At 43.6% G+C, this 65,172-nt stretch overlaps 1 protein-coding gene across 2 annotated transcripts; it reads right to left on the bottom strand.

Moving 5' to 3' along the window:
* Positions 1-12,208: 12,208 nt before the first annotated feature.
* Positions 12,209-62,515, bottom strand: mtcl2 (microtubule crosslinking factor 2). 2 transcript variants are annotated; one of them, XM_063208240.1, is made up of 14 exons: positions 61,353-62,515; positions 59,238-59,462; positions 55,155-55,313; positions 37,831-37,902; positions 35,203-36,633; positions 33,330-33,482; positions 31,660-31,788; positions 30,886-31,116; positions 29,424-29,567; positions 28,935-29,102; positions 26,980-27,252; positions 25,286-25,356; positions 23,535-25,044; positions 12,209-17,134 (listed from the first exon to the last, which is right to left on the bottom strand). In XM_063208240.1, exons 1-14 carry the CDS (start codon positions 62,262-62,264, stop codon positions 16,982-16,984), a joined length of 5,631 nt encoding a protein of 1,876 aa, XP_063064310.1. In that variant the 5' UTR covers positions 62,265-62,515; the 3' UTR covers positions 12,209-16,981. The 2 variants fall into 2 exon arrangements, with proteins under 2 accessions (XP_063064310.1, XP_063064311.1); XM_063208241.1 differs by having other exon boundaries at positions 37,831-37,899.
* Positions 62,516-65,172: the final 2,657 nt, after the last annotated feature.

Raw genomic sequence — 65,172 nt, 5'->3', positions numbered from 1 at the left:
TGTGAATGTCAATGCAGAGAGTGAGAGCAATAAGTGGGTGGGTTTAACAGAAAGACTGATACTGAGACAGAACACACTGGAAATTCATTTTTGATGATGTGTGGGTTTTTTTCGCCTTTAATAAAAGCCCTTGAGCTGTCTGCTTTAACTCAAAGGAAAAAAGCCAAGAAATGATTTTGCGCATTTTATTTCAAGCACAGCAGAAACAAGAGCGCTTTTCCCGCTTACATAACATGTAGGCTGTGTGTGTGTGTGTGTGTGTGTGTGTGTGTGTGTGTGTGTGTGTGTGTGTGTGTGTGTGTGTGTGTGTGTGTGTGTGTGTGTGTGTGTGTGTGTGTGTGTGTGTGTGTGTGCGCATGTGCATGTGCGTGTGCGTGTGCGTGTGCGTGTGCGTGTGCGTGTGCATCCATGAACATGTCATTAGTGAATGTTGTGTTTGTAGGCCTACTGTACAAAGTACATACAATATGATAAATGTATGCCAATTTATGGGGAGGCTGTTGTTGCCCTATATTTAGATCTTCATTTGCACACCTAGTCAGGATTTTCACATATTAATGAACAGCTTTGGACGCCTGCTGTGTTGTGACAAGTGGGTCCTGCATGTGTCCCATATACAGAGTAGAGCCAGATGAGAGCTAATTCTCCATCCCAGACTCAGCCACAACCACACCCTCTCTAACAGCAGGCTGCTGCCCGAGCTGGCAGACAAGGCTGTATACTCCTTAATGAGCTATAGGCTACATGACAGCTGCCATGTTAAGTAGGAATGGGGATGCAGTTTGTTATTCCTTTTTTGTGGAGTTATCTGAAACCAACTTTGACAAGAGTGAGAGGATGGGTAGAATGGGTGTGTGAGTGTGTGTGTGTGTGTGTGTGTGTGTGTGTGTGTGTGTGTGTGTGTGTGTGTGTGTGTGTGTGTGTGTGTGTGTGTGTGTGTGTGTGTGTGTGTGTGTGTGTGTGTGTGTGTGTGTGTGTGTGTGTGTGTGTGTGTGTGTGTGTGTGTGAGTGTCATCACCATTCTCCTGCACTGGAAACTATCTTTTGAAGATCTATCACCTTGGCTGTTTGGAAAAAAACAAAAAACAAAAAAACAAACAGATTTGGGGTTTCAGATTTAGAATAGCTTTGCAAATGGGGTTGTGGGTTACTTGCAGTGGGGCATTGCATCCAGTCACACAAATAGCTGAAGGGGCACACTGTACTGTACAGCACATCATGCCTATGTGTAAGAGAAAAGGAATGCACTAATGCCAGCCAAACTAAACAGCACTCACGACCATGCCTCTTATCTGCCCACAATGTGTCTGTTAAGAAGGGGAAGATGGACAGAGGGAGAGGAGGATAGAACTAGAGAGAGTGTGTGCACATAGAGAGAGAGAGAGAGAGAGAGAGAGAGAGAGAGAGAGAGAGAGAGAGAGAGAGAGAGAGAGTGTGTTGTGTTGTGTTGTGTTGTGTTGTGTTGTGTTGTGTTGTGTTGTGTTGTGTTGTGTTGTGTTGTGTTGTGCTGTGCTGTGCTGTGCTGTGCTGTGCTGTGTTGTGTTGTTAAGGTCTTCTGGGACAGTGCAGGGGCAGAGTTGGACCTGGTAATGTACATAATAGCATTCATGAGTGGGTAGATGACGTGACGAGTAAATTTTGCTGTCGCAGGCTTTTAAAATTAAATAAATTCATGCTTTCAAAATTGTCAATGTTTTAAATGATTAAACTAATGTCGTTATTGTGAAAAAGTAATGTGTAATAAATCCAGAGCTTAAATAAGTGTACTTAATTTTGAGTCAAATGTCACATTTGTCCTATGGTGTGACTGAGGCAAGCCTGGTTCTCCATTTTAAAACATTTTTAAATAAATAATCAAAGCTCAGTCATTTGTCTAAACAACCCTGGCATGTTTTTCAAGGTGTCTATTTTAGCAAGTGGCAATGCTTAATTTTTTTCCTGTTTTTCTGAGACCGTATGGACTTATGAAACTTTGTCGCAGAAAATAATGTCCTGTGGTGTGACATCATTTTTTTGGTTAATTCTGTGGATAATTGTCTATTGTTGAAGCTCCAGCGGTACATAAATTGTGACTTTAGACCCTTAAGAAGCCAATGGCAAGGGTGGATTTTAGATTTTTCTCTCAGAGTTCTTCAGTCAATCAATTATGTTTTGCTACCACAAGATGTATTCGTTTTGTAGTCCTTTGGTGTGACAGCCATAAAATACATTTTGACAATAGTGTATATTTTTCATATTTTTTTCTTATGTAGATGTATGAAAATGCATCTTACTAAAGGTGAAATTGTATTTCAGTTGGCAACGACATGGCTTTAAATTAACTCAAAAGCTCAAAAGTCCTATGGTGTGATGGTAAAAGTCCTATGGTGTGATGGTAAAAGTCCTATGGTGTGACACTTTGGAGTATCACACCAAAGGACAAACAGGTCACACCAATGGACTAGATATTTGAGAAATAGCTTTTAAAACAACTGGTAGTACATATTTTGTTGTTTTGTTGTTTGACTAGATAAATATTGTGTATTCAAATTACTTATTCCTTTATTGGCCTTTGGAATTTATACTTTGATGCACTGTTAATGAATATTTGCTGTTGATTTTAGATACTGTCAAATTTCTATGATATAAAATGTCATTAATGGTGCTTTGAAACCATAAAATATAACAGTAACAGTGAAGGAAAGATCAGTGAGAGTATATGGAGGAGTATAGATGAATAAAGTATGCTGTGGAGAGCTCAATATACAGCATAAATGTGCTGTCCAGCTTGAGATACCAAACAGGCACTGGCCACTACACACTACAGGTTCAATGGTGTGACAGTCATAGCATACCTACAAAAGTGTGATGGTCATGCCAAGGTCACCCTTCAGTATGAGTCTTATGAGCTCTGCATGTTACATTCAATGACCGCATGGCTGTCATTAAGAGTTACGATAGGCTGATAATCGACGATTCAAAGACGTATAAGTGTAAAGTGTAGGTCCATATTGACTACAACATTATATTATGATCAAAAGACAAAATAATCATGTTGATATATTTGTTTCTGGCTCAGTTTTGAATTTTTGTCCTTTAGCGTGACGTGAATGTCCTACGGTGTGACATGTTTTAAACGCTCAAATATTTGTTTGACCTAAACAATATGTTTGATAAACACTGAATATTGCATTAGGGAAGAACAAATTATCGTCCCTGAAAAGTTAGTATAAATTCGGACAATTTTGAACATTTAAAAGAAAGATATCTCTGTTTTTCCTCGAAGGTTTCTAATAATCTCACATCTAATGGGGAAAAAAATACTTAAATGGTAATTTCTCATTAAATTAAGACTTTAAAAAATTGCAATAAATATGAAGAGTGTAACAATGTTCATAAAACTCCATCAAGCCATTTCTACATTACTTAATATATTTATTTCTTAACGTCACACCAAAGGACATATTTTCAGCAAATTGCTTTATCAACGTAAATAAATAATCAATGAATAGACCAACATTGTGACCACTTGGATTTTTGAAAGATTAATTGCTGCACTACGTAGACATATACTTTTTTCCCTCATAAACAATGTTTTGTGAAAAAAATGTTTTTTGCTGCCTATCCGTCATCTACCCGAGTACAGCAAGAGTGTTCAGCTCCATTGTATCCTGACATCTTAATTTCCTTCAGGATTGATATAGTTTACTCTTCTCTACTCTACTCATTGAGGCCTTTGTAACATTGTACAAACCCCAACTCCATAGAAGTTGGGACGCAAGCTTAATTGTGAATAATCACAAAATACTGCCATTTTCAAAAAGTCTGGTTCTGACATTAGTTGGAGAACGGCACAAAGAAAACTTATCAGCCATCAAAACTGACCAAAATTATTGTTTTTGGGGATATTCATGAACATGTAAATCCAACGCGTCTCAAAAGAGTTGGGACTGGGACAATAAAAGGCAGCAAATGTCGAGGAAGACTAAAAACAAAACAAAGAACAACACTTAACAGTTAATAGCATTAACTGATGAGATGTAATCGAAGATCTCCCTTCAAAATATAATGCACGAGTGGCTTTTCATGCTGTTTAAAATCCATTTATTTCATTCAGTACTGTATTCAATTCTACAGGTGAGTTAGAACAGCTTAACCAATGTACTACCGCAACCCATGCCATCATGGAGGCTGACTTTTGAAGTTAGCACTAACACAACTTGCATGGTCAATTTTCCCTGTAGCACAGGATGTGTAAGACTCTATTATTTTTTTTTTTTAAATGGACTTCTGCCACTTCTGCTGACTTCTGTAAGCAAAGGACAGTTTCCCATGTCGTCTGGGTCTATTTCAAGTGAGCTCGGGTGGATAGGGGAATGTTTAAACCCCTCTATCATTTACACACATGGAGCGTCCTTAATATGGTCAAGTTTTCACTAGCTGTAATTCTCTGAGTGCTAGAGTGAGACTACAGCCAATATATATTTCATGATGTCATGAACCTATACAATGATTTTAATGACAAAATTATATACACTCAACCACGGTAAATCAATGGAATTCAAAACTTTATGTAATAACTATGGTAATTGTTCAGTGACTCAGCCTTTCCGTGAATGTTTTATACCTGGACACTCAAATTGTTCATCAGTACAATTCATTTTGAAATGTTCTTCCTTGTTTTTTTATTTTATTTGGATGTTTATAACATTTCCCTGTCCCAACTGTTGCAGTTATCAAATTAGAAATGAGTACATATGTCCCCTAAAACAATATTTTTTCTCGGTTTTAACACTTGATATGTTGTCTTTTCACTATTCTCCATCTAAGGAATGTTTTGAAAATGATGGCATTTTTATTTTATTCTCAGTTTACCAAACGTCCCAACTTCACTGGAGTTGGGGTTTGTACATTCACTGCACCATGATGACCCTGATGAAGTAGGTCTGAACTATAGGCTACATAATAACAATAATACACTGCAGCTTCATTTAAATATTGGAACGTGTTGCTGTGTATGTTTGAAAGCATGCAAACGCACAAGCACATACTGTAAGCACACAAGCTCGGCCACGCATGCATGCATGCAAGCACACACACACACACATAGGCACGTACGCACGCACACCGTCGCACGCATGCCGCCGCACGCACGCACGCACGCACGCACGCACGCACGCACGCACGCACGCACGCACGCACACACACACACACACACACAAAAATATCAAATAAAAGCCGTGAAGTCCATAAACTTCCTCATTAAATCTTGATTGTGTTCACTTTTTAAATTCCTTTTTTAGCTTCAATTTAAGGCAAAAACCTGGGCCAATCAAACTTGCACTGAATTAAAGATGAGAGCCACCTGGCCCTCTTGCACCTCCTAGCTATGGTGCTACTCATTGCTTGAGAAAAGCAGGAGAAAGAACCAAAGAGGGAGTTGTCTGATTAAAATTAGAAGAGCCTTTTTTTGACACTGAGGTGCTGTTTCCACGTAGCCAGATATTTTTGAAAAAAAAAGGTTTTGGCCTTCCGTTTCCACGTAAACTTTCTCGAAACGCATCCTATTGCCTTGATTTTGCTCTAGAGTGACTGTATTTCATCCCAAACATGCAAAAATGAGGCAAACTTGCTCCAACTTGCATGATGTTGATGCTGATGTAGTGCTGCTGTGATATTGTGCCCAGCACGTATGCACACATGCACGATATTGTGCCGCACACACACACACATGCACTCACACACTCAAACACACACACACACACACACACACACACACACACACACACACACACACACACACACACACACACACACACACACACACACACACACACACACACACACACACACACACACACACGCACACACTTTAGATTCTCTTCTCTTCCAATGCCTTGTTCTTCTTTCCCTCTTTCCTCGCTGCTCTAATTGTCCAATTCTCTGCCAAAAGTCTTCTCTCTCCTTTGCAAGGCAATCTAGGTCAGTGGCAGGAAGAGAGAGAGAGAGAGAGAGAGAGAGAGAGAGAGAGAGAGAGAGAGAGAGAGAGAGAATGAGGGCTGTAATCTGCAGCTCTGCATGCTCCTCATTTCTGGGTCGGTCTCTAATGGGTACTGTATCCCTGACATTTTGTCTCTGCCCAATCTAATAGCTGCTTTATACACCAAAATCCACTGTAACATTATACCTGGGTTGGAAACGCTTTAATTCTTAAAACTATTAATAAAACATCCCCTGCAGTCACATTAGCCTTTTAATTAAATTAAAACTACCTGATTTGGACAAGCAACTGTAGAAAACTCAAACCCTTCCTCCCATTCACCACTTCAGACCACTTTCAGAAGGTCTGAAACATCACCAAACAAGCCTCTCATACTTCCCCCCTTTAGCTCTTCTATTAGTCCTGAGAATAGGCTGTGATTACCACATGTCAGGCTCAGATTCCTTTTTAATTGAAGGAAACCTATTAGCCGCATCCTGTTGTTGTGTTCTGCTTTGGCCCGGCAGCAAATGTAGGTTAATGATAAAATCTGCTGCCCCTGTTATAGAGAGAACTGGACTTTTGGTCCCTTCCCTGTCTACATATGGTAGTACACTACAAGCCACATGGTCAAGAAAATGCTGCAATGGGGCACTGTGGCTCGGTGGGCTAAGGAACCCCACCATGAATCTGGAGAGGGTTCGATTCCAATCAGCAGTATTGTCCTGATCGTTCCCCATCTCTTCCCCTTTACCCCATCTCCGGTCACTATCTCTCACTGTCCTGTCAAGATAAAGGCATAATGCTAAACTTATCTTTACAAAAGATGCAATGTGATTCCAAAGTTGTCTTCCTAAGAAAAAAAGAAAGCACATCCCCGTCTTAGGCAGGAACAGAGTCAGTCTGTGGGCAGTTGTACGTTGGCACATGTGTTTGGGAGAGGTGCCTACTCGGGACTCAGCTGCCAGCTGCCACTGGCACAGGGCCAGTGTCTTTCAGTGAGCACAACCCAGCTTGCCCTTGTTCACCGCATCTGTCCTTTTATCTCCTGGTTAAGTCTTTTAACACAGAAAATCAAGAGCGACACCCATATTATTGTCAGAAATTGCAGATTTGCCAATTCAAAAGTGCCATCTCCTCCTAACATGAAAAGAACAGTCTGGCTGCACTGATGAAGCTGTGGAATTAACACTTGGAGTTCAGGCCAGTTCTAATGGTTTAACTGCACTGTGACAGGCCATTTTGTTAAGATATGCACTTACACTGTTTCTAATGAATAGCAACTAATTAACGAATACCATCATTTGCACACGACAGGACTAAGATGCCCTTACTGTACGACCATTTCAAAGGAAATGTTTTTTCTCCCCACAGAATTCCCAATTTCTCACTTCCTACAGTAGAAACCTCCAAAAATGCCCCCCAGTGAAACACGTCCTGCTTTTAACTCTAATAATCCAATAGATATGTTTCCATGAAGGGAGGAAACAGAACAATCTCTATTTCTCCACCACATTTTCATCTCATCTTCATTCCACTTCTCACGTCTCAGTCTCATGTGCTTTCTCTCTCCCTCCTGTGCCTCTGTGGTTGTTCCCTCCCCTTCCACCACCCTCCCCTTCCACCACCCTATCGTTTACTCTCACAACCCTTTCTTCACCTCCTTCCTAGTTTTCGCTCTGCCTCCCTCCCCTTTTTATCACACTTTCCCTCTCCCTCCACATCTCTTTATCCCGTTACCTCTCCCTCTCTCTCTCTCCTCCAATCCCCTTCTCTCCAACCCTAACCCCTTTTCCTCCCCTCCCCATCTCTTCTCTATTCCATTGACCCACTTTGAAAGACATCAATCTCTGCGGCGGGCGGCACACAACTCTCTCAGGAGAGGAGATCTATAGGAGCAGAGCTACAGGGCAGTCAGGGAGGCACAAGAGCACGAAAAGCTCCCTCAGTGATCACTCAGCCTTTCATAGGCCTGCCTTCAATTGTTGATAATAAGATTTATTGATATTTGATAGAGATAACTGAATAACCGAAGATGAATACTTGCAGGTGCCTGTTCATATTGATTGTGGATCTTTACACTAAATGAATTACAGCATATTGAAGGTGCAGATCAGTCCCTTTCATGATTGGCTGCTGATGTGATCAATGCATCGTGGTTACTATACAATAGTGCAGTGAGTGAGTTGTGCAGCAGAGGCCATGATGCAAACTGTACCCAGCTGTAGAGGTAGGCCTACTATATTGATTCGAAGTGTTCTGATGCTGTGTGATGATGTTAAGTTACAGAGCCCCCCTCCCCCAGAATCTGGCACTACGTGTGCAATAACGTTGTAGTAAGAGCGTGCGAAAACTAAATGTTGACTGGTAATGTGTGATGGACCTCTGTCTCGGAGCTGCGACGAGTAGAGTCGCATGGTGGACCAGCTCGGTTCCCAAGCCCTTCACCTCTCCTCCAAACAGGCAGTAGGCCTAGTGTGGGGGAGAAATAAATAAAGACAAATACATATAACACAATTGAGCATAAAATAAATCTGCTGGGATCAAATTATAAAAACTGTCTGACATTGCTAACCGTAAATATTTTGTCACCATTGAAACTTTTTGTGTGCACTGCCACTGGTGGCTTAATTGAAAAATGTCAATTTTGAGGTGATTTGCAAAGCAATCAAGGAAAAAAAACTGTATAAGGTTTTGATGTGCCCAGCACCACTTGGTTTCAGCGGTATTTAAGGGCTTGTGTATAAGGTACATTAACCCGAAAAGAAAAGAAATTATGAAATAAAATGATGACTTACATGTATTTTTTGGCTGGCTCAGGGTGGGGGAGTGGGTGGCTCTTAGTAAAAAGAAGTATACTTCAAGTTCATAGTGTTACGTATTCTCAAATATAAGTATGCCAAGTACGCATGCCAAGTACACTTCCATGGAACTGTTCAAATGCACTGTTCCAACAATTCCAAATTATTATGAAAAACAGTTTGTTGTGTTGTAAAAAACTGAGAATGTTAGCAGCATAGTTGCAGTACCTTTTTGACCGTTTCCTGCACAGTGCACCTTTAACGAAAAGCATTAGCAGATCTCAATTTACGAAATCAAAAGCTATTTCTATCAAAAACACTTGTGTTTATACTTTTTAGTATATGAAAAGTATACTTCACGTATACAGTACAATTCTGAAGTAAGCCTGTGAAATAAGGTTTATAAAAAGTTCCAAGTCAAGTATACTTCCTCAATTTTAGTATAATTTTAGTAACCATACATAGAACCCCTCTAAACTTATTTTTGCTAAGGGGATGGTTACCCATTGTTTACATTGTATGATTGAAGTTGTATGCTGATATGAAGAATATCAATAAAACTTGTTGATATAAAGTGGACTAAAGCCAGTTTCAGCAGGTCACATGTGCCATGTCAGCATCCAACTACAAAGCAAACAGACACATGCATTTCAAATGTTGCTCTGATGAGGTCATTTCCTGTTTGTCACAGTCAGTTCAAACTTGTTTCCTTTCAAAAAAAAGGGTCAGACTGGCTTCCCCCAATGAGAGGGGATTCCAGATGTGCACAGGACTAAATGCCAAGAGCCTGCTCCAGGATGACGTGAGTGGTTTGAATGCAACTGCAGTTTCTCCCGGTGGCTTTAAAGGATCCACTCATTCATTCCCACTCACTCACTCTTTCTCATATTTCCACTATGTACCCCCACCCCAAAACACTCTCCACTGCCAGCCCTCTCAACACTCCCCTCCCTCTCTCTTTCTCCATGCTGCCGTTAGAAAGGCAGAAAGAATTCTCCCCTCTGTGTGAGCCCATTGTACATGTTAACTGCCCAGAGAGCAGCTGTGGGCAGAGCGAGTAGAAAACTGACAAGGGATGTGAGAAAAGCAGGGGGAGAAGAGCTGAGTAAATACAGTGCCCTCCATAATTATTGGCACCCCTGGTTGAGATGTGTTTTTTAGCTTCCAATTATTATTATTTTTTTCTAAATAATATGGGACCTTAATGGAAAAAAATAGAAAAATCCAACCTTCAATACAAGTGCATTTATTCAGTGGGGAAAAAATCCCACATAAAGAAATAATTATTTGACATCAAATAATGTGTGTCACAATTATTAGCACCCCTGGTGTTAATATTTTGTACAACCCCCTTTTGCCAACAAAACAGCACCTAATCTTCTCCTATAATGTTTCACAAGATGGGAAAAGACAGAAAGAGGGATCTTCAGCCATTCCTCTTTGCAGAATCTCTCTAAATCCTCCAGAGACCTGGGTCCTCTCCTCTGTACTCTCCTCTTCAGCTCACCCCACAGGTTCTCAATGGGGTTGAGGTCTGGGGACTGAGATGGCCATGAGAGGAGCTTGATTTTGTGTCTGGTGAACCATTTCTGTGTAGATTTGGCCATATGTTTAGGGTCATTGTCTTGCTGAAAGACCCAGTGACGACGCATCTTCAGATTTCGGGCAGAGGGCAACAGATTTTGACTTAAAATGTCCTGGTATTTCAAAGCATTCATGATGCCATGCACCCTAACAAGGTTCCCAGGGCCTTTGGAAGCGAAACAGCCCCACAGCATCACTGACCCACCCCCATACTTCACAGTGGGTACGAGGTGCTTTTCAGCATGCGCATCTTTCGTGGCACGCCAGACCCACTTAGAGTGTTTGTTGCCAAAAAGCTCAATCTTGGTCTCATCTGACCAAAGCACACAGTCCCAGTTGAAGCCCCAATACCGCTTGGCGAACTCCAGACATTTGCGTTTATGATTGTGAGTGAGGAAAGGCTTTCTCCATGCATGCCTCCCAAACAGCTTGTTGGCGTGTAGACAGCGCTTGATGGTTGATTTGGAGACTTTGTGACCCCAGGATGCTACCATTTGTTGTAATTCTGTAACAGTGAGCTTTGGAGATCTTTTGATTTCTCTTACCATCCTCCTCACTGTGCGTGGTGGCAAAATAAACTTGGGTCCTCGTCCAGGCTTGTTTACCACTGTTCCAGTGTTTTGAACTTCTTAATTATTCCTCTCACAGTGGATATGGGCAGCTGCAGTTGAGTGGCAATCTTCTAGTAGCCTCTGCCTGACCTGTGAAGGTCGACGCACATCTGCCTCACTTGTATGCTGTGTTCCTTTGTCTTTCCCATGTTTAAAAGTGGATAAGAGAAATGGCCTCGGTGTCACGTCATATTTATACCCCAGGGAAACAGGAAGTGATGAATTACTAATTAAATGTTCCTACATACTCTGGTAAACTTTGTAAACTACTGTAGAAATGACAGAAATGCTTAAATTATATTTATTTCCTGGGAATTGTTAAGGGTGCCAATAATTGTGGAACAGGTGATTTAATGAAATAGAATTATTTTTCAGTCAGGGATTTTTTTTATTTTCTTACAATTCATTTGAGTTGAAGGCTACATTTTCCTACAGTTTTCAGTGTGACAGTATTCTTCTGCAATAAACACTGAATTTATTTTTAGGCTTTTAACACATCTAAACCAGGGGTGCCAATAATTATGGAGGGCACTGTATAAATGATAAAAAAATAAAAATAAAAATAAAAAGGTTTTGTGCAAAAATCTCTGCTAATCTAGTGGGAAAATAAGAGCAGAGTAAGCGGGACATTACAAAAATGGAGGAAATGGAGAAACGGAAAAAATGACAGCGAGAAGAGGAAAATCCTTTCCTGTCTCTCCTCTAGGGAGGACTCCATCTGTCTTCTGGAGCTATTTTGGGTTTGTATATACACCAGAGCATCCAAACACCTCATGTTGCCCCGGAAACTTTAGCCGCCTGACAGCAGTGGCTTATTCTGCTGGGAAGATCAGCACGAAAGAACCACCATGATGTTAGTCATCCACTGTCTAACACATGAAACAAAAAAAAACAAAAAAAAACCCCTAACCCCCCCCAACAAAAAACAAAACAAAACAAACAATAACCCTCACTGGGGTGGCTGTCATACATATGTATACATATATCATGTAATGACCCACCAACTACCTCTGCTTGGTAAATGTTAATATAAACAGAGAAAGTCATTGTGACACAGCGCTCCATTGTACACAATGGAGTGAGCACAACTTTTGGACAAATACCAAAAGAATTGCCACATAACATGTGGATAATAATGATATACCAACGTTCTCTCTTTAGTGGATTACGGTGATGTGAACACATCAATACACATACTAGAGTCAACAAAAACAAGCAGGCAAATTAAAACACAATTTAATAAAAAGGCAAAATACACTTGTATATGAAACATTTATTTGTGAAGTTCAGCAAACAACATGAAATTATATTTGAGCTTACAACCAAATCCACCCCTCCCCATGACAGTAATTCAAAATTCTATTGCATTTCTTTTCATTCTTCTGCTATTTACATTGGGACATTAATGTCTAAAAGGCAGGGGAGGGAGAGGGCTACAGACTTCAACTGGACTGCGCTCAAATTCAAACATTCATCTGTGTTTCTTTCTCATAATGGGGTTAAAAGAGTATAAACAATATATTCATGTAGAGTAAGTTAAAATATTCTAGAGGGATGCAAGGCTTTCCACTTTCCTTTCATTGTTGATATTTTGGTCTTGGTACTTTTCTAAACAAAAAACAAAAAGGGTATGAAATGTAATGAGAATAATTTAGCAAAACATATGAGCAAGTTAAGATTACATCTAAATATTGCTAGGCAGCAATGACAGAGGGAGAGCATGGGCAATGCATGGCGGAGTAGCCTATTTAAGGAGGACGTGAAATGAAAGTTGCTTGACAGACGGAGGTTGGGTTAGAAACGAATAAAATCCAATGATGAAGAACAGTTCTGGAAAAATGATAATCACGATTATTTTGGTCAAAATTGAAATAGTATCCCAAGGATGAAGAACAGGTCTATAGTATGCCTTATGCCAACATATCAGTGACTAAGAATTAAGCCCTCCAGACCCAAGAGTTTGATGAGGAGTGGTCAACCAGACAAGGTCACAAATTTCTTGCAGAACTTGGCCAACAACTGATTATCTTAGATGAACCTGACAAAAAGAGAGCTGGATTAAAAAAATCCATTATGGCTTGCCATCAATGGTTCTGTTTTGGACTCATTTCCCCCAATGTTTGATCTTTCCCCCATCACATATTTCAAGGATCATCTAGACCAAGATGCGGGATTGGGTTGGGATTAGGTGACTACTGGCACCCAGGGAAAGGTGGAGCTTGCAGGCTAACTGTCAAAACAGCCAAGATAGCTACAAGCTTAGGCAAGTACCAGTCATTTTTTTACAATGGCAATCTTATGATTTTAACTATTTCTTTCCATTTACACAGGTTTGTGACAGAATTATTTTATCACTCTACCATAAAACTATAAAGACAGGCTATAGGCAATGTGTCTGACATTGCCTTCGTGGAAAAAAAAACGTGAAAAACTCTATACCTTAACAATGGTGGTGGCCTACATCTTAATATTTTCGTTAGTTATCCCTCATCGTTTTATTTCTTTCAAAAAAGGCACTCATGTGACCTTAAGGAAATAAATAGGCATGGAATGGATGGGTGTAGCTGCATGACATGTTTACATCAAGGTCAAAGGTCAAAAGAGGTAGCATTGCGCAGGGTCAGGGCATGGCAACAGCAGCAACTAAAGGCAGCAGCAGGAGCAGGAGCAGCGGCAGCTAGGTGTCTATCTGCCCTCAACATTTAGCAACTTCTCTGGGGATTGATGGCGGTCCTGAAAATTGTTCTCGCTCCATGCTGAAGTTTATATTTCAGCTAATGCCCTGTTCAAAAAGCAGAGTTATCTTGAACAGAGGGGATATGGGGGATGCTATACTTCAGGAAGAAAAATCCGCACTCACAAACTGCGTCTCATTATTTATTTATATTACCACCATGTCCAAAAAGCAAACTCGTTTCGGCTATCAAGCCTTCATCAGTGCGTGATACTCACGTTTTTGAGTGCGGATTTTTCTTCCTTAAGTTAATACATTTTATCGCGCACCCAAAGACTTTCGTTTTTCCAAGAAGTTGAGCGCGTCCTTTGCCAAAACTTGGATGCTATACTTCATCATCTCCAAACTTGTCTACTGGTATCTTTGTTCTGTCCACTTCGACAGATCGTCCTAAAAATGACACCAAACCAATTTATTTCCATGCAAATATGGCAGGTTTGTATGAACCGTAGGTGTGTATCGGTGTATTCTCAGATGCCAAAGGGTAATCCACAAACCAATACTTGATGAAGCCCATCATTTGTGCCAAAACACCTACGCACCGTGTGCATATCCCAGCTTGAGGCAGGGGAGAAGGCAATAGAGCAAGGATTCACTTAGAACATGTTAAATAAGCATGAAGAGAACTTTTTTTTCTTGAATCCTAGTAGTGTGATTGAAGTTAAGATTGTGGTTTAATGGCAGCTGAGCGATTACAATATGAAAAAGACCCAGCCTACGCTGCTGGATAACCAACGGACTGTTTGTACGTTTGTTTTGCTGTCAATGTAATGGTGGTATTGTAAGATTCCAACATTAATGGTAACCATTACTCATATTTCATACATTGAAGATGGCAATCACATGACCAACATCACAGATCACAAGATTATCAACACGTTTTGAGGAAAGGAACCCTGCTGCAACATTTCATGGTTCCACTTCATGGCTTTCATCTGAAGATAAAAGAGGTGTTTACTTCTCCACAGAAAATAAATAAATAAAATATCCAGGTACTCCTGATATGATGCTGCATTTGGTGTTACTGTGAAAGTAGGACAGGCACAGCAGTACGCACAGATAACGCACAATATTCTTAAACTGCATTGTCCTCATTGCAGTGTTGCATCAATCATCAAAAACATCAACAAAACAAAAGACCATTGAAAAAAATGTTCTGGTTAAATTAACTATTGCATACAGTTGTATTAAAATGACATTAATAAGAAGCTGACCCTTACTGTATGTGCTTCTGCGACAACCTTCAACCCTTTGTATAAGCAGGATGGAGAGAGAGAGAGAGGGAGAGAGAGAGAGAGAGAAAAAGAACGCGAAATTGTGTGTAAGAGACAGAGAAAGAAAGGGTTAAAGAGAGGGAATGTTTGACAGGTAGGAGAGGAATGAGCGTGCAGGGGTGACCTTCAAGAGAGCACTGGAATAGCACTGGACAATGCAGGGCACTAACAAGCCATAAGGCATACTGACATATTACAGCATGCCCTCACACATACACGCACACACGCACGCACACACACACACGCACCATGAGAGAAATACACAGGATAACAAACGATTTTCAAATCTGGCTGTAAAAAGCTGAGTAATACCTAGCTGCAACAGTCATTCCTTTACTCTAACAAGGGGACCATTAACTTGGAATACTTCAAGGAAATCATCCCTACAGCTGGGACCGGATGGCTCTTGCTGTACCAACCACAACCCTGTGTTCCTACGATTGAGCTTCAAGCAGATAGCTCCTACAGTCCTCAAGTCCTGCTACACGCTACTGTCCACATGTGCCTCTACAGGGGGACTACTACATATTCAGTCCAACATCATAAAATGCAAATTGTCCATCAATCTTCTCAAAAAGGGGGGAAATTCAGACAAATTGTGTCTGTACATCCAGATTGTTATCCTAATTACAAAAAAAGAGTCAAGGTAGCATTAGGCAGTTTACATTGTCAAAGCAGTATCAACGCAGACGTCAACATTTAAAAAGAGGCAAGATGGTCCCACAAATACTGTTAAGTTGTCGGGGGGGGGGGGGGGGGGGGGGGGGGGGGGGGGGGTGGGGGGGGGGGTGTTGGTGTTGTTGTGTATGTATGTCTCATCTCATTGTAGATGTGTCTGTCTGAAGGCTGGAACATACTCCCTTAAAAGGGGGTCTTCAACAGAGGCACAGAGTGTGTTGTGTTGTGACAGCTTGAAAACTTGTGGGATTGTGGGTTTCAACAGAGCAGGGGCGTCCTCTCTCCACCATCACTGAGGGGAAAAGGCCATAGCGGTTCATTTGAGAAGTGACAACTCGACGACACATGTCCTGTGTCCTAGATACATCTGGATCTATTCAGGCTTTCTGATTTTCAGCATCCAATTGCAGAAATACTCAATTTCAAATCATTGTGCAGAAGAAAAAAAAATCATGAACTCAAAACTGACATTTGGACATCATGAGCAACTGGATTTGAACTGAGATGAGGCGCAGGTGTGTTGGTGTGTGTTGTAGATCTAGCCATAAGACATCCTCTTGGTAAGAGCTGTACACGACGGTGTGAGTATTTCCTGGTTGTTAAGTTCCGTTTGAATGGCTGGAGGTGGCCTTGACATGTTGTTGGTAAGAGTCCTGACATCATTGGTATTGATAGAGCGGGAACAGCTGCTGTCCTGGTGCATACAGATTTACTGACATTGAAAAGAGGAGGTAAAGAGTTGGTGGGTTGGGGAATCCTGCTGGTGATACATCTACACTACTGGTGGAGAGACGAGGGGATGTCTACAATATGGTTCCCTCTCCTGTTCCTTGGCCTTCACGTGTGCTGGCTGGCCTGTGGTGTGGTGGGGGGTGGAATAGGCTCAGCGCGTGGGTGTGGGGGATTCACCACTGCGGTTCCTCAAGGAGTTGTTTTGTGTGTTCATAACAATGCTTGTGCATTCGTGCGCTTGTGTTTTTTTCTCATGCATATGTGCGTTTTTTAATGTAAATATGTGTAGGAGGTGTCAATGAGTATGTGTTATAATGTTTGTGAATTTGTAAACATGGCAGTATATTTAGGATTGTGGCAGTGTGTGGCAGTTTGTGAATGTGCAATGCATGAAGTGTGTGTGTGTGTGTGTGTGTGTGTGTGTGTGTGTGTGTGTGTGTGTGTGTGTGTGTGTGTGTGTGTGTGTGTGTGTGTGTGTGTGTGTGTGTGCAGTATGTGTGTGTGTTGCAAGCTTGTAGTAGTGTGATGCGAGTAGCTTGACGTGGGATTGGCCAGGAGATCATTGTGGCAGTGTGCAAGGGAGGTGCAGTTCTTGAATGTTCTCTTCACTACTCAACGTTGAGCTCCACCTTCTCATCTGTGGTTGGGCTGTTCTCAGGCAGACGGTGCTTGCACTGGCCTTGGGAGTGGCGCGCAGCATAGCGAGAGGGGCGAGAGAGACAGGAGGTGGCTGACTGAGATGAACAGTCACACACAGAGTCCTGACAAAACAAAACCAGAAAAGCAGGCAGAGAGAGAGAGAGAGAGAGAGAGAGAGAGAGAGAGAGAGAGAGAGAGAGAGAGAGAGAGAGAGAGAGAGAGACTTAGTGTTACTTAGTGAAAGCCATACAGTACGTACAACAAATACAGCATATTCCAGTTTTGTTTAGCAGGCTACAGTTTTTGAGAAGTGCATGCATTGTGCCAAAGACATGCTTTATCCTATGGCAGGGGTGGCCAACCAGTCGGAGACCAAGAGCCACATTTTGTAATGTGTCACAGCAAAGAGCCACATCGGCACACAAACATCATAGTCCGGCAGCCAAAAGCCAAATATCAGCCGAACCCAGTTTCGTCTGATAAAGTTTTTTTCTTTGCAGTTTGTGGTTGCCTAAGGTGTACCTATTAAGATTCCAGACGATGCCCGGTGATATCCCTTGAGCATTTTCAGATATTGAGCCTTTTATGCTTGATGTGCTGCAGCCATAGATTACAGCAGTCTTTGGCTCCCAATTCATGTTATGCTGACCAAATACCCTATACCATACTTATTTTGTGTTTGTTTACATGGTGGAATGTGTATAAGAACAGGTGGTGAGATATGGACATCAGTGGGGGTGGGGTCATGCATGTTTGGGGGCGGGGCATTCACCCAAAAAGCCTGATTTTCCAAGTCGGAGACACAAAGGCCAACACTTCGCCAAACGTGGCTTTATATCTCATAGTGGGTTGTTTGGTTTTGCTGTTTGTAGTTGTCCAACACTTACCCATCAGGATAAGAGTGGGTGATGTGTCAATTTCAGATATTAACCCTTTCATGTTCATTTCGCTGCAGCCATAGCCCACAAGCTTTTGACAGCTTCATAACTGCACTATGATTAACCATAGAGCATTCTGGGTGGTAGGCCTGCCACATCAAAGTGGAGAAAGTGTCCTCGTACCAAATAAATTTTAGACAATTACATAACTAGCTGTTTGTCAAGCAGAAATATGTAACATTTAGGCGAATATTGGTGGTGTCAGCTTAGACATACCCAGAAAGGATTACCGGTACTAATTCAACACAGAATTTCACCATTTCATACATTGCTATTTACTCTTCCTGTGCTGTTGTAACACAAAATAAAAATTGTAAGTAATAATTACACAATTTTTGGCTGATTATTTGTTTGCCTACAAAGTACATAATTTCAGTGGTGGTCGTATTAACATGGAAAGAGATAAAATTAAAAATGTAAATCCACAAAATGACATTGTAATTGACCTTTTACCAGCCCATGCCATATCAGGGTGTGACACTGTGGCATCCTATTTTGGTATTGGTAAAGGCTCTGTTATCAAGACCCTAAAAGCTGGATATCACTTGACATCAATTGGTAATGTGCTGGCACCATTCCAACAACTTTCCAGTGAGGCCACTAACTTTGTGTCGGCATGTTATGGCATTCCAGACAGTATCAGCATGTCACATACAAGGTTGGTGCTATGGGAAAGGTCATTTATCTTCACCTAACCTGGCTGCTCTTCCACCAACAACAGAGGCATTTCTTGAGAATGTGAAAAGGGCTCATTTTCAAGCAATATTGTGGAGGACATTGGTTCACACTCCACCTGAACTATCTCCTGAAGCATTTGGATGGAAGAAAGACCCATGCAACAAAGCACTGATACCAATAAGTGTACCAGAAAAGGTCAAAGTGGCACCAGACTACATTTGACAGATGATCAGATGTGGTTGCAAGAGTAAAAGCCCCTGCAATTCTAAGAAATGTAGCTGTGCTGTAAACAGTGTGCCTTGCACCATTTTCTGTGCATGTTTTCGGCTGGGATGCTGCCGAACCAATGTTGTGTGAGGTTTACTGTGTGTGTGTGTGTGTGTGTGTGTGTGTGTGTGTGTGTGTGTGTGTGTGTGTGTGTGTGTGTGTGTGTGTGTGTGTGTGTGTGTGTGCATGTGTATGTGTGTGTGTGTGCGCGTGCGTGCGCGTGTGTGTGTAGTATAATGTAGGCTATAGGTGTTTTAGGTGTTAAGGACTCTGTTTGTTGTATAGGTGTAGACAGGTCTTTCTGTGCGAATTTAAATGCATGTACATGTCTTATTTGATGGCGTCATGGACTTTTAAGTGATCATTTAATACCAGTCAGGATACACTGGATTGACTTAAGTTTTTGACTCAACCGTATATACAGTGGTGCTCATATGTTTACATACCCCAGCAGAATATACGCTTTCTTGGCGATTTCTCACAAAATATGAAGGATTACACAAAACCTTTTTTTTCACTCATTGCTAGTGACTGGCTTAAGATATTTATTTGCAATCTTCTGTGTTTACTCTTTCAAAAGCATGATCACAACCCAAACTATACAAATGACCCTGTTCAAAAGTTTACATACCCTAGTTTCTGATGCTGAATATGGCCCTGTTTAACATCAGGGACCGCTCTAAATTGTTTGTGGTAGTTGTGGATAAGGCTCATAATGTTCTCTTATGACAAAACAACAAATTCTTCCTGGTAGAATGGTTGTTTCCTATAATATCTTTGGGTGTCTTGCTGGAACCTCACATTTGAGGTTTCCCCTGAATGGCTCAATGATGTTGAGATCAGGAGAGTGAGACGGTCGCTCAAAAACTTCATTTTATTCTTTCTGAAGTAATGACTGGTTGATTTGGCTTTCTGTGTTGAAATATTGTCATGTTGGCATGTCCAAACAATAGACCATGTGCAGTTTCAAGGCTGATGTGTGTCAAGTTTCCTCCAGTATTTTTCACAGGGCAATGTATTCATCATTCTGTGAGCATAGACCAAAAGTATAGTGCATTTGTAACTCAAATGCCCCCATGACATCAGTGGTCCATGACCATGTTTCACAGAAGGGATGGTGTAACTTTCATCATAGGCTCCGTTGACTGTTCTCAAAATGGTACAGTACTGTTAATAGTGGCTGAAAAAAGTTCCATATTTATTCCATTTTTCCAAATGACTTTGTCACAGGCATTCTGATGCTTCTCATTATGCTATTCGGTGTATATTATGCAAAATAACTTGTTTGCATTTTTGTAGTAATGGCTTTCTCCTGGCAACCCCCAACAGCCCATCTTTCCTCAAGTGCCTCTTTGCTGTACAGTTTTAAAAAAATCATGTTGTCCTACATTTTACCTGAAGTTATTTTTTGGTTGTCCTATGCCTCCTGAACAATTTCTCAATTTCAATGCAATGATTCCCTTGCCCAATGGTTTGGTTCCAACCAAACCCCCTCATATTGCATTTCTGAATTGAAATTCCAACAGTGCCAACATGACAATATTTCGACACAGAAAGCCAAGTCAGCCCGTCATTAGCTTCAGAAAGAATAAAATTAAGGTTTTTGAGCAACCATCTCACTCTCCTGATCTCAACATCATTGAGCCACTCAGGGGAAACCTCAAATGTGAGGTTCCAGCAAGACACCCAAAGATATTATAGGAAACAACCATTCTGCAAGGAAGAATGTGCTGTTTTGTCATCTGAGAAACTTAAGAGCCTTATCCACAACTACCACAAACAATTTAGAGTGGTCCTTGATGTTAAACAGGGCCATATTCACAGTGTTGGGTAAGTTACTTTATAAATGTAATCTGTTACAGTTACAAGTTACCCTGTTTAAAATGTAATTGTACTGTAACTTTTTGGATTACTTTTACAAAGTAATGTAACTGATTACTTTTGGATTACTTTTGGATTACTTAAGGTTTAAATGAGCATTGACCCATGTTCAACATTTTATTTGTGAGAACTGACACTTTTTTTAATCAAATGTTAAAAAGTAAAGTGTGGAGGGTCTTACGGATAGGCACACAGATACGGCAGGAACGCAGGGGATGATGTTTTTCTTTTTAGATGCGTCCCAGCATCTCTATAAGAGGGTAACCTATGTCAATGTACGAGCACTTGCAGTGCACTCCTCTCTGCTCGCGCTGCGCTTGTCTCGCAATGCAATCAGCTGCGTGCTCCGGGCCAAATAGTCAACACTGCCACCTTGTGGACACAGGAGGGAACAATTTGAAGAATGCGTTTCAGACGGACGGACAGACATAGCCTCTTTATAGAGATGCTGGGACGCATCTAAAAATAACAAACAAGTACAAATGCATGTCAACATGCAAACGGCAATAATTATGAAGTTTTTAGAGATTAACCGTCAATGTGATGGCGAGAGGACGCGCACACACAAACATGTCCAATGATAAAAACGTCACTCTCGCCAGCACGCAACCCTTTGCCAAACACGGAAGTGCTGCGACACCGGTAAGACATGAAACTTTCAATTGCTCAAGAAACATTGCTAAGTGCTCTTAAAACACTGCAAACTTGTTTTAACTCATAAGGATAAACAATGGAATTAGGCAAAACAAAATAAAGAAACAACAGATGTTGACAAAACTTGGATTTCGTGGGATTTGTGATTGAAAATGTATGTGCGTTTGGATGCAATGTAGCCTATGCGAGTGTAATGTATGAATACTCCGGGTTTAAATGGTCAGCTAAGCATGTGTGTTAATATTAATTAAATAAAAGGGACCAAAGGCCTCGCACAAATTGTAATCCTGTTAGGTAATCCCCATTCTCATTGAATGTATCTGTAATCTGATTACATCGTTTTTTTCTTGTACTGTAACGGATTACAGTTACTTTTATTTTGTATCCTGATTACATAACGCCGTTACATGTATTCCGTTACTCCCCAACCCTGCATATTCAGCATCAGAAACTAGGGTATGTAAACTGTTGGGTCATTTGGGTAGTTTGGGTTGTGATCATGCTTTTGAAAGAGTAAACACCGAAGATTGCTAATAAATGTCTTAAGCCAGTCACTAGCAATGAGTGAAAAAAAAGGTTTTGTGTAATCCTTCATATTTTGTGAGAAATCGCAGACAAAGCGTATATTCTGCTGGGGTATGTAAACATATGAGCACCACTGTATAATGTATAGCTGTTTTCCTATGTTTAGACCTCTCTCTCTCTCTCTCTCTCTCTCTCTCTCTCTCTCTCTCTCTCTCTCAGCGTGCGATACTGTATGTTGCAGTGTATATAGGTCTTTCTGTGTAAATTTAAATGCATGTACAGATATTATTTGATGTCTTTATGGATTTAAGTGATCATTCAATACCAGTCTGGATACACTGGATGTATGTCATTTCTTTACTCATCTTTTGGAACAGCCAACGACTGCTCACCAGTTACCCCCACACTCTGTTGTTCTTTTTTTTTTTCTTTTATGTTGGCTATTTGTGGTAGGCTACCTACCGGCGATGTTGTCATGTATGTTGTCATGATGTGATGTTATGCAGGATCTCATAATGCACAATCCGTTCCATACTTTACAGTCTTATTCTAAGCAATGTTGTGAATGTTTTTACTGAGGCATTTGTTTATTTGTCATTCATGACCTGATTTATATAACTAAATGCATAAAAAATAGGCTGAAATCGCATTTTTTAAGGTTATTAGCAGTATTTTCTCTGTACCTGGATAGCAAAAGGAGTTAGCCACAATTAACCACAGTAAATATTCTTGTATGTAGGATATTAACAAGATAAAAAAGGAATTTTGAAGCTGGCATTTTCAGGTGGTCAGATTCATTGCATCAAATTATAATGCAAATTAGTGCATATTTAATTAGATAATAGCCTAATTAGCATATTTAAACATAAAATATAGAAAACTTGTAATACATTTTTTTCTCCAATTCATACGAGTAATCATCTGATAAAGTTTCATATTGATATCTGCAAGTTAAAAAAAATACCCTATTCACCTACAGTGTCTCGTCTTATTTGTGCGATTGCTGTTATGAAAGGGTTAATTATTACCCCATATTGGGTTTGTTTCAATAAGGGCAGTGTTAAGGCAGTCCAATGTGAATGTTTTTCAGGTAATATAAGCAATTTGGTACATTTTGTAGCATTATTCACAGTAATATTAGGTGTCTTTAGTTTTTTGTCATAATTTGCATTTATGGGACAATAAAAGCTCAAAATCTGAAAATGCTCAAGTGATATCACCGGGCATCGTCTGAAATCTTGAAGACTTACCTAAAATCTATCAGATAAAGCAAAAAAAATAACTTTATCAAAGAAATCTGGGTTCAACCCCACGGCTCCCGGACTATCAAGGGCAAGACACCAGGCAAAGAGCCGCATGCGGCTCGACAGCCGCGGGTTAGCCACCTAAAAACATCCATCAATTAGTCCACTCAACTAGCTTTTTCCCACACATGCTTGATTCAGTACATAAGCCTTGCAAACATATGTTATGGTCAGCTGCAGAGTGCATAGTACAACTGTAGCGTTGGGAAGTACGGTGTGTGGTGAGTGGTAGTACGGTGTGAGAACACAGTGACAATATATTGCCATGAGCTCACCTCTAACGTGCCAGGTAGGCCGTCTTTCAGGCCGGCGTCTTTCCCCAGAGCTGCTACAGCCGGCAGGTCGTCTCGCGGGGGCTTCATGAACCGCTTGTTGACGATCTTGGTCACGCTGTCACTTCCCACCAGCAGTCCTGACAGGCAGTCCGGTTTGGGCTCGTCCACCCCGGGCCCAGGTGTCGGCGTGCGGCTGCCGCACACATTCCTGATGAACTCCTGCATGGCACCGTACCTGTGTGGCCCCATGCCCACCGGAGAGTCTCCGAGGCCCACGCCCGGGCTGGGGCAGGACGGCTTCCCCGCAGGCTGCTGCCGACTGGGGCTGGAGGTGCCCACGTCCGCCTTCCACAGAGCCTCGGAGCTGCCCGTGTGCTCCACCACGCTGAAGAGGCTGGACAGGCCGTCGTTCAGGCCGCTGAGGACGGGCGAGTCTCGGGTGGTGGTGGAGCGCGCCCAGGCCGAGCCGCAGGAGGTGCTGCGCTGGTGGAGGCTCCAGAGGCTGCGGTCGCGTGCCGAGGAGGCGCTGGTGGTGGAGCTGGTTTCCAGTCTCGAGGAGGAGGCCGACACGCGGCGCTGCAGCTTGGGCGAGCCGTACTTGGGCGAGCAGCAGGGCCGGTCGATGCGGCTGGCCACCTTCTCCAGCGAGGAGGAGATCTGGCGCGAGCGCGCCGACGCCAGGGAGGAGGACGGACGCGGCGACCAGCTCTTACCGTGGAGCCCCGTCCGGCTCGCCGCGGTGCCGGCACTAGGTCCTTCAGTCTGCATCCCCACGCTGACTAGGCGCGCCGTCTGCGTGCCAGTGCTGCTCACCCCCACCGTCTGACTGCCGGTGTCCTTGTTGCACTTGCGCTCCAGCGAGCTTGAGCGAATCGCCTGCCGCACACAGTTGGTCATCTCCTTCATGTCGTCGCTCAGGTTTCCCGAAATCTCCAGGCCGTGGAACGGCGCGCCTCCTCCGACGCCCGGGCTCCCCTGCAGCATCTCCCTGTGCTGCTGCGACAGCGTGCTCAGCCACTGGTCATACGCCAACGACAGCGAGCTGATGGAGGTAGGGGCTGACACAGATGTCTGGCCCTCGGCCCCTCCTATCCTGGAGGAGTGGCCTCTGTGTGTGTGTGGAGGCTGCTGCTGCTGGGCCCGGGCCCTGGGCAGCCTGGCCTCCATCCTCCGCACCGCTGGTGGGCTGTAGTAGATGCGAATGCCCGTCTTGTCGGGGGCCGTGTAGCTGCGCTGGGGGACCAGGTGCCGGCACAGGTCGAGGCCGGGGAAGCTGCTGCTGCTGCTGGTGCTGGGGCAGTCCCAGGTCTTGAAGGCATCCCCTTGGTCGCCAGGGGCACACTCGGACGTCAGGTACCGCCAGTTCTTGCGGTTCAGGCCGCTCAGGTCGCTGCAGGCCAGCGGTGAGGAGCTGCCGGGAGAGCGGAGCTTGTCAGCCTCTGTGCTGTTGAAGAAGGGACATGTGTCCAGGAGAGAGTCCAGCTCCATAATAGAAGATATGGACTTGGTCCTGCGTTACCAAAAGATTTGAAGGGCATTATTCGGTTAAAGGCATAACAAAAAACTTCATGTTCACAAAAGGTTTAAAAAACCACCATTATTGTTATAATTGTATTACAGTATAAGTGTATTATTATTGTTATAATGCATAACAAAAACGTAATAAAAGATGAATAAAAGATAATAAAAGACCTTTAAGTCACATCAATGCAGTGCTGTTTGTATTTACAGAAAGCAAGAATTGAACCCACCTCTGCAAGGATGTCCCATTTGTTTCTGCGTCAGATGTTCTCACCCTCTCTGTAATCTTGTCACCCATAGCCTGAAATGTGGTTGACAAGAGGAAAAAAGGGAGAAAAACAGTGTTTGACAGCAGGAACTTGCTGCATCATGTGTCTGTGCTGACTCCGGGCATGTCTACACACAGGCACACTTCCTTTTTGGAAGCGCACAATAGGACAGATGGGGACACGCGAGGACAGTTATGGGTGAGGCTGACTTTGTGGAAGAGGTAAATGACAGCTAGCGGTAAATGAGTGAAAGAAAGAGCAGTGAAAATGCAGAAATAAAGAACAGCAAAATTATCAGAGAGAGACAGAATACTGGACACAGGCATCAACAGGAAGAGAGAGCGTATGTACATGGGGCAGCCGTGGCCTAGTGGTTAGAGAGTTGGTCTTTCAATCTAGGGGTTGCTTGTTCGAATCCCCCCTGACCTCTCCCTACACCTCCATCCATGGCTGAAATGCCCTTGAGCAAGGCACCTAACCCCACATTGCTCCGGGGACTGTAACCAATACCTTGAAAAATAATAGTTGTAAGTTGCTTTGAGTAAATGAAAGCGTCAGCTAAGTGTAATGTAATGTAATGTACAATAAACGGCAGACATCATCTCCTGAGCATCCTGCCCCCCTACTTTCTCTCTATTCTCTCCAGTGTTTCCCCCAGCACTTTATTGCTAAGACAGCCACCTTGACAAGAAACACTTTTAACGCCCCACCACCTTGACTAACAAACATTTCTGGGAGAACCACTGCGCTCTCCTTCTCTTTTTCTTTTCCTTTTGGCTGGGCCAGACACTGTGACTGTGTGACTGTGTCTGTGTTCACTTTTGGCAGGGGAACTGAGAAGGAACTGCTGGTCCCGTGAAGAGCCGTGGCGAGAGAGGCTCACCACTAACCACAGGCCAGTCCAGCAGACTTCAATGATGCAATCTCATGCTAGTCATGCCTGCAACCTATAATCTGTCATGACACAGGAACAATGAGCTCAGTCCCATTCTCCTGCGTGAAGGCAGCGACACAGGAGCACATTGTGGGCAGAGAGGGAAGAAAAAAAATAGCAGATGGAAGGCAAAGCCAGAGAGAGAGAGAGAGAGCGAGAGAGAGAGAGAGAGAGCGAGAGAGGGGGGGGGGGTACTGGGAGGGGCATGGGCAGAACAATAAACACTATGGAATTGAATTCTGGGAGGACAAATGCTAGGAAAGGACCATTAGAGGGAAACACACGGAAGACAGTTGCAAACATCTTCAGGAATATAAGACAGGATCCCTGTTTCAGTGAATGTACGTGTGCCTTCAAGATTTTAAAATATTGTTGCAGGGTTTTTTGCCTTCATTAAAAAGCGAAATGGGAGTGAGACATTAAGAGGAGATTATAAAATAATACAAGGCCGTAACAAACTTGGGTCCTTGGGCCCAGAGTTAAACATTGATGGCACATTATGGCATCCTACCCCTCATGTCTAAGAAAAAAATGTTTAATGCCTTTATTTAGGATGGGATAGTGAGAGAGTAATAAGAAATTATTGGGGAGAGAGAGATGGGGAATTGACCTCGGGTCTGACTCGAACCCGCAACCCTGGACCTATGGTATGGCTCCTTAGCCCACTGCACCACAGCACCCCAACCACTCACAACCTTTGACCCCTATGGTGAACCCTGACCTGCTCGGTCCTGCTCTGGGCCTCCTGCAGCTGCTGTTCCCATTGGCTGCGCTCCTGGTTGAGACGTTCCAGCAGGTCCATCTTCTCGCGGCCCCAGCTCCTCTCGCTGATCTGCAGCTGCTTGGTCAGGTCCATGACTGCTGCGTACGACTCGGCCAACAGGTGCTGGTGCTCAGCGTGCTCCCGCTTCAGCGACCCCTTCAGGTCTGGAGGGTCCTTGTCGGCGGCCACTGTTGCCAGGAGCGCCCCGGACTTCCCTGATTTACCCTCCAGCTGAGGAGAGAGAAACAGTTGTGGTCATCAAAGACGTTTGAGGACATTCTTGAGAAGAAGCTTTCCTCTCTGTTGTCTATTCTCAGCACTCTGAACATTATATATTCACTCAACATGCCACATGACTAATAATTCCTACTTTATAATCTTATAAAATGTTTAGCACCAATAAAAGGATGGAAAAAACAGTGGGTTTCTTCCCCACCCATTCTGCCATCTGCCTACACTTTCTTCTCCTTACTTCTGACCTCAGATGAACTTACTCGACCCTCATTCGCTTTTACAAGCTTGTGTCAGCTCAGCTGGGTTAATAAAACCCAGGGAGGCACTGTGTTCGGTGTCAGTCTTAGCACTGACTGAGTGTAGCTCAGAGGCATCCATTAAAACGTACCCTAAACCCCAAAATGTATCACTGTAACCAAGGTTATCTTGCAGAGTCCAGGACCCAGACCTCACAGCAATGCTTCCTTTCTCTCCTCTCCTCTGCCAATTGCTTCTCCCAAATGTTTGGACGCTCAATGTACAGTCATTGGCAGTAACACAAGGAAGAAAATGAGCAAAGCTCAGTGAGGTTTCAGGTTATGATCTCATACTTTCCCTGTCAGACCAGAACTGCAATACAGTCTACAAAAGTAACTCTACTGCGGTTGGAGTAAGTGACTGAGTGGCCTCATTCTCTAAGTGACGTAAGTAAATGATCTCATCCTCTGCTTCTGACTTTCTGAGCGGCTTGGCTAAGATGGTCTGCCTGCGCCAGGCAGATAAACTATGGCCAAAGACAGAAGGGGGTGGGGGTGTAGATCTAGGGAGTGAAGGGGGTGGGGGTGTAGATCTAGGGATCGAAGGGGTGGGGGTGTAGATCTAGGGAGTGCCAGGATTGAAGGAAACTGATGGTACTGCTGAAGCTGACCACCTCTGACTCTCCCCCCCAGGCGCTTAATAGAAAGAATGTCACTTCCTTTAACCCATTGATGCCGGATGCTGCATTGACCACCATTGACTCTAGCGCCAGCAGCTGCATGACACAGCTTTAGGCTCATGAAATGTGAGGATTTTTTAAAGAGCTTTTTTTTTTTTTTAGAGCGGAATGAACATGTTGTAATGTTGGTCTAAGATGATGGTCTTAGATTTTATTTCATTTTTTATGTGCTTCAGAGGCTGAGATATAGATTATTATAGGCCGACATTGCCTTTTCCCAAAAATGGCTTAGGTATTTAGCAGCCGTTTTTTTGCAGGTGTTTTAGGCATCAATCTCTCACCACCAGAGCTTGGCTCTAGGGCAGCAGCAAAAACCCACATACTTGATTCCTTCTTTTTCCTTTACAGATGAAGGTGTCAAGGATAGAGGAAACAAGGAATTGATTAATTGAGGATGGAGTAATTCAATATGTCCCCTGTGATTGCTAGGCTATGTAGTATTGTATAGAATACCTCCAGTACAAGTTGCGCACCTGAGTGAGGAGACATTTGAACTGTCAGTTGTGCTATACAAATACAGTTTTGTTTGATGGGTGTTTGCACAAAATACATGTCTAAAAACTGCAGTGTGCTCCACCCTCTACTTTCAAGTGATGTTTGTCCCACTATGATGATGCACTAGCAAGCTGAGGTTGGTGCGTATAGAGTTCCAATTGAACAGTTTTACTATTGTTTTTGGTGTTGTTTGTCCTAGGTTGCTAACCTGAGTGATGAGGCTCTTGAGTTCGGTCCTCTCCACCTCCCAGGCGGCCTTAGCCTTGGCAAACTGCTGGGTGAGCTCCAGGGAGCCCTGCCTCTCCTCCCGCAGCTCCACGCTCAGGTCCTGGAGAGCACCTTGCAGATCTGCCAGCGTGGCGCTGACACTTCCCTTCTAGTGGCCAGAGTGTGGGGGGCGGCAAAAACACATCACAAACCAGCACAAACAATTATTACTAGGGATGCACAAACACATTATACCAATGCTAAACCTTTACGCTTATTGTAATAACATAATGTGACTACACTGGCTAATATGGCTCATACATGGGTTTTTTCCCCTGCATTTTATAGTGTTTCTTTTCTGTTCAATTTTTTGACCCAGCGTCTCCACTGGACTGATATGCATTAAAATAATTCCCTATCTTTTTCCAGTGCAAGAAATCATTGGCAGCAGAGTGCACTATGTGCTGTTGTAAGCTGAGTGATGGATTACCTGTTTGTAGCTCTGAAGACAATGCTCCTTAGAGGTGGGGTTGAGGGGCTGCTGTTCCTCAGCTGCAGGCATCTTGTTATCTCCCTGGTGAGGGCTGAGGGCCTCCTCCTCCAGAAGCAGACACAGGTCCTTCACATTGTTCACCTTGATTTGGGGAAAAAAACAGTAAGATACTTGTAAATAATGTACGCACGTGAATGATGTACATTGTCTCGGAAAGTGGGCCCTTGCCCAACTGGGCAAACAAGCTAGGTGGTGGGCCCAGTCTCATATCTTGTCAGTTCGTTGGTGTTAACGAGTGGCAACTTTATTTTTGCTTATATAACCCCCTGACAACCCATTAATCAATATTTTGGCTGTTGCCATCCTCAAAAATCGCACATTGATTTATAAAAATGACAACAAAAACTAGCCGACCGAGTGACGTCACGTCAATGCAAAGTCAACGAGGCAGAATACAGCTAGCGCGTGCATGCTACCCGGAACCGTCAGATTTCATGGCAAAAAGTGACAAGTTGGGGGGTAAGTGGGCTCACTTGTTGTGTACATGCAAAAAAAATTTTTTTCTCAAACTTTCAGGAGAGCTCTTTTTCGCTGTTAGTGTTCGACTGTCTGACCATCATTGGGCAACGAGAGATAAATGTCAAAAAGATGACAGGTCTGTTCCCTCAAAGCAATAGAGCAATGAGGTGACGGGGGTAGATCAATTCGCCAAAAAACTACGTGTCAGTAAAGAAATGCAAGATGTGTTATTTTTTCCAGTAACAGGAAAATGATCAGGAATGAAATGCCTACGTTGTTTCAATGATTAGGTGAATTATATGCCTATGAAAAAAGCCTGATATGTGGATAAATATTCCGTTTTCAACTTTGAGGGGCGGAGACTTCCCATTGACTGTGCATTATGTGACGTCACCCCCAGTCTTTTTTATTTTCGTTATTTTTTAAGATCAACATGCAACTTTTCAGCGTGGCAACAGCCAGAATATTGCTTTACATATTGTCAGGAGGTCATATTAGAAAAATCAAGTTGCCACTCGAGAGTGAGAACGAAACTCATTTTCTAAAGGAGCTACGAAATCTAGCCCACCGTCTAAGCTCAACAGAACGATTGATTTAAGGAAATTGATTGATTGATTTTGTTCTCCTGTGGTGAATAACAGTTTTAGCACTATGTAGGAAATACATTGACTAGACCAATGATTCTCAGACTGTGGCCGGGGGCCCACTGGTGTGCCTTGACAGTATTCCAAGTGGGCCTTGAAATCATTTTCTAAAAAGAAAAAGTAGTGTGTGTGTGTTGATGTTTACTTTTATCATTATTTATTTGTATTGGTCATTGGGTCAGAGGTGGGCTGGGCTCCAAACATTTGTAAACATTTCAATTGGGCCCCAAGTTGACATATGTTGGGAACCCCTGCACTAGACAAAGACAAAGCCACAGTGACTCCAGGCTCCTGACCTCCAGGATGTCCTTGGCGTCTCCCTCCAGCTTCTTGCCCAGGCGCCACTGCTTGAGGAACCAGCGCAGCTTGAGGCTGAGCAGCACCAGGCTCTGCTTGAGCTGCTGGGACTCCTGCACCAGCTGGTTCCTCTCCTGGCTCCAGAACTTCTGCTGGAGACGACTCTGCAGGCTCAAGCTCTGGAGCTGGAAGTCTCTCCGCACCAAGGCCTTCTGGTGCTCCTCCTGCAACTGAGGAAGGGCGAGGAGGATATTATTTATTTAGGTTCCGAAAGAAAGTACAGATAGAGAAAAGAAGTGAAGAAAAGTAAAGCCAGTGGATTTCAAATGACAGACCACCATATTGAGTTGTGAGATAAACACCATAGTAGAAGGTGTAGGCTGCACTGCAGATATGGTTGTGACTGGGTCTGGGCTAATGTTACTTGCAGTTTAACTTGGCAGGTCTGTGGTGCATTAAATACTGTACATAGGGGCTGAGTTATGTCTCTCATTATAAGAGGTAATGATATAAACATTGGTGGTTTATAAGCTTGTAAAGGAGCGGTGATGAAAAAATAATTCAATTTAAGAGAAAATGTAAGTTTCTTTGGTATTCTGTGTTCTGCCAGAGCCGAGTAAGCAACTTATTAAAAATCATGTACGCAGCCTAAAAATGGTTAGCATTTTCCTGTGTGTGTGTGTGTGTGTGTGTGTGTGTGTGTGTGTGTGTGTGTGTGTGTGTGTGTGTGTGTGTGTGTGTGTGTGTGTGTGCGCGTGCATGTGTGGTCTTACCTGGCTAAGCCTGTGCGTAGAGCTGTGTGTGTCATCTCGGTGTGCTTGTCTCTCTAGACTGAGCTCCTGCTCTGTACCCTCCACCTTCTGCCTGGCATCACTCAGATGAGCCTGAAGGGCATCATTACTCTATAGAGACAAAGAACGAGAGAAAGAAAGAGAGATGGAGAGACAGATGACAGGAGAGGGAGGTAGGGAGAGGAAATATGAGTAAGACAGAGGGAGAGAGACCATTTGAATACTTTTACACCTTTGTAAACGAGTGGAGAGAGAGAGAGATAGGGAAGGATTGGGAAATGACTTGGGGTAGGATCCTGCTGGAATGGCATAGTGACACCATAAGTGCACTTTTTTGAGCATTAATCTCATTTTCTGAGATTTTCCCCCCCAGATAGTACAGTGGAGGAGAGAAAGGAAGGAACTTGGGATAAGAGAGAAGGGGAAGGGTCGGCAAATGACCCGGGCTGGAATCGAACGCTCCAGTCCAGCAGTCCAGTGCCCAGCCATACGAGCCACGGCTGGGCCCTTGTCACAGTTTTTTTTAATGTCTGCTGCTGTCTTTGATATTTGGCAAATTTGGATTTTGTCTCAACCAGCATTATACTGGCTATCTATTGGCATGTCCATGTCTGTTCCTAAAACCACCCTAAACATTTGTTTTACAGAATGTGCAAGTCATCAAGTGTTAAGGGGCATTCGCTGGTATTTTCCTTTCATTCACAAAATGCCAAATAAAACATGACAGAAAACTTTTGCTGTCAAACTTGGGAATGTCAGTGAACACCCCTAACTATTTCGTGAGATGCATACTTTTGGAAACAAACGCTTAGGGTGATTTTAAGAACATAATGGACATGTGCAATTCTAAAGCCACTTGAGACAAAATCCAAATGAGCCAAATAACAGAGAGCAGCAAACATAAAAAAAACGGTGAGGTGGACCCTAAAACATTGCAGAAAACCCAGAAAAGGGGCTTCATGCTCAAAATACGTGTAGTGCACTTGTCCTTAAAACTCGGCACTAAAAAATAACATTGAGTTTGAACAAATGAAATCAAGTTTTCAAGAGGCCACTCTCCCCCTCCTACATCTCGTAAGGGAGTATCTAAGTTATTTACTTTCACTAGAGAAAATGCTCAAGTCTTGCAGGCTAGCCTGTCGTCTGTGTTTTGGCTTGTCTCAGCCATTTCCTTAGTCTTGATTACCAATTCTGTAACACTTCTTGTGGGGAGTGGCACTTGGATAAAATTCAAGACCACAGGAAATACCCCTAGTAAACAATGGTCTATGTGCCACGTGGGTTTTAAACCAGAGCTCATAATAGGCCAAAGCTGAGAAGCCTGCCCCATTGTGGTTTACTCCCAAGCCTCCTTATCAATTTAGCAGACCGGTCATTTTTCATTGGCGGAACTTTAGTTTCCATAGCTACGATGATATCCAAAGGTCAGGAAAACAAGAGGGAGACTGGAGGCTTCCTCTTCAGCCACTGCCAGGGGGAAATGATGTCATTGTAAACAGATGCCGGAGTGATTAGCCCGCAGCAGCGTGCAGGGAGAGAGAGAGGGAGAGAGGGAGAGAGAGGGAGAGGGGAAGTCAGAGGGGAAGCCCTGCAGACTCTGTGGCTGACCAACATGTCTGCCAGAGATGGGGGAGGTGGTAACATTTACTCACCAGGGCCAGATCCGCTTCTTTTGTGTCCACAGCTTGGCCGTAGGCGTGCAGGTCCTTGTTGCTGTCTTGGTGGCTGTGGCGGGCCTCTTCTGATTTACTTACACAGGGCTCTTGACCTTTGACCTCCAACTCTAATTGGTCCCTAAAGTCAGACTGTTGCATGCATGCATGGGCAAATTAATGATCAAATTAAACACAGAGGTAGGAATGGCAAAAAGACAGGACAGCAGTAAAGTAGCACATGAGAGGAGAAAAATTTGGAAGATACATGTGGTAGAGGTGGGATAGCATTATGGGATGTAGACATTGGATGGGTATCGTTGGAGAAAGGGTGTAGTGCAGGAGAAGAAAACAGTTTTGGAAAGGATAGAGACAAGAGTGGAAACAAATAACAACCCAGGTGAAAAGGAAAACAAACAAAAAAACGACAGAAAAAAATGTATTCTTTGAGAGACACACTGGAAAAGAAAACTCACAGGACAAAGAAAAGCAAGAAAAGTAAAAACAGCTTGGCCATCGTGCAGTAAGACAGCATGGGGAACGAAATCAAAACAAGAATGAAGAGAGCAAGCGACGGCTGTAGGGAGCACAGGGGAGAGAAGAGGAGGAGAGGAGAGGAGGAGAGGAGAAGAGAGGAGAGGAGAGGAGAGGAGAGGAGAGGGGGGAGAGGAGAGGAGGAGAGGAGAAGAGAGGAGAGGAGAGGAGAGGAGAGGAGAGGAGAGGGGGGAGAGGAGAGGAGAGGAGAGGAGGCAGGGAGGGCAGAGTAGAGGAAAGGAAAAAAGAAGAGGAGAGAGGAAAAGAACAGAGGGTTGGAGGAGAGAGAAAAGTAGAGGAGTGGACATAACAGGGCGATAGGAAAAAAGCGGACAGAAAAAGAGGTTGGTTGCGAAAGGACACAGAAACGGAATGAGACAGAGGAGCGAAGAAAGAAAAGAAAAAGACACAAGGAGAGGAGAGAAAAATAGAGAAGAAGAGAAGAGACGAGGAGATGCAGAACACAGTATAAGTCATGGAGCCCATGCATTGAGAAGAGAGGGGAGGGGAGGGGAGGGGAGAGGGAGAGAGCTATCTGAGGCAGGCCTCTATTGGAACTCTGTCAATCACCACAGATCAGGACATCAGCCATTTACCTGACAGTACATCTTGTGTACTCCCTTGATATATTACATCTCTTACACCTAAACACAATAGATCACACACTAACAGTCAGAGCAGAATACACAAACGTACACAAATGTCAATAGAGACTCTGAACATAACATATAGTATATACTGTATGATGGAACTATGAATTATGCCACCCATGCTAAAACCACACAAGTGCAGGCTGCACAACTCTAAGCAGTCAAACCCAGACCTCAAACGCTCACAATATGTAAATGTCAACAGCATACTGTTTATTTTTACATATCTCTGCTGTTGCCTCTGCGGTCTGAGGGTCATGTTGGATTGGAACTGACGTTTGTGCTAGACTTCACCACCACACATTACACTGCATAAATGTCATGGACTTAACTTATTGGAGATACAGATGGGGATGACATTGCTTTTTTTTGGCGAGTCCATTAGAGGCCAAAGCTCTGTCCTCTAACATGGTCCTGCAGTGCATGTAAACAGACATGCGGATGTAGTGAAAACAAGCAGCAAAGCCAAGTATCAAACCTGGAAGCCAGCGTGAAGCAAAGAGGGGTTGTTTTTTTTTTTAGTAAGCTTCATCATGTTTTATAAGGCACCACGACGAAAAGAGGGAACAAAAAAAGAAAGAAAATGGATGGGGAAGGCAAACAAAAAAGGCCAAGCCGGAACGCAAACACACGCATACCAATGAAATGCAGAAGAGAGAGATGGATGGCAGAAGGGGTTAATGACTTACCTTCTGTTCAGCAGTGATGGCCCCAGCAGAGCCGTCTGAAGGGCAGGGGGCTGAGGCAGAAGGCATGCCCACAACGGGGCCCCCGGACTCGGACAGCAACGGCTGCGGGGAGGCCCCCTCCACCTGCTCCCTCCCTGGGGAGGAGTCTCCGAGGGTCTCCAAGCGCTCCACAAAGCTCTCCAGCTGGGACTGCAGCCCCCGCAGGCGGGCTCTCAGAGCCTCCACCAGAGAGAGGTCGGCGGAGGGAGACGACGGGCTCTTCTCCAAGATCACGTTCTCCGCAGCCCCTCCGTCGCCGCCCACCAGCTTCCGGTAGAGAGCGTCAGCGGAGGCGGCCGAGAGCAGGCAGCCCGAGTCGGGCGAGATCAGCAGCTGGATGGCCGTGTTGACCAGCTGGGCCTGCTTGTGGATGGCCAGGAGGGACTCTCGGTTCTTCAGAAGGCAGGGTGCCTGGGCGTGGCCACAGTCCGAGATCAGAAGGCCCAGAGCGGCGGGCTTCTCCAGGGCGGCTTCGCGGTGGCCGTCCTCGGCCGACTCGTGTCCCTCGCCGCCCACGGGTCCCTCGCGGAGTCCCTCGTTGGGCACGCACTCTGCCGAGTCGCCGGCCTCGGCGTCCGTCTCCATGGCGGGCCGCTGGCTGCCGGCCAGGTCGCAGCGCTGCAGGTTGGACAGCAGCACGCGGTTCTCGTACTGCAGCTTCTTCACCTTGCCGTTCAGCTCGCCGATCTGCAGCCGCGCGGCCAGCAGGTCCTTGTTGTGGGAGGTGGTCTCGTCGCCTGTGACCACTGGTTCCTTGCCTGCCGCTGCTGCTGCCTCCTCCTCCAAGAGTGTGGTGCTCATGGGGCCTGGGGATGAGGAGGCTGGGGAGTCCGGCTCGCTGCACGACGCCGGTGTTGGTGGTGGAAGCTCCGACTTGCACCGGTTGAGATCATTCATCAGCAGCTTGTTCTGGTCCTCCAGCTCCATCAGCGAGCGCCGCAGCAACTCCGCCTCCTCCTCCACAAACTGCAGGTGGCGCTGCAGCTCCACCACGTTCTCGGTGCCCGGGAGCAGCAGGAGGCCGCCGTTGCCGCCGCCGCTTCCGACCCCCATGCCCCCCGGCAACATGTCCTGGCCCTTCATGTCGTCCATCTCGGCGCGCAGGCCGCGGTTCTCCACCTCCAGCTCCACAATGCGCCGGCTCAGCAGGTTGGCCTCCTCCTCCACCAGCTTGAGGTGGACGCGCACCTCGGCCTCGCGCGTGTGCGGCGAGTCAGCCACCTCCTCCACGGTGATGGCCGCGTCCACCTGGCCGTAGAGCGAGCGGAACTTGGCCAGCTCCTCGCGCATGCTCTCGCTCTCCTTCACCAGCTTGGTCAGCTTCTTGCACATGAGCGCCGACTCCTCCTTGGCAAAGTGCAGCTGGCACTTCAGGTCCGAGCTGTCCTCAGGCTGTAGGGGTCAGAGGTTAACACACACTTTAAAACACACAGACACAGACTTTTAAAAACTATTATTTTCATTGGCCTTCTAAAAATGTAGCATAAACCTCGTGCATAATAGAAGAGAACTACTTAGGCTTATAGTTGGCCAGTGGCCACTGACTGCCAGAAGTATATTCCTGCAACAACAAATGATAATGACAGAATGAAGAGCAGGGAAGCTGACAAGGGTGGGGGTACAAAGGGGTTAATTGTCTCAGGCCCAGGGAGGGGGTGGAGGCGTAGAATTGGATCCCCATTACACTGCATGCATTGCGTGGGGGGCATAAAAGTTAACTTTGTCCCTGTCAACACTGATAGTGGCCCTGATGAAGAGTATGACTGGTACTGTCTACAGTCACTGTGGAAGCATTTTGTGCCTGAACAAAGTACTTTGTTTATTATTGCATAACGAGACACTGCATGATGACAGCAAGCGCCTGTGTGTACAATAGACTGTCTTTCTCTCTGTGGACTAATGTGAGACCATACATTGCAGTAAAACAAAGACAGCAATGTGGCTGCCACCACCAGATTTAGCGTCAGGCATGCCTATTCTATCAGTGCGCTATTCAGGGTGGGGGTAGCGAGAGTGGTGGGGGTGGGGGTGTGGGTTCTCATGTTTCTCAATGATAACAGTCAAGGTCATCAGCCAAACAGGCAAACAGTAGACTGTATCACAGCAAAGACGAGAAGGGCTTGGAGAGCCATTTAGAGGGGGCTGTCATTGAACACACAAAAATCAATTGGACAGCAAAATGCATGCCTTACAGAGATAAGAGATCGATAGTGCCGTTTCAGATCCGAAGGCACCATGTTTCCAGTAAGTTTTTCTTCCTGGTCCTAAAAATCATTATGCATTCGAAGGTCACAACGAGAATGCTGCCCAACTGACTGTATTTACACCAGGCGATAAAGACTAAAGCACTCGGATTTATGATAAAAGAACATATATTTTTGGTCTTTAAGTAGTTTATTCATGACAGGACAGTGAGAGATTTTGACAGGAAATGTGTGAGACAGAGAGGTGGGGAAGGTTCGGCAAAGGACCCGGGCCGGAATCGAACCCGGGTCGCCAGCGAAGCAGGCCAGTGCCCTACCGTTAGAGCCACGGTAGGGCCGGATTTATGAATTTAATGGGAGCTTTCAGTGCAATGCAGACGCCTACCTGAAGGGTGGATTTCTTCTCCAGCTTGCCATTGGAGCGTCGCTCAGAGCCCCTCTTCTTCTGGGAATTCTGCTGTGAGAACAAAAACAATCGGAGAAGCAATTTCGCTGCTGTTAATCACCAAAATAATTAGTAGGGATGTTCAGCTCTCCTACCTCACCACGACAACACACCCACTCATCCACTCACACATGAAGACAAATATACACCATCACCCTCATACTATCGTTCATTGCCAGGGAGGCATTTGTCATTAGCAAGATACTCATCACAGAGTGCATTATACTCGACTGGGCGTATGAAATGTAAACAACATGGTGGAGCCAGGATAAGATGTTTATTGTGGCTGGCCTCAACACTATTCTGAGGTATACCTCAGCACTGTTGAAACCATGACCCCAGGAGCCGTCCAGAGTGGGCACAAAGACAATCAAATGAGGAAGCGGGTGGTGTTTGGTTGGGCATAATATGCCAAACATGATTAACACTACAGCTGCGTACATTGTGAAACAGTGTGACAACAAGACAGGCCCAATCAAGGCCTCCTAAAACAGGCTTTCCACAGGGATCAGTGGCTACGGACAACATGCTTTATAATGTGCTACTGGCTTTATATGATGACCACAAGCATGACCAGAGCATTCTGGAAAATCAAATGTAATCAATCCATGCACTGACACACATGCTTTCATAAGCGCTGCAAACAGTGGCACATGCGACTGTGAAACTTCCCCATTAGCCTGTGAAATCTGTTCAGCTGAATAATATGGTACCCAACATTTGGATAAAAAAGTGGATAAACAAAAACAATTGCTATGCATTGATAAATACAAGACAAGCCAGGCTACAATATGAAATGTATAGTCTGGGGTTGCACCATAGGCAAAGCTGTGGAATCAATAGTTGGTGTTTGCTGAACTGCATGCAATAGGCCAGAGCAGTTGTGTCATCACACTACTACCGCTACTGTAAGCCCATCCCGCCAATCCCAATGACTCAATACACAGATAAAAAAAAAAAAACTCGCTACACAGAGAGCCCATTGTGATGGAAGACAGATATATTTTCTGCTGTAGGGATTTGTTTACACTACCACAGCAGGCTAGATAAATATGACTAAAACTGAGGATGTCAAAAGACTTATTACAGCCCTGAAGATGTAATGATGTAAAAGGACTAAAATATCTAAAAGCTGCTCCAAATTTACTTAGAAATGTGACCAGGGCCTTCACATTCAAAATAAGGAAATGAGAATTACTTTTTGTTTTCCGAGAAGACCAGAGCAAAACAGGCCTACATGATATTTGTCATAGCCGTTGTAGAGCCTTTCATACCTGCTTCACCAGCGAACTAAACTACATAGTGTAACACTACCTTAAACACCCTCCATCGAGCTGTTAGAGATACTCAAAATGAATTGGTTCTGTATCCTAGGCAGATTTGAAAGCTTCTAGATAGCCACCTGGTTATACAAATAGAGAAGCAAAACTTATTGTAGCGTCACAGGAAAAATGGGCAGGCCCAGGCAACAAAACACTGCACACACACACCAAAGCATAGGACACACACACACGCACACGCACACACACACACACAGACGCGCACACGCACACACACACGCCACACAAATTGAATCAGGCTGAGCACATCGGCTAACATGTGAGATCTCTGTAGTGACCTGGCCAAAAAACAACATGTTGCCTAAATGATAAAACATAAATAAGCCTCACTAGTGTGGTAATAAGACTGCAGTGCACAAACTCAGAGAGGCCCCCGCCCCGAGCGATGGGAACCAATATTTACTGTAGCAACCGCTCAGCTCCCCTGCTCCCCATCCAGTGGTAGCTACTGCTACCTGTATTTCAACACCGTGCAACATGAGAGCACCAGCAGAAACTTGATGTGCAGGTATAGGTGAGCTGCTGGCAGCGTGCAGAGCAACACCACACCTTATCCCCACTCATCATCGCACCACTGCTGAGCTTGCAAAGGCAAGGGACAAGGCAGAGATGCAATGAAGTGAAGATTTATCCTGTTCATACAAGCCTCTGCTTCTCAGAGCTGCATTGGGTGCTGGCAGTGGTAAAGTAGAGAATAAATCCCATAGCAAATAGCATGAAGTGAGTCCCGCAGATGTGCCAATCCCGCGTTCAAAAAGCGAGGAAAAAAATACATCATATATTTGATCCAACCAGCTCTGAATCAGCCCAGAGTCACTGTAATGGGTACTAAAGACACATAGACGAACTACTGTGGCACTTCTGTCTGCCTTTTGAAACATCTAAAGGGCAGATTATAGTTCAGCAACGGCGCCCGTTGATTCTGGTCGCTAACCACTGTTGATGTTATAGATCTGCGCACGAGGTCTCATGTCGTTTGCCACATTTGGCTACATAGCTACAAGGCTACAGTACAGTAGTCAGACTGCAGGCATTGTGCTGCGAGTGCTAAACTGATGTATTTTTTGTTTGTTACTTACTAATTCAATCATTGTAGCTTAATTTATTTATACACACTAGAAAGAAAGCGTTCGTAATTCAGAGAATATTGACAGTTTGGCTCTCGTAAACGACCGGAGAACTGTGCTGCCACGAGAACAAGGAAGTAGCGAGACGACCAATCACAGCGCCTGGTCTCTGCAACCTTCGCAACCGTTTGACGTGTAGTCAGGATTTTCTTGAGGCGTGCAACGACGGTTGCAGAGCCTCTGCGCGGGGGGCGTGGTCGCGCACAGACGGTTGCACAGCGGCAATAAGTATAAATTGGCCTTAAGAGTACATCCAGACGACCCAACAAGGCTAAAATATTGTGTCAACAGGGGAATGGATCAGTAAACTGTCACGTAATCATGTCAACGATGTCGCACAGTGCCATGATATATCAGCATCACTATTGACTGTTTTCATCACTCAGTGCTCATATAGAGTTTTCATATAGTGCTTGCGTTGTTGACCTTCCCAACAGGCTTGGTGCTACGTATATACAGTACATGTGACTGATGCGGGGAGAGAGGAGAGGAGAGGAGAGGGCATCATTTCAAAAGCTTTTAGAGCGGGTCATGTGTCTCCGCAAATCGAGTTATGGAATTATGGAACTGCTCGTTGCATCCTGAACTCAGAGCAGCAGAGTGAACGAAAGAGAAGGGAAAGAGAAAAGAGGAATAGACTGAATGTGAGTAAGGAGGACAGAGGCAAAGACAAAGTCTACCAGCACGAGACAGAAAAGAGAGGGAAAAAGAAAGGAGGAGTGAAGCTGAAAATACAGAGGAGATGGAGAGAAAGGAGGAGAGAGTGAACGATGAAAGTCTATCAGAGTGACAATGGTCAGGGTGCTGCTACACTCCACTGCACATGCTCAGATGAAGCAAAAACACCCCCACCCCCACCCTCACCCCACCCCTCCTCACCTCACCCTGAGCCCATGGAACTGAATAGCTCAGCTGAAAACAAACACCCTCTGTCTACCTCGCTCCCTTGTGTTGCATAATGGCCTAAAGGCCTGGAGGAGGACGCGCATTAGGCCGCGGGTGTGGGGCGCAGCTGAGTGGAGAGGATGAGTCTAGTGACAGTCTCTCATGAACGCCAGAGTGGTACAGCTCAACACTATGTAACAACAATGTAAGGGGCAGAGAGACATAGACACTAACAGAGGAGGGGAGAGAGGGTGAGGAATAAAGAGGAACTATTAACGTAGACAACAGGATCAATTGGTGCCATCAACATGCAGTGGAGCAGAATCCTGTTGCTACCCATTCGTCAGTATTTTTTATACACAACCTTGGTTGTTGTATAATACTTAGCTCTATTTCCTCTCTATGTAGGAAGTGGTGTTTAAAAAGTTGACGTACACTATGTATATTGCATGTTGAATATAAGCTAACACTAATATTGCTACATTTATAGCAGTTGTCATAATCCACACATAAAGCGAGCATGACTGTTTCATGAGACATGACTCAAGATTTGTTACGAACTGTTCATGAATGTGAAAGACAGAATGACGACAACTTGTCAAAATAATAGTGACAGCAGCAAAGCAACGTTGCTGTTTTTTGTTTCAGTCCCATCATGTCACATTTGACTCAACGAGCTACTCTAGTGCCAAAAAAAGGCAGAACATAGTCAAGCAAAAAAAGGAACAGAGGCCCTTGGCACCTCAGATAGAGAAGGCCATGAACCCTGCACGTGCAGATTGATAAATGGCCCCATTCATTCACATTCAGACTGATAAATGGTCCATTTACACACACATTTAAAAACAACCAGAGAACCATTCAGATTTTGCTATGTAAAAACAATACTTTCGTTTGCCGTCAAGACTCAGAAAAAAAAAGAAATTAGCCAAGCTTTAGTAGACATCTAGGAAAACATACTCTTACGGCAAATAAATATACATCACACATCATGCGCCAATAATCTCCCATTTCAATGCATATTGCTCAGCAGTGTGCGTTCCCCTGCAGATGGTATTACATGGGATGTAGGAGAAGCCAGACACTGCAGCAATCCAATGCACACAATTACAATCCTGCCTTTGTTTCCTTTGTTTACATGGACGCATAATCAAGGCTTTTTTTGTCAGTAAGCCTGCATGTGTGTCTGAACATGAAAATGAGTATGTTGTGCACACCTGCGAACCTTCCTTCTGCCCTTAGCCTACATGGCAGACATTAGTATTTGAGTGTATCTGTCTGAAAGGAAGCAAATGAGAGGTGGACTAAAGCATTGGCAGAGGACGCGCTCAACTTCTTGGAAAAACGAAAGTCTTTGGGTGCGAGATAAAAAGCGTCAACTTAAGGAAGAAAAATCCGCACTCACAAACTGCGTCTCATTATTTATTTATATTACCACCATGTCCAAAAAGCAAACGCTTTTCGGCTAACAAGCCTTCATCAGTGCATGGTACGATTAGGTGGACTAAAGCAAAATAAGATTGAACAGTGACTGGAAATTTGTATGCTGTGTGTGTGGAACCAAACTGTGGTATGCATGTATGTGCTCTGTGCTGCCTGTTGACAACAGAGAGAGAGAGCAGTTGTGTTGAATGAGAAACAGACAGCAGTACCACGGGAGACATATGCATGTGCTGGCAACGTGCCACCGGTGATTATATTCTCACACAATAGTGCCGTGTGGGTCGCGCTCATGTGGGAATGGGCGTAGCTAAGGGCTACCTTGTCACTCCAGTGACATTTTGGGAGATGCCCTGGCTTTTTCAATGGCGTGGGGATGTTTCTGTGGTGTTTGCAATGCCACACACGGCTCTAGTGAAGAAACCGTCACAACCAAGACAGTGAGAAAGGGGAAGCAAATTTGGGATACAGAAAAGGAGGGGTGGATAATGTATAGGGGGGAATAGTCAGGAAGGTAGCTGGAGAGAAGAGGGACACTGTGGTAGTATGGGGTAAAGAAAGAAAGACAGAACGAAAGAAAGAACGAAAGAAAGAACGAAAGAAAGAAAGAAAGAAAGAAAGAAAGAAAGAAAGAAAGAAAGAAAGAAAGAAAGAAAGAAAGAAAGAAAGAAAGAAAGAAAGAAAGAGAGGTACATTGCCGAAATCTATTTTTCTTTTGAAGAGGTCATCTCATTGGCTGCTATGACTAACCCTTACATGCCGTGGATAATCATAAAAGGTTTCCATGGTAACCTGTCCAGAGTAGGCACTTGCCTTTCCAATTGCCCGTGTCTGGGGCAAACCAATGGAACACGCTGGCTAATAAGAACAGCTAGGTGAGGGAATAAAGGAGGGAGGGAGCATGGAACAGAGACAGAGGTGCACGCGCGCGCATACACACACACAGGATTTCATTTACACACACACACACACACACACACACACACACACACACACACACACACACACACACACACACACACACACACACACACACACACACACACACACACACACAAACTCTTTCCACTTCTGGCAATTGCCATTGGGACTCTGAGCTGGACAGTATGAGATGAGTTGTGTATAGTCATCGGCGTAGTATACATCATGTCAAATGAAAAGGCTACAGCTGGCCCGTCATCACCCTCTCTTCTGCTTTTCCATCGCCACAAAGGAATCACTCACAATAACTCATGACACATCACCTGCCATCATTGTGCGCACACCACAAGATTATAACCACCCTCTACTGACTCTGCTTCAAAGACCAACACAGCTGGGACCCTGCAGTATTTGTTTATCATCTACATAAAAGGCAAACTGTATGTCTCAACAATTATTTTTATTCACTATAAATTAAGCACAACTGGGCAAGACACAACACAATATACAAATTGACTACAGTCAATGTACAATTCACTCAATTGTGCTAATACAAAGGCAATTCAACATTTGATGTAAGTGTAATATAAGTAATCAATCCCTCTGCATCTTTAATTCTGAATGACTCAGCCTCTCTTATGGGTGTACACACTAATCGATATGTATCGATGGATCAATCCTACGACCGACAATGGAATCGAAACGTATCGAGGGGCATTCTTCAGTATCGAATCAGTGGCCCCTGCCCAATGCCCTAGCTCCATAACATAACAGAAGTGGAAAAGTAATCGGGAAAAAATCAAATCGAATCATTTCATATCGTGGGGAATTCCTAAGTACTGAAAATATGATTTTGCATTTGGAAAATGGGATGTGGTGGGATCGTGAAAATATGTGGTTTATCTCCTGATTGAATTTGACAAGGTTCAGCAATGAGGAGCAGCAATAGTGATGAAATACAGTATCTCCCTAATAGAAAATCCAATAAAATGATGATCATATTTTTGATATAACTGAGTATGTCATCTCCCTCCTACATCTCACTGCCATTCCAGCGTACTAACAAGGACAGACAACTGTACTTTCAAGGCAGAATAAAAACTCAAAATGACTCTGTGTGTGTGTGTGTGTGTGTGTGTGTGTGAGGGAGAGGGAGAGAGAGAGAGAGAGAGAGAGAGAGAGAGAGAGAGAGAGAGAGAGAGAGAGAGAGAGAGAGAGAGAGAGAGAGAGAGAGAGAGAGAGAGGGAGAGAGAGAGAGAGAGCACTGATGTGTGATTGATGTCTGTGCAAGTGTGAATGTGCAGGTCAGCTTGCATAAGCGAGAGAAGAAGACATGGCAATTTGTGAGATTCTCTCCCTCTCTCTATCTGGTGGCATGGTTACTACTGTCCGCTAGGGCTGGGGATGGACACTGCTCTCTTTGTCAGGGCGTATTTACATAATTTTTACATAACGTCATCAAGTCCTTTTACCTTCATCTAAGTCATGAGGTTTGCTAGGTAGTACGTAGCTAATGACCGACCAACAAATGAACAGTATTAACACAAGGTAGAGCAAGAAGGTAGACTTCAGCAAACATGCACATAACATTCTCACACACATAGACACACCTACATGTGCAACACAGCGGTTATCTTGTTGATTTCAGTGTGAGCTCTATTATTATTACATTACATTTCACTTAGCTGACGCTTTCATTTTATTCAAAGCGACTTACATTTATTATTTGTCAGGGTATTGGTTACAGTCCCTGGAGCAATGTGGGGTTAGGTGCCTTGCTCAAGGTCACTTCAGCCATGGAGATGTAGGGAGAGGTCAGGTGGGATTTGAACCTGATTGAAAAACCAACTCTCTAACCACTAGGCCACGGCTGCCCTATGTTGGTGAAGTAAGGGGAAGGTGACGGTGAGTGATACAGTAAGTAGGCTAATGCTTAATGGGAACACTTCACACTAGCAGAGAACATTGTGTCACCCTGCTTGGACTGAAAAAGAAGGAACAGACCATGGAAGCACAATGTGCCACACACTGTTGGAGTAGCTATAAGGAAGTTTTTTTTTTCTGCACACTCCTTTGGATTTTTCTACTTTCAATTATTTTTTTCCTTTTCATTCAGCCAATGGCACTATGCCACTCACAAGAGAGGTAACTGTCATTTTTTGTTCAGCTCAAGCTAAGCCACAAGTGAAGTAGTTGTGTGGAGGCCTTCATAGAACTGGCACATGGTACAGAAGTGTAGACAGGTGGAGAGTCTCTCTGTCTTCAATCAGAGACGTCTCTTTTCGGTTGAGACATTCCCTTTCAATAATGTCCGCTTTGTGACAAGCTTATTCATTATTATTATCCGTATAGGGGTTATTTACTTATTTTGACACTCACCTACCTGCTCTTTCACAAACACACAATGTACACACTACTATACACAAAAACTAACCCACTCAGCACTCATACACACTGACTAACACACATATACAGACACACACAAACACATATATAACACACATATACAGACACACATAAACACATCCGCACACACGCACGCAGTGTTGGGCAAGCTACTTGTAAAATGTAGTGAGCTAAGCTATCAGCTACTCAACCATAAAATAAGCTTCACTACACTAAAGCTACCACCATCAGAAATGTAGTGAGCTAAGCTTCAAAAATGTGGAAATGTAGTTCACTACACCAGAAGCTACATTTTCCCGACATATTGTCAGCTTGATTTAAAATAACAGATAGGCCTACCTTCATTAAACAAAACTTTATTGATCTCATTACACTTAATTGATATTTATTATACATTCAGTGTGTTTTAAATATCATTATAGGACACAGGCCTAGGGCGACCCCAAGTCCAAGGGGGGACATGGATATGTTTTTGAGGGACAGTGTGGGGCACTCCCTGGCGTTTTTTCTTCAAGCAACAAAATGTAGCTTTTGTGGAAGCTACGTCGCTACTTGAGATAAAAGATAGCTTAACTACAGGGAAGTTACTCGATACATAAAGTAGTGACGCTACGACCAAGCTACTGGGGAATGTAGTTAAACTAGTAGCTTGTAGCTTGTAGCGAACAGTGTTAATTTCGTCAGCTTTTTTTGATTTAGTCTTAGTCTTAGTCACAATGACGAAAATCAATTTTAGTCTTAGTCATATTTTAGTCATTGCCTTCCCAATTTAGTCTTAGTCTTAGTCAAAATGACGAAAATCAATTTTAGTCATAGTCAAATTTTAGTCATTTTAGTCATTTTAGTCAACATTTCAAATTTTAGTCAACATTTCAATTTTTAGTCATTTTAGTCAATATTGTGTAAAATAAATAACCTACAATGGCTATTGTTATTTCACAAAGTAGGCCTATTACTAATATTGCCTATTGCAGCAAATATTCACCTTGTTACTTGGTCATTTTCCACCAAAACCCAAATCAGTAATTTCAACATCATAGAGCAAAAGAGCATCACACACACACACACACACACACACACACACACACACACACACACACACACACACACACACACACACACACACACACACATCCAGGTGCAGGCTGCTCTCTCTCTCTCTCTCTCTCTCTCTCTCTCTCTCTTCTCCTCTCTATCTCCCTCCTCTCTCTCTCTCACTCTCTCTCTCTCTCTCTCTCTCTCTCTCTCTCTCTCTCTCTCTCTCTCTCTCTCTCGTGCATTAGAAGCTGCTGCATATTATATTTCATTTTGAGTTTGATCACGGAGGAAGCTACATGCTCTTCTTCACCTGACCGCGGGACTTAAAGCCTGCAGATTGCCGGCAGTGGGAAGACCAGACATCCCAAGTCTGCATGAAGTTCAAGAAGTCTCCCTGATAGTGGCTTCCCGATGACCACGAGTCAGATAAAATACTGCTGATGTTAGACTATGCAAGTTAGCGGTTTTTGTTTTCAATTGGCAATGCGAGCAGAGAACGATAATGACTCGAGCGGCATGTGTGGAATGGGCTTAAATAGATTGCGCGAGCACACTTCGTAGCCTATGCCCTGCAAAAGTCCCAGGAAAAATAGTTAGGCAGGGGTATGCAGACTGGACGATAGAAAGGACACGCAGATACAAATATTTAAACACTAATGCTGTTTTGTTTGTCGGGGGTGTCGAGGCTCGATAAGCATGACCTGGAAAGAGTTTTTGGAACTTAGGAAGACGCTGAAGACGCACGGAAATGCTGTCGACTTCCTTGGGTCTTTTAGCGTTGCTCTCGACGAGAACAAGTTCCAAATCTCAAACAGTTTTAAAACTCCTTAGCGATCGCCCATCCATTGATTCTTTTCAAAACTAGGCTACAGTAGCCGTGCCTCTGTTACTTTAGACAGGCCAACTTTCCCCCTGCTGGCGCGCGCTCCCGCGGTGACTGATTTAAATAAATTCACAAATCCGACCTTCATGATTTGCTTGCTGCCTACTCATATGGTTAAACAACAAATATAGCAAACATTACAAAAAAAGAACAGACAACGAACGCCGGGCTAAGACAGCCTAAGTGAAAAGGAGAATAGTGGAAGCTCGAGGAGGTTTAGAATGACTGTATCAGAGGAGGATTGGCGCGACTGTCATTACATACTGCAGAAACACATGTCTTCGTCATGGATAAGACTCAGAGGGTTGTTGAACATGTTTCAAAATGAACACTTCCCTCAACGTCGGCTATTTTTTTCTCTTTCTCTGAGAATGTTTTAGGACCTAAACTCAACTTAGGCCTAAATGGACTCACTGAACTACTGGGCTACAGAACTACTGACTGAGCCGCGCCATGCATTGGCTGCCAGCAGATACAAGCGAGGCAACACAGCATGAATGAAGTTCAAGACACTTAGGCCTATATTACAATTACAAATTACAAATTAATTATAAATAATTATATATTTGTAATGTCCATTCGTCCATGGCTTGTAAATTTCGTCTCGTCTTAGTCTCCTTGACGAAAATATTTTTTTATTTTCGTCATATTTTGATTTGCTTGAGGCAATTTTTAGTGCGTCATCGTCTCGTCATCGTCAAGGGAAAAAGGGGCGTTGACGAAATATTTTCGTCATCGTCGTGGTTGACGAAATTAACACTGGTAGCGAAGCTACTGCCCATCACTGCACGCACACACACACAAACACACAGAGGAGGCTATCCACAAACAGCCAATCAAATCACAGTCAAATGACCTCTCATTGCTACACCATTGCATGTCTCCCACGCTTGTCCCTCTCTGACAGGCTGATGCAGCCAGACATGGCTCAGTAAGGGCTACCTCCCTCCCACACAGCCTCTCTAATGCAGTCTTATATAACTACAGACTTTCATGAACACACACACACACACACGCATGCAAGCACACCTCGTGCTACTGGTTCCAAGCAATTACTAGAAAAAAGGGAACCGGAGCTGATGAGAAGACCGAGTGCACTGACCTGCCTCTAATGGAGAGATGTGACAGGGATGAGAGGATGACGATGATAATAATGATGATGTGGCAGAGAGAGAGAAACGGAAAGATAGCCAAGCTGGACTAGACCCACATCAAGATGAGGAAGGGTCTAGAAACTCATCGTGGTGGTGTTGCCCGACGTCAAGATTCAAGATTCCCTTTATTATATCTTATTATGGGCATATAAAGAGTAAACTGCTTTGTGTTTTGTCTCCTCGAAAGGTGTGTGCGTAAAAAAATCTCAGGTCAGACCCTCAGCGCAGAAATATTCTGATGCTTTCACAGCCAGGGGTTATCCTTCAAAGATCTTTTCAATTGGGAACAAATAACAAAGAAAAAGACAATAACCTTGAGAGTAGAGAGGGGAGGCTCTTCAACACTAGAGCAGACACTACTACAGATCCCTCTCCATTTGGTCTTTGTCTAGTCCTCTGGCGGTCAGACTGGAGTGTACTGGGGGTTACTGGTTGTGCTAAGCTCGGGGCAGTGTGCAGTACAGACAGATGAGGCCTTTGTTGTTTGCCCCCCCTGTGTTTTCATAGCAGTGCCTCCCCCCTCTGGCTATCTGGTATGAAAAAGATGAAACAATGTGAAAATAGGAATAGTGTTCACCAAATCATGGTCACTATCTGTTTTTTTTGTGTTTCTAAATGAATGATGACCACAAACCCTCAGATTTATGGTCCTTAAATTACCTTAAAGTTAAGGTTATCAGGTTAAACACTAGAGAACTCAATATAATAATTTTATTTTTTACATTTTGGTTTTGGTTTTGGCTCAGCAATGATCACAAAAACACATTTAAAAAAAGTGGGATTGCGCTGTTATGTTTATTTGAATATTGAAGCAAAGACAACCTCTCCATGTTCCCCTGACCATCTACTCATTAGTCTGCTTAATGTCATAATGAAATACTAATAATAATACTGAATCTAATCCAAATCTAGTGAAAGATTGCTTAATGTGCTTATTGAAACTCTGTTAGCTGTGTGTTTGTGTGTTTTTAAGACATATCCAATGTCAAATGTCAAGTTGTTTCATATCCTACAAAACTGGCATGAACGCGTGCATGCACGCTCAGCTCTGGTGTGTCTAAGTTCTTTTGTCAGCTTGATTTTACTCCATGTCATCATCATGTCAGCTTGATTTTACTCCACTCATCTCCACTTTCATGTTTCATCAACTCATTTCTCTGCGTTGCTCCCTTTGTGTCATTTTGTAATAGGTTGTTCAGCTGGGTCAGTACTACAGTGGTTGTTTGGGTTACTTATTTCCTTCCTTGGGTTACTTATTTCTTTTCTCAGACCTATATACCACTGAGACCTATATCACTGCTAATGAGTTACTGTACAAAGTGGGAGAGTGTGCAGGTATTCAGAGCATTACTCTCTTGATTCGAAAGATCTCACCAGACAGGTCAGCTCTGATGTTTGAATGCTTATGGCGTTTAATTGAGTCAGGTTGTTAATACACTGAGCCTCATATACCACATACACACAGTATAGATGCTGAAGTTGTCCGACATCATTAACGGTCCATGCAGTGTGCATTTTTGGCAGTTTATTTGAAAAATGGGCCATTCACAAATTAATGATGTCATATTTTCGTGAATCACTAATAATTTTATCAAATACAGTCCCAGGAAAAAGTTTGTACACCCTTTGAAATTGCTTACATTTCTGTCAAAATTGATCATAAAACATGGTCTGATCTTCCCGGAAATCTCAAGAAGGAACAATCAGAGTCTGCTTTAATTAATTCCACCCAAACATTTACATGTTATCATATTTTTATTGGTCAGAAGGCCATAACATTCACAGGAGAGCAGGGCATAAGTAAGTACACCCTTGCATTAGTAGGTTTTAACCCTCAGTTAGTTGCAATATCATCAACCAGACTTGTCCTGTAGTTGCAGATCAGATTAACAAAACAATCTGTTTGTATTTTGTCTCCCTCTTCTTTAGAGAACTGCCTCTCGTCAGCAAGGTTTGTGGGATGTCTGGAGTGCATAGCTTTTTTGACTTCATGCCATATAATCTCAATTGATTTTTTTCAGGGCTTTGACTGGGCTAGTCCAGAATGTGTATTTCATTATTATGAAGCCATTCTAAAGTCGATTTGCTTCTAAAGTATGGGTTGTTGTCACATTTCAGGACCCATACTCTTGTGTGCTTCAACTGTGTGACAGACTTCCTCACGTTTTTCTGTTAAATATCGCAATAAACTCGAGTTCATTGTTCCACTGATAATAGCAAACGGTCAAGGGCCTGAGGCAGCAAGGTAGCCGCATATAATGCTGCTCCCGCCACCATACTCAGAAGAGGAGATGTAACCAAGAATAGCTAAAAATCGGATTCATTCTGCCAATCTAAAATTAATGGGGTTTCTGTCCAAAAAAATATTGCTGCACCTTTGAGGTTTGCGAAAAAACATTTATATGCTTCATAGAATTACTGCAAAATATTCTGTAGACCAACGTTGAAACCAAAGTTGAATTGTTCAGGGGAACACACAATGTCATGTTTGGAGGAGAACTGGAGAAACACACCTTCACCAAAACATCATCTCCACCTTTGAGTATGGTGGCGGGAGCATCATTATATGCGGCTACCTTGTTGCCTCAGGCCCTTTTCAGTTTGCTATTATCAGTGGAACAATGAACTCAGAAGTTTGAGATATTTTACAGAAAAAAAGTGAGGTAGTCTGTCACACAGTTGAAGCACACAAGAGGATGGATGCTGAAATGTGACAACAACCCATACTTTAGAAGCAAATCGACTTTAGAATGGCTTCATAATAATGAAATACACATTCTGGAATAGCCCAGTCAAAGCCCGGACAAAAAACAATTGAGATTATATGGCATGAAGTCAAGAAAGCTATGCACTCCAGACATCCCACAAACCTTGCTGACGAGAGGCAGTTTTCTAAAGAAGAGGGAGACCAGATACATCCAGATTGTTTTGTTAATCTGATCTGCAACTACAGGAAAAATCTGGTTGAGGTTATTGCGACTAACTTAGGTTTAAAACCTATTGAATGCAAGGGTGTACTTACTTATGCCTTGCTGTCTTGTGAATGTTTACATCTTATGGCCAATGAAAATATGAAAACTTGTAAATGTTTGGATTGAAATAGTTAAAACAGACTCTGGTTGTTCCTTCTTGTGATTTCCGGGAAGATCAGACCATGTTTTATGACCAATTTTGACAGAAAGGTAAGAAATTTCAAAGGGTGTACAAACTTTTTCTTGGGACTGTATCACATTTTCTTGAATATCTACCACCATTATTTCTAATTCCATATGGCTTATCGGAAATTTTCATACATGAATGGGTGGAATATTACCATATAAATTTGCAATTTTTGAATTGCAGCAGTCATAGATGCCTTGTCTACAAAAACTATTGGTCGGTGATATAATAGAGTACAACTGTATCATATCTCAGTCAAGCCTAACAAAACCACACTATACAGTAAATACCTTGCTTGTTTCTATCAGCTATTGTTTATTGTATTTTTTCCATTATTTCCTTTAAAAAGTTGAACGAAGACAAAACTGAGGTTTTTTATTGGTCTCAAAGACAAACCTCAATCTCTGCCACTGTAAAAAAATACTCTTAAAATGGTCTTGGAGAGATGATTTAACACCTCATAGATTGTATCTAGCCCCAGACTACTCGCTAATTGTTGAATTAACACTGCTTTTTTTCCCATGTATAGCCTGACTTGGAAACACTGCAAATGTAAACACGATTTTACAACTACAACTCGTTCAAAAACCGTGTGCAAGAATTCTACTTAAAACTAGTAAGAAGGTGGAAAGGGAGCACATTTCTCCAGTACTGGCAGACTACAGGCCGACCTACACAAGCTGCCAGCCTCATGCTCATCCAATGCTACATCTTAAAAGTCTTTGTATAAAAATCCTCGATCGCTCAGATCTGCAACATCAGTGAATTTCATTGAAGATCTGAGGCTTCGGTTTAGTCACCCAGGCATTCAGGAGCACCTGAGGTGAAGGACAAAAGGTCAAGAGACAGACAGAGAGTATGTAATGTTGTCATGCATGTGCTGGGATCTAGGCTGCAGCATCAAGGTTATCGGCGAGCCCCCACTAATGAAAACACAAGAGGGTTGCAATAGCTAGAGGCACAAAGGCTCAGTGCATACCCAGCCCTGATGCACCTCATCACCAGCCTCCAGCAGCTGCAGCTGCAGATAAAAGCCAAATCAGCAGAATCGAGCAGCACATTGATAAAGACACAGCCTCTAGGCCAACAATTCCCTGCTCTACTAACCTTAACCCCCACTCCCCTCCCTCCTTCTCTCTCTCCCCTCGCTCACTTTCACTCTTGGCACACACTTCCTTGTCAGTAGAAAACAAAGGCAGGAGGAGAGCTTTTCCTGATGGCTACATGCTGGGGAAGAACCTTTAAAGGGGAAGCTTGGGATTTTGCACGTATAGCCGTGTTTCCAGAGCATTTGTGATGAAATGGTAGCTAAATTGGAAATCTGGAATGAGTAGCTAAAATGGAAATCTGGACACATGCTGTCGATCAGATAATTTTTGGTTACTGCCTGTGGCAGCCACCCTTGCCACCTCCCTCTGCAATGTCTGCACTAGAGCGGTCATTCCTAAAACGCATTAAACCTTTGTGTACAAAGACATGAAGTGATCAGTGGTGTCCACTGATATGCTGACACAAATCTGTCCCCTTCAACCACAACTACCCCATCTTAAAATAGCTTAAATGGCTGTCAGTGTTGAAGAAGAATAGACAGTCTAAAACCATTTCAGTGGGGTGCAGATTGGCTCAGAAGTCACACACAGTTCATTTTAGGACAAACATAGGAGGGCTAATTTGTGACCATGTGAGGGAGCTCTACCACACAATCACACATGCTCATTTAGAGCGGTTTATCCTCATCCTTTATGATTTCCTATTGTTTTCAATCATCCTTAGGCCTTTCTCCAACATTTGCAATGAAATCATAAGCTGCTTCTGTAAATATAGACATGTCTCACAGCAGGGCTAGCATGGCTGAAAACAACAGAGCTTACAGAGAGCAGTGCCAGGCAAGACAAACAAACGTGGAAAGTCTTCTCAGAATAGGAGCACAGCAGCCCCAAGAATTCTTCACCGTTTCCCCTCCTTCAAAGAGAGGGAGAGAGAAGAAGAGGAAGAAGACGAAAAAGCTCCAGACAAAGAGGCTCCTCTGACAGAAAGCACGATGCCACAGTATGCCAAGATATGCCAACTAAAGAGGACAGATAGCAAGCTGAGGACAAATAGCAAGCCGTCCTCTGCCAAGATGACTGGGGCGGGGGGTGCACAGGCATTTAGGGGCCTTAAAACATTCATAAGATAAACTTTCAGAATCAAACACTACATTCCATGTAAAGAAGTGCAAAAACTGCATCCCAGAGGCTTTGGGTGTTGTTGTTGAAGCTTCCCTGCTTTTTAATTATGGCTCCTATTACCGCACATTTGATGACATTCAAATATTACATTTTATTCTCCCATTTGGAAAGAGGGAGCAATGTGCAGTGTGGTGTCTAAAAGTACATTTATTTAATTTTTTTGTATGAATGGAATTTAGACAAACAACAAGGCAAGCAAAGGCAGACAACTCAAGCAAGGGCAAAGCTCTAAATAATATTACCCTGTTCAATCTCAGTCACTACAGTTTGGCCTGAAAGCTTCACAATGAGATCTCAACACCCAACCCTCTCTCTCTCTCTCTCTCTCTCTCTCTCTCTCTCTCTCTCTCTCACACTCTCTCTCGCACACTCTCTCTCTCTCACACACACAATATACAGCACATAATGCACACACATAAATGATGTAATCTTCCATTACATCACCAAGTTGGCCTCCTTTTCCTTCTCTTGATTTCTAGTGGTGTCATATTTCTAGTGGTGTCACACACACACACACACACACACACACACACACACACACACACACACACACACACACACACACACACACACACACACACACACACACACACACACACACACACACACACAAAACACACACACACACACACACACACACCTTCTCCTGATGTATGTCCAGTGATGTGTTTGTCTCTCACCTCTCTGCTCTTCTCCATCTCTGTCTGGAGGACCTGCTTGGCCACCTCTAGGTCTTGCAGGTGGACTCTCAGCTCCTCGTTCTCCTGCTCCAGGTTGCTCCTCTTCTTCTCCACTGACTCCAGCTCGTTGTGCAGGCGGATGGACACGTCTTTGGCCACCTGCAGAATACATATATTAATTAATATAGTTTTGTAGTTTTATATATCTTGATTGCTCGAACACAACCGATATAATTTGTTCACCCCTTCAGTTCAGTTCAGCCATTCCAGGCCATGTCACTTTTAGTGTTAACCTCCCCGGAAAACAGCGGACCATCTAAGAGGTCCCGAAGCATAATTTTGCACATAATAGCTCACAGTTATGATAATGAATTTTCCTAAACGGATCAAATTTACTCTGAATTAATTCAAATTGGGACATTTTTTATTGAACTCAATTATGTCAAACTATTGGGTTCAAACTTTAAAAAAGAAAAAAAAAGAAAAAAGAAAAATACAAATAAAAAATGAAGTCAGTGTATGTACAGTAACTGTGATAGGCTAATGAAATCCTCCATAGGGGATGTTACTCTGTTGACATAAGGAAATAGCTTCTCAATATGTCCTCATGAAACACTCTAATCTCAGTAGGCTATGGCGTACACACTTGTAGAAAAAAATAAGATAAAGGGTATTGAATAGATACTATGCAGGCTTTTTAACGGTTGAAGTAGCTTGACTAGAGCCTCTGTATAGTAAATGGCTGAGAACAGCTCCTTCCTTATTCTGCCTCAGCGTCTACAACTCTGTCCTGCCCTGAAGCTGCCTCATAGCCAAGCTCCTCTTCATATTACCAAATTTCATTGCATTTAGCAGAGGTCATTGTGGTGAAGAAAAAAACACAGACTTGCTGAAAAAGATCTCTTGTCCTTGTTTGCACTAAGGCGAATTAATTTAGGGGATTTTTTTTTAAACGTTTCTACTGCAGAGGACTACTTGTCAGATTCTACCAGATATCACATCAGCGGTGGTGTGACACAGTGCTGTCCCAAGATCCATGCTAGCTTTTTATGGAGACAGAAAGTAGGCCACTGGATCTCAGAGAAGGAAATGACACAGGAATCCCAGTTAACATCCCACACAAGCCCCACCCCCCTTTGCCCTCCCAGAGCGATCATTATCTTCCCACAGCCAATGCGGTCATGGGAAACTGAAGAAGAAGAAGAAGAGAAGTGAAGAACAGAGGGAGGGAAGCAGGATGGAAGAGAGGAGGGAGAATAGAACTTGTCAGAAAAAAATACTGTGGTGGACTTTTTTTTTAGCCTTTTGGGCTCAATAGTATTACAGTAAATGTAGTGGGTTACAGATTAACTGCATCACAGTAAATGATCAGCCTTGATAATAATAATGATGATGATAACGGACATTTAGATCAAAGTACACAAAAAGAGTGGAGAGAAACAGAGAGATAGCAAATAGGCCACACCCTGAAAATGCTCTATGAACTGTTGGGCTGTATGATCAAAAGAAAAGTTTCACCCACACAAATTCCCCATTATAAACAGAGGGCCACATGGCACAAGTGGCAAGAACAACCAGTGATGACAACTAAGATCTCAAAGTCATCATAGCACTTGAGCAATATTTCTATCAATCAAAACGATGGCCGTCCTCAAGCCTAGTTGCTTACAAATAAACTCTTGACCAACAACTCTGGAGAAGTGCTGCTGGCCACCGATGGATTTTTCATGTCAGATCAGAAAGACAAGCAGCCACTGTCTACAAAAGCAGGTCAGACGTAAAGTACAGCTCTGGATCGAGCACCATGCTTGGTTAACCTCAATCAGAGCCATGGAATTCAGAGTTGTGACAAGCGAGGTACAGGAAGTCGGTTGGTGACATGATTCACATAGATTCAAATCATTCTAGGTAGCTAGGGATGCACCGATACCGATACTGTACTCATTGTACTCGTACTCGTACTCGACAAGCACTTGCTGATACCAGGAACGATACTGCTATTACACAAAACAATGCAAAACGTTGTCACGTTCTGTGGACTTGAAAGCAGCATGGAAAAAAGTGCCACCTCATACAATTACTAATATTGAAATCTACATAGAAATGGACAATAAAAACATCACAGGTGGAAAAAAAACAAGGCCATGCATTTATTTTCATTGTATTTTGATGGTAATCGGTATCGATACTCGGTATCGGCAAGTACACATTTTAATGTACTCGTACTTGTATCGGTTTTCAAAAAAGAGGTATCGGTGCATCCCTAGTTTTTTTTTCACTTGAGACTACACACAGCATCACTACACAACAAGCAAAGAGGACGTAAAAATGAATTAAAATCACATTTTCCTTAGCTGCACTTTCGTTGTTCAACGCTAAGTTCCTGGAACTATTTTGGAACCATGGCAAAGGCTCCATGAGCCGCCATCTTTGTGTAGAAATGGAACACGGAGGTCAATGGGATTCGCCTCTTACTCTTTCTTCCATGGCTCTGACCCATAGATTGTATATGATATACACTCACCGGCCACTTCAATAGGAACACCTCTCTAATGCTGACTTGGACCCCCTTTTGCCTTCAGAACTGCCTGAAACAATACTCGGGTAGGCTATGGCATTCCAACAAAGATAAATTGGTACTAATTGGCCCAAATTGTGCTAAGAAAATATCCTTATGCCATTATATCCCCTGCCTGAAACGTTGATGTAAGGCAAGGTTGACCCATGTTTTCATGTTGTTGACGCCAAATTCTGACCATTCCACCTGAGTGTTGCAGTAGATATCAAGACTCATCAGACCAGGCAACATTTTTCCAATCTTCTAGTCTCGCTTATGGTGAACCTCTCCAAATCGTTGCCTCATTTTCCTGTTCTTAGCTGACAGGAGTGGCACCAAATGTGTTTTTCTGCTGCTATAGCCTATTTGCCTCAAGATTTGATGTGCTGAGTAATCAGGGATTCCCTTATGCATACCTCGGTTGTAATGAGTGGTCATTTTACTTAAATGTTGCCTTTGTATCAGCTCAAACCAGTCTGGCCATTTTCCTCTGACCGCTGCCATCAATAAGGCATTTTTGCCCACAGAATCGCTTTTTACTGCATTTCCCCCCCTTTTTCGTACCATTCTTTGTAAACCCTAGAGATGGTTGTGTGTGAAAATCCCAGTAGATCAGTATGTTCTGAAATACTCAAATCAAGCCCGTTCGGCTTGACAGCCATGCCATGTTCAAAGTGCATTTAAATAACCTTTCTTCCCCATTATGATGCTCGGTTTGAACGGCATCAGATCATCGCGACCATGTCTGTATGCACAAATGCATTGAGTTGCCACCATGTGATTGCCTGATCAGAACTTTGCCTCAATGTGCAGTTGTAACAGGTGTTCCTAATGTAGTGGCCAGTGAGTGTACATTCTGTGCTCTGACCTCAATGCTCGGAATTAACTCACTCAGGGCCTCGATTACAAGCTTGTTATTACAAAAATGGTAACGATTGACCAAATTTTAACCTGTTACTCGAAAGTCTCGGTAATGTCACAGCAAATGTTGTTATCATGTAGTTGAGGTTTTTTTTTAAATTAGAAAACAATGATCAGATTGCTGGTGATCTCCACTCAACCTTAAAGAAACTTGTGAAGACTCACCTCTTCAATTAGGGATCACTACATTACACAATATTAACTCTACTCATTGTAACACTACAACCTTGTGCACTTACGTTGCCCTGTCTGTACATTTAGTAGGTCCTCCACAATGTATATATTGTTGCACTTTCTTTGTTTTGCACATGTTCCTGTGTCCACACTGCTGCACAGTAAGCAGTTGTTCATATACAGATTTTGAATATGTAGAAAGCCTAGAAGATGTCATTCCATATCAACTGCAGTTAGCTACTTGCCTGGTTATCACCAGACCTAAATAACAACGGTTTTGCAAAGTGGCATGGGATTTCCCAGGGTAGTCCCCCATTTAACTGCTCAGAGAAAGAGTCCCAACTACTAGTGTTGTAATTACACCTGTAAGAGCACTTTTACTTTATACAACTCGGTTTACATCTCTCTCCCTCTTCCTCAGTTTCTCTCACCTTGACGTCCTGCTCGAGGGTGCGAATAAGTTCCCCGTCCACCTGCCCGGTCTGGGCCACACGCAGGCTGCGTCTCTCGGCCTTGCGCAGGCGGTACTGCAGGATGCGGCAGGTCTTGTTGGCCTGATCAAACTGCTGCCGCAGGTCCTGCAGCTGGTAGACGTCCTCCTCCATGTACATGTCCCTCATCTCCAGCATCTCAGAACGCAGCTCCTCGATCTCATCCTGCGCACACACACACACACACACACACACACACACACACGTTTAGTCAGAAATACACGTTTCGCCAGTCGAGGGGTGCATTTCTCGAAAGCAAAGTTGCTTACTACATTAGGTACTTTGTTATTTTCAATGCATTTTCCCATTGGCAACTACCCAAGTTGCTAACAGGCTAACAACTTCTCTTTCGAGAAATGCACCCCAGGTCAGGCAGCCACCCTGACAACACCTCACACCCCTTTGACTAGGTCCACTGAAAAGATAAATTTGTGTATTGTGAATTAAAAATCTACTGTTGGTGCACAACAAACGAAAACCAACACCGAATGCTGACTCATAAAGGTGACTAACTTGAAAATGTTACGAAGTGCACCTTTATTCATTTCTGGCAGGCTGTATCTGTGAGCTTGAAATGGACCCTTCACATCATCCAGAAACAAATCCTTAGCTCAACAGAAACAAATGCTGTGCTTGTTTTTCCAGTACAAAATTGCATGACCATGATATAACAATAAAGAAGTTGAAGAAATTCATGAACAACAGCCTATCTGATGACAAGACTCAGCCCTAATATGGAGTTCAGATCTCTGCCCGTGACTCTTTCTGGACAGCACTTAAAACTCTGGATGATATAAACAGGGTCAACAGGCCTTTGCTGAGTGACTAATGCCACTGACAGCTTTAGCTGTGCCTAGGACAGAGTAATCGGAAAGCCCCCCTCCCCACTCAATACTGTACATTATATAATGTAATGAATACGATACAAGAATAACAAAAAATGCCTAGTCTATTTATGAAATGATATTTTAATAAATTATTGGGAATTAGCTTCTGACTGACATATCGAGGCTGGATTTTATGTCACACCACAAAAAAAAGCCACAGCGACAGATTGCCAACATTTTCATTGTGAGTCCAAGCATCTAGGGACAAAAGCAAATCAAACGAAATTAAAGGCATAACTTCAAACTGTAAATACAGTGAATTAAGTATTTATACATTCGTTAGGGAGTAAGCTAAGCGTGTGTAAATTCGTCTGTCTACGGTGGACTACCGCGTGCTATCACTGATGTTCCCTCAAATGTGGGTCACCCACTGCAGAAAGCGTCACGTGCTGCGCGCGCGTAAACAATGGAGTGGAGAAGTGGGTGCGGAGCTTTTGACTGCTGCAGCATCTGCACGGAGACCTGACAAAACAGCTGCATTATTCAGGCGAGCGTGCAGAGGACAGAGTTCACGGGGAAAGGATGCATGGGTTCACTGTAGTCGTGACCTAATTTTATCCTATAGCTGTAGGCTAGCAGTGGTTAATAAAGTTCCTGAGATATTATGGTTTAGCCTATAAATATGGCCGCCTAATTCGTAGTATTTTCCCCTCATGCCACCAGGTTGTATTTCTGCAGAAATGGCAGGCATTGAGTGCTGTATATGTTTTGCCTTTAGAAAAATAGGCAGCGTAATCAAACAAGCGACCTTATTTAGGGAATCACAAAATCCTGTCAAAAAACGCGATGACCTGACACACTATCAGGCTACCCTAGTTCATGGTAATACTTAATTGGGATATACTAGCACAAAGCAATATCCTACTGTTCAGCCATGTAGCTGCGTAAAATGCTTATCAGGAGGACCGATGAGAGAAAGCAGTCTACTCTGCTCCCGCCGTGAATTTATTTATAGGCTGTACCAGTCCCCATACTCAAGTAGTGTACAATCTGAAAAGCCAACCAAGTCATAAAATTGTGTGTTATTTAGCAACCACAAACATATTTGACTAAACCTTCACCAGACTTACAATTTGGCCTACACTTTCAAACGGTGGACCTGTTTAACAGGCATAGTTCTAGAGAGAGGAAATAATGTGTGCGTTATTAATTGCGACCGGTAACTTGCTTTTAAGTAGTCGTTTTCAGAGCGTAGTTCTTCTATTTCTCTGACAAATTCTTCGTGCGCTCCGTCCACAAACTCTTCTGTCAGATCAGAAAATGCCAATGAAGTACTCGCAAGCATCCGACTGTCGAAGGAGGTAGCAGATCTCTCGTCACCCGGAGAGATGCTGCCTTCCCCACTCTCCATGCCAATAGAGAGACGGTCCCTTTCTTCTGCCGTCTTAGAACCATCATCCACAAGTTTACCAGGTCTCCTGGATATTTGTTTTGTTTTAACAGACTTCTCATTGTCTGCTGCCCTACCCCGACTACTGGTTTCAGTGTCACTACTCAATGCGTCCGTGGAAAGTTTGTTTTCTTCCGAAGCACAATCGGAGAGCTCAGAACTGCTGCCTGTAGGGGAAAGCTTTCCAGGGGCACAGCCAGAGTCTTTGCTCAGGTCGTCTGAAATGTTGCTGGCATCCGAAATTTTCCTCCGGCCGACCTTTGTAGACTTGCCGTTACCCTTTGGAGCAACTGACAACATGGCTTTCCCCGACAGCTTCCCTTTCTCTAACTTGGCGTCTTTGCCGCTCCCGGGGCTGCGCCTTGACATTCGGCTCCCGATGTATATAGCCCCTGGTTTCACGCTGAGCGTCGGTGTACCAATACCGCCTCTGATTTTAGTGAGGGCCCACCCAGGACCATCTTTGGGTCTGGCTGGAGAGGGAGCCCTGTTGACTTTCTTTTTGTCTTTCCCTTGTAGCGGCTGCTGCTGCACCGCCGGCTGCTGTTCGAATTGGTGCGGCTTGGAGGGTGCTTGCGCCTGCACACTGTCGCCAGTCTCGTTCCCGCTTTCCATTTTCTGTCTTTGCCTTTTTTCCTTAGGCGAGACGAAATGAGTGGGCGAACTGATATCAGCCTTTGTCTTTGTCATTCATTCCGCTTTGATGACGATTTAAAAACGAAACGGATATCTCCCAGAGGAAAAGGTAGCCTAGTGTAGCCGATGAAAGCACACCGCGATATGAGAGCGCTCTGACAAAGGCGAGCGAAGGACGGACAATCGCACCGTTGCTTTTCCAGTTCTACAAAAAATGCATCTAGCCTACATCGAGCAAGACACTCCCCAGTATCCTACACGACGTGCGCTCTAGAAAATGCTCATGCTGGCCTGCTCCCTCTCTCACTCCGCCCAAATAGCGGTTCCGTATCTGTGTGACGAGTCTAGCCCCCAATCATAGAACGCTACCGCCACCCTAGTCCAGCGGCTGTGCGCAGTAATTGACCACTTCGCGATTAAAAAAAACAAAACAAAATAACTCCAGAAAGCGGTCTGATCTGATTTAGAATGGTAGCCTAACACCTCAAGATCTAGCCCCTGGTGTCAAACGTGGATATTGTGGGCCTAATGGGGAATTGGATTGTGGTAGCCAATTAAAACCACCCAAAAGTGTTCTAATCATATTGATGAATAGCCTATTAAACAGTGACATATAATGACATTTGGTAAGTAGACTCACAAAAAGGGTCTTAACAGATTTGGAATCATAGTGAACTGGGAAACGCCAACTCCCATTGTCATTGTGACACAGCACACAAGTGCACACAACAAAATTGCATGTATGCCTCACCCGTGCAAGAAGGCAACCCCAATGGCGGCCGAAAGGGAGCAGTGCAGCAGGTTGGTACCATGCTCAGGGAACCTCAGTCATGGAGGAGGTTGGGAGAGAGCACTGGTTAATTACAAGTCTGACACCCTAATCGCTTACCCATGACTGCTCATTCTATAGACTGCCTTGCCATAGGTGTTCAGATCTGGTCCCTGGCACCAATTTTTCAAAATGGCCACCAATCCCAGATTGCTTGATGGGAAACTGGAGTAAACAATAACATATTAACATGTAAATTATTTTTAAGGTTCACAAAGGGGACATGATCATCTGGCATCAAAGGCAGGTGTAGCATCAAAGGCACTCAGAAGGCATTTAATCCCTGGCAGCCATTTTCCAAAATAGCTGTCAACGATGAAAAAAATCGATTTAAGGCAACCAGAAATATTACATTACATTACATTGCATTTGGCAGAGGCTTTTTAACCAGAGCGACTCACAGTCGAGGACATAATCATAGTCAACATCACTAGCATAAAAAAATGCACAGGAAATATACAGAACAACAAATGCAGATGCAAAGTAGGGTTCGTTTTTTAAGTTGAGTACATACACACAGACATGCACATCATGTCAAAGAGTCTGGCGCTGGGACCATGGCAGCTCAAGCATTAGTGTAGTAAGATAGTCACGAAAGAGGATAAATTATACTTGCTTTTTGACGGCTGAAAGAGATGGGTCTTGCTGCCTCTGGGAGACCATTCCACTACTGAGGAACGGCGGAGAACAGTCTTGACTGGGAGTGCTTAGAACGTAGTTCTCTTCCAAGAACTGAAGTCTTTACTAGCATGTCTTTCAGATAAGCTGGAGCCGTTCCTGCTGTGGTTTTGTAGGTATAAAATCCAAGAACACATTAAACCATAAATACAGGCAAACATGAGCAATCACAAAGAAAAGTCAATAAAAACTACTACTACTAATACATCTGTTTTGTATAGTGCTTCTCTCAAAGACGCTTTAGGCCTACAGGACGTTCACTCACACACACACACACACACACACACACACACACACACACACACACACACACACACACACACACACACACACACACACACACACGGAAGGTTTGAAAAGGTTTTTGAATGGCGCTTGAAGGAAAGTAGTGTGTCAGAGTTTCGGATGGTTAGGGGAGAGAGTTTCAGCTGGGTAGGCAGTGATGACGGTGAAGGCTCTGTCTCAGAGGGTCCGGTATTTGGTTGAGGTGATGGGGGTCGAGGAGGTGGACATCTGCAGAAGGTAGCCCTTACAAAAATCGACCATGGTTTCAATGTAGTAGTAACCATGGTTTTACCATGGTATGTCATGGTTACTCTAGGTACTCTGAACCAACCATTGCACTACATAGCTTATCCATGTTTCTTTGGGTAACCATGAAAACCATGGTTCCTGACTAACCATGGATCATGGTTATTGATGGTTTTCATGTTTTTTTCCCAGCATGGTTTGTGACTATGGTTTAACCACACCGTGGTAACAAAAAAACATGGTTAATTGTGGGTTTCATGGTTACCCCATAAGTACCATGACAACTTGTTCACAGCCGTGGTGTAATAGTTAGGGAGTTGGACTGAAGTCTCACAGAGTTGCAGGTTTGAATCCCAGCCTTACCCCTCCCTACACCTCCAGACATGGCTGAAGTGCCCTTGAGCAAGGCACTTAAGCGCACATTGAGTAAAAAATAAATAAATAAAAAAATGTGCCGAACCATGCTAATTTTTTTTTTTTTTTTTAAACGTGAAAACCAAGGTTTAACCATGGCCAATTTTCATAGGGGAGTCGATGAGTAGATGTACGCAAATATTATTTTGATTTTTGGGGAAATGATTTCAAGGCCCACTTGGAATACCTTCAGGGCAAACCAGTGGGGCCCGGCCCACAGTTTGAGAATCACTGGATAATGGCTGGACTGGAGGAGTGGAGTATAAGTGCTATATGAAGAAACCGAGTTGAGTAGAAGTGGAACTGCTCTTTTAATACCATACTCAAATGGAAGTACTAAAGTATTCAAAATGTCTGGCAAGTAGATGTGTTTGAAAAATATTTCTGAAGTACTGAAAGTTAAAGTACTGACAATAAAGTCTAATCGTATTGTAAGTGAAACCTCTCACACGAACAGGTTAACCACTGCCTCCAGGTTATCTTACTTAGGCTTTACTCATCATAAACAAC

This window comes from Engraulis encrasicolus, chromosome 10 (assembly GCF_034702125.1).
Source record: "Engraulis encrasicolus isolate BLACKSEA-1 chromosome 10, IST_EnEncr_1.0, whole genome shotgun sequence".
Lineage (NCBI taxonomy): Eukaryota > Metazoa > Chordata > Actinopteri > Clupeiformes > Engraulidae > Engraulis > Engraulis encrasicolus.
This window is presented reverse-complemented; position numbering and strand designations above follow the sequence as displayed.

Bases quoted from the DNA above. Each gene is read 5' to 3' on its own strand.
- mtcl2 (XM_063208240.1), bottom strand. From the start codon at position 62,264: ATGACAAAGACAAAGGCTGATATCAGTTCGCCCACTCATTTCGTCTCG. The intron at 59,463-61,352 runs GCAAGTTACCGG...GTGTGTGCGCAG, and splicing joins CTGAAAACGACTACTTAAAA to GATGAGATCGAGGAGCTGCG. The intron at 29,568-30,885 runs GTCAGGAGCCTG...CCCCAAATCAAG, and splicing joins ACGCCAAGGACATCCTGGAG to GTGAACAATGTGAAGGACCT.